The sequence below is a fragment of the Talpa europaea genome (assembly GCF_964194135.1).
Source record: "Talpa europaea genome assembly, chromosome: 13".
Lineage (NCBI taxonomy): Eukaryota > Metazoa > Chordata > Mammalia > Eulipotyphla > Talpidae > Talpa > Talpa europaea.
The window spans coordinates 78,823,583-78,895,671 of NC_140080.1; the positions used below are offsets into that span (position 1 = coordinate 78,823,583).

General features: G+C 45.8%; 2 protein-coding genes across 2 annotated transcripts in view; both read left to right on the top strand.

Moving 5' to 3' along the window:
* Positions 1 to 5,091: 5,091 nt before the first annotated feature.
* SLC14A1 (solute carrier family 14 member 1 (Kidd blood group)) lies at positions 5,092 to 22,621 on the top strand (the record flags this gene model as incomplete). Its single annotated transcript, XM_084252386.1, has 9 exons — positions 5,092 to 5,259; positions 8,062 to 8,218; positions 8,803 to 8,992; positions 11,332 to 11,460; positions 13,378 to 13,570; positions 16,226 to 16,373; positions 16,572 to 16,706; positions 20,950 to 20,999; positions 22,448 to 22,621. 9 exons carry the CDS (start codon positions 5,092 to 5,094, stop codon positions 22,619 to 22,621), a joined length of 1,344 nt encoding a protein of 447 aa, XP_084108512.1.
* Positions 22,622 to 65,951: 43,330 nt separating this feature from the next.
* Positions 65,952 to 72,089, top strand: part of SIGLEC15 (sialic acid binding Ig like lectin 15) — a gene marked incomplete at both ends in the record, with an annotated part of 9,151 nt that continues 3,013 nt past the window's right edge. Inside the window, 2 exons of the mRNA XM_084252698.1 lie at positions 65,952 to 66,030; positions 71,153 to 71,539. Coding sequence (XP_084108824.1) covers positions 65,952 to 66,030; positions 71,153 to 71,539 — 466 coding nt within the window. The remainder of the gene's footprint in view (positions 66,031 to 71,152; positions 71,540 to 72,089) is intronic.

Sequence of the window (72,089 nt, forward strand, 5' to 3'; positions counted from 1 at the left end):
AGGGTGGAAATGAGTTCAGAGAATAAGGAGGAGTTTGTGTGGCTGGGGGAAGGAAGGTGAAACACTCAGCAAATGCTACTTGGTAAATGATATGGGGGGGTGGTGCTGGAGAAAGAAGTGAGAAAAAGTCACTAAATTGTGCTATTAGGGCTATTTAATAGCACTCACGTGTGCTCTCATCACTGGGTAATAATAACCTCATCCCCAGCTCAGGGCTCTCTCCAAAGTCACAGCTGTGGGCAGCAGCAGCCCTTGGCGTCTTGGGCTCTTGCAGTTAAAGATGAGACTACAGAAGCCAACTACTGGTTCAGGTTCTTACCAAGCAGTTGTCTCTGTCCTGATGGGGCCGGGAAGAGGCTTTTCCCTGGTTCAAGCCAGAGGGAACCTTTGAGAAATCCTTGAGGACAAACCAATCCTGGTGGAAGGGGCAGACGCTGGAATGATGGCACCTGCACCTGTCAGGTCCAGTGTTACACAGACCGTCACAAACCCTCACCACAGCCTTACAAAGGCAGTTGTGCACTTTACAGTGAGGGATCAGAGAGGGTGAGTAGCACCTAAGGACACACAGGAAGGGCCACAGTCAGGATTCAAGCTCAGGTATGGCTGGCTTGAAATTCCTAGTGCTTTGCACTGCCTTACACATACCATCAAGCAAGGCTGTGACCCCCTGGAGAGGCCAGGGAGAAGCATGGAGGAGTTGGTTCTGCCAAGACTCGAGACTCAACTCTCAGCCCCCGACCAGGCCCCTGAGGCACAAGTCTGCAGGTGCAGTGTAGCGGGGGCTTCAGGATGAGTTCCATAAACACATGTTGATGGTTGAGTGAATCAGTGAATTAACGAAAGGCAACCATTAGACAGAAGCTGGAATATTGGACGGTGCTAGAGTACATCAAAGTATAAACTGCGATGTGAGGGCTTGGACCAGTCACTTAAAACAATGTAAGCCTCCATCTCCTCATCTTCAAAACAGGAATAATGGGATTTGCCTCTTGGGATTGTGATTGATGCTTAAATGACTAAAGTGTATGAAAAAAAATTAGCACGGTGCCCAGCGTGTGGAGTAAATCCTCAGCCACTTGCACAGTCCTTCACACCACCATGATTACCGCTGCACAGGATGGTGGCACATGTACATAAGCAGCTCTCGCAAACACTAGCCTATTCCTCCCATCCCTACACCAGGCCCACCGACTGTTGCGATTCACTTTTCTCCTTCAGGGTAACCCTCAGAGGTTATTTTCTCTTTAACAGGAAAAAATAAATTGGAGGGAAATTTGCCTGAACCTCAAAATTCTAACGATGAAAGTGGACCCCTGCCTCCCCCCCAGACACACACAGAGGGGTGCTTGGAGGGAGGGTCCCCAGAGGGCAGGGAACCCTGTGGTTTGGCAGGTGTCCAGAGGGTGGAGCCAGAGAGTTGCCGGCTGAGCTCGAGGCGGCCAGGGCTCCTGTGGGCTCGCAAGCTGCAGACGCGGAGGAGGGAAGACCCAGGGCTTGTTTGTTTAATCCCGGTGCTCATAAAGTGCCCGAGTCAGAGTTCTGCCATAGCAGAACGAGCCACAGAATTGTGGTTTGAGAAAAAAGGGGAGGGGTGGGGTTTACCCCCTGAATTTTTGGATTCCTCTGCTCAGGAGGGTTTGCCTCCTGACTTGCAAAGGGCAGCAAAAGACAGACTCCCGACTGTCCTGGGCGTCTCACCTGGAAGAGGGACGTTCCAGGGAAACATTTCTCCTTTTTGATCTCCCCCTCACTAGGGAAAAGGGCAGGTTAGTTTCCACAAATTGTATCCTCCTGGTCCTCCCACCTTCACACCACGCCCCTCGGGGCTTTCGGATTCCCAGCACCTGTGCAGAAGGTCGAATCTCAGAGACAATTCCACACTGGGAGCAGGCGCTGCGGTCCGGAGTCCACTGTGTAGCAACCTCGCCCTCTGGTTTTAAAGAGTGACTCTCTTGATACTTTTTTTTTTTTTTTTTTTGCCCAAAGTTGCTGCTGGTTATCTCTTGATACTTTTTAGTTACAAACCTTCCCCCAGAATATTAGAGGGTGAGAGCAGGAGCTGGAGGAAACAGCCTGGAGAAGAAGATGAACTTGCGTGGGGTTATCCCTGGGCAAAGCCTTCAGAACTCTGCGGAACTGTGGAAAGTTGTTGGCCTGGTATCAAGAACACACACACACACACACACACACACACAGAGAGAGAGAGAGAGAGAGAGAGAGAGAGAGAGAGAGAGAGAGAGAGAGAGAGAGACATCAGGTACAGGACAGGGGACCAGTTCCCCAGCAATGCTTTGGCACTGGTGACAAGTGGGAGGAGAAAGCCAAGAGCAGGGACATGCAGAGTGGGGTTCTGAGTATAAAGCTGGTCGGTGCCTCCCTGCCCGCACTATCTCCCCGGCACCCTCCCTTTCACTAGAGCCGCCGGGGCTTTATCAGCCAGTGCCTTCTGCCACCGGGAAGCCAGCTGGAGTGTGAGTACCCTGCTCATTTTTATTCATTTCCGCTGTTCATTCTGTCTGCTTAGTCCTTTCTCATTTTTCTGTTTTTGCTTTTTCCTTTTTTTTTTTTTATTATGAGGAAATACATTTCAGATGGTGGGAACTGAGTAGCAGCAGCCAGGTCAGGATTCTGGTAGATGGGAAAGTTATTTCTAAGCCCTTGGGAAGCCACGGGCTGCGTCCTGGAACTTGAGAACAATGTCTGTGTTCAGGGTGCCCGGGCAGGGGAAGCTGCACCTGGGCACCACATGGGCGCAGGTTTCGGCAAGGTGGCCGCCTGATGCGGCGAAGTGAGTCTGAGTTCATCCACACTGTAGGAGTTTCGGGCTGTGTGCTTGAAATAAGCAAAGTTGGAGACTTTTCAGTATGACTCAAAAAAGAGTGGGGCACTGGGCAAGGCCCTTCCAGTGAAGAATTATGGCCCTTTCTGCGTGTGCTGTCACGCCCAAGGGAGGGGAGCGCTGACGGTCACAAGGAAGCCACCGTTTCGGCAACTTCTTTGCAACTGCACTTGCAGTGTGGAATTCAGACCCCAAGGCTCCTAGGAGCGGTGTGTTCCGAAGAAAGAAGTGTTTAATTCAGGAGACAGGAAGAGCTGACAGCATTTTCTTTGTTTCTGATTACAGCTTTAAAGAAAACTGAGCCCTTCCTACTACTTAAATCAAAAACTGCCTGAATAGATCATTGTAAGTACCAAATGAACGTTAATGCTGAAAGTCTCTTTATTATGATAAGAGCATGAATGTTTAAATGATTTCTTGTCTAGAGCTAAAACTGTATTTTTGAAAGTGATAGTTGAGACAGAAAATTGGAGACTTTCAGGTCTTTCCAAATGTGCAAATGCCTAACATATGCTGGCAATAGTATGCTTTAGTTCCTATACTTAAATGGGAAATGTTTGGTTGAATTGAAATCTTGATATTGCCTCGTATTGGGATGATGAGTGCTGTTCCGTTTTACTAGTGACCTGGTTATCAAAGCTCCTTGGGTACAGCTTCCAGAATTTTCTTGGGGTGTTCACTTCAGCCCACCCCAGGCTTTGTTGTGGATAGGTCAGTGAGACAGGAGAGTGAGGCTCATTGGAGTAAGAGTCACTGCTGCTGCAAGGGCAGGGGTGAAACTGGGCATGGCCTGTGTGATCACTCCCCAGCCCAAGGTTATTTCAAGGTGGCCGAAAGACAGTCCACTGTATTACTGGTCCCTAGTGCCCTTGGAGACCTGGCTTTTGGAAGTTGCTCCTCATTGTCTGTTGACTTGAATAGACTCCTGAGTGGCAATAAGTTACTTGGCTTCACGCTGGGAGACCAGGAACCACAGGCCTCACCTGTTCCATCAGCTGACTCTGCTGAGTGATCTTGGATGGTCTCCGCTGTGAACCTCGGTTTTCTCTTCTATAAAATGAAGGCCTGAATTATGTGGTCTCGAAAACCCCACCTAGTTCTCAAATGTTTCCAACTCTTGGTTCTAAGATATGTTTATGTTGCGCTCAAGGATGTCAATTTCAAGATGTGTGTGACTGGGGGTAAGGCAGGAGCGTGAGGGGGCAGAAGGGTAGACATCTGCTCTGACGGAATGTCATAGTCCCCACTTCTTCCTTTTATCTTTCTTATATTTTTTTATAACTTGTATTAGATGAGTCCTATCTCACCGTGGGTTTCTTAATGTTTTTCTTTATCAAACAGAAATATATTTAGCGCCACCCAAAGACATGTCAGCTTGGCACTTAACTGGTCAGTAGTTAACCATGGATAAACCACACATGCCAACAATTTGTCTCTAAGACACGGCAATCATATTTTCCACAACTTTGGATTTTTCTGAGTCACCCCAGTAGAGTAAGTTTTCAGGTTTCCAAGTAAGCCAGTAGACGAAAATAAAAATGAAATAAAAGGGTGAGGGAGGAAAAATTGCCCAAGATAACTTTTCTGAAAATTCTGAAAGAAGAATGATATTCTTGGAATCAGTGGAAGTTTTAAAGTAAGAAAAAGAAAACTTGGAAAAAGCTGCCATGCTTGAATACAACTAAGAACACCCAAAGTGATGTCCAATATTTAAGGATTTATTAATATACACAAAAAACCTACCATTTAACTGTCTCTTGTGGTCTTTGCCTGCTTTAGAAGTCTAACTTACTAGCATCTTAGGCAGAAAACAGCCCACACCGGGGCCCTCCCTCACAGGTGTGAAGAACAAGGCTGAGGGGAATTCTTTGTGGAGTTGTTAGCAATTTGCCTTGAGCACTGCGGAGCCAGAAGCCCACCCTCCCTCTGGCTTCAGAACCGCCCGCCCCCTGCTAGAAAACAGCGAACAAAATCTGTGTGCTGGGTCTCTATTCAGGAGAGTTCGCCACCATTTTTTGGTTTTGTTTCAAGCAAAATTAAATGTTCATTTTCTGTAACCAGCTAATTGTCTCTCTTAGCTGATGGAGAAGTCGCCTCCTCTTAGTGGTTTCTGTCTGGGGTGACAGCTCCTCGTCCCAGGTACCCACTGAGCTCACTCCAGCCTCCTCCTCCCCAGCCTTCTTGCTTCTCCTGTGCTCCTGAGAGCCAGGGAGAGGGTCCTGCTGATTCATGTATTTTTGCCCTTTGTCATGTATGGAGAGAAAGGAAGAATGAATGGCCGGTCTTTGATTGGCGGTGCTGGTGATGCCCCTCATGGTCCTCTTTGGACACATCCTTTTGGAAATAAACCTGGTAAGGGAGCATTCAGAGGCTTCTCCTGGCTAAACGTGGCCCTGAGCCATGGGCCTCCAGATCAGGTATGCTTCTTCCATGCCTCCTCTGTCTCTGGGATCCCGGGCTTGTGCTCCAAGCTCTGCTGTGTCTTGTGAACAGAGCCTGGGAGGAGGTTCAAGTTCTGCTGAGCGGTGGAGCTGTGGGCTGCACAGGGGGCTTGCTCCAGAAAATCACAGGCACTCTTGCTTCACACAGGATCACAATTGCAGCTGCGGACAACCCAGAAAAGCTAGAAAAAAGTAGTCTGGGATTTACATTTATCCTGCTTCTATTGCATTAGAGTTTTTTCCTTTTATTGTCCTTTGTTTTTGGTTGAAATTTAATGACCTACCTAGCGGAGTCTGAGAAGTTTGAGCATCAGTATGTGGTGCCTGTTCCATAGTCCTGCACTGTACTCCCAAGTAGGATGTGCATGTTCTTAAAATTCCCTAAAGAGATGCAAATCACCTAAAGGTGATAAAATTCTAGGGTGAACTGCAATTTTAAGTCACAGGCTCCTCCTCATTAGTTCTCCTGGGTGAGCTCTCCAGCAAGCAGCCAGGGCTCCTGGAGGCTCTTGAAGGGCTCAGCTATTCAGGATAAATGATTCCTGGGGTGCAGCAGCAGCTGCAGCAGCCATCTATCTGCCCAATCCATAAGAAGACCTCTCTCTAGGACATGATAGCCCCACAATCCATCCCAATCAATATGTGGATATTGAAGTGACAAAAGGCACTAAGCCTTCTACATGTTGATGGGTGGATTCTGACAAAAATAGTTCAGTCTTTATTTAACTTAGGGTGCGTTGGCAGGGAACTCAGGTCATTCAGGTTCTCTATCATGTCAGGCCAGTTATATTATCAAGTTTTATATCTGTATCTCCCAAATCTCTTAGGCGACGATATCAAAACCCTCAAAAATAAATCAGTGCTAGAGACTTGGCGCACATGAGCTTTGCTCCCTGGGGAAACTCATATACCTAATTGCTTCTGTAAGTGCTAGAAGTGCCTTTTAATGTTTTCATTCAGTGCTGCCTCGGCGGACCTGATCTGCTCACTTAGAGAAATTCGGGGCAGGTGTACCTGAGCTCCTGGTCATTGCCTGGCTGAGATGCCTTTCATTTGTTGATATGACTTTGAAAAGCTGAAGGAGGGGTTTTTCAAATATTTTCAGTTACGAGGGTTAAAGAGGGAAATACCTGGGGAAATAAATTATAGCCTGAATAATTATAGCCTGAAAATAAATTATAGCCATCACTTATGCCGATTGTGAAATAATTACCGATTGTTTTTATAATTGCTTAATAATACAAATAGTTTTATATGTTTAGCTATGGGGTCAGCTGAGCCAAGTTTTGGTTCCTGACCTCCAGCAGCTTTCAATTTAAGAATTTCTTAAAAGTTTCATTAGAAGTCACACAAATGCTGATTATGTAACATTATTTTTGCCAAAACTAAATGCGGTTTGTCCAGAATATCCTGCATGAATGGCTTCTGCTTTGTGTAAAGATTAATGGTTCACCATTATTTGAAAACAGGATGGATAATGGGCAGTGAAATAATACAATTGTAGTATAATCATTAATCAAACATCAGTTACCCACATTGATTTTCTGCTCTGGGATTAATAGAAAGCAAAATTTGGTTAGTATTAGGGACCAAAATATACAACTTTGTTATATATTAATAATTATTTGTTGGCTATGGTAAACAAACCAATGGTGGCACCAAAAATAGCAGAGAGAATTCCTTGTTCACAGCCTGGTCTAGGGGAGGAGCTGGTTGTCTGTGTGGGCTTGGGTATATCCTTGGTCACATCTTATCTGCCTGCAGCTTCACCATTCCACAGGTCTGCCCTCGGAGTCTGATGGTTTTGGGGCTCCCCACTTCACACTTACCTGGCTGTGCACTTGGCTATTCTTGCAACACGTGGTGGTTTGGTGGTTTGGTCATTATCCTTCACCCGACACTGGGATTCCTACACTGTATTCTTTTGTATCCACAAGGTGAAACTTCCATTTTTGTCTAAAGGGTAACATACCCTGGTGATGTGAGTACTTTCCTATTTCACACTTATCATGAGAATTGAATGGTCTTGTAGTGAACACAAAAGGAGGTGATATCGTTCATAACCTAGTTTCTGTACCTTTGCCTGTTTTTAAACATTCAAATAACAAATTCCAAAAATACTGTCTGAGGCAGTTGCCTGATGCAGAGACATATTCAAGCAACCTTTGGCTTAGAGAACGTGTGTGAGGACATTCTTAGGCTGTTGACACAAAAAAACCTTAATTTTCTTCCCTTTCAAAACTTCAAATATAAGACCTTTTTTGTGAAACAAAAATTTAATTTTAAAAGCTGCTTGTCTCAGTCTCTGATTGTTCGGCATTAGTGATGGGGGCTTTTCCTGACTGACCTGGGCATCTTTTGTCCACAGCATGAAGCGTAAGCCCTTGACCTTAGTTCTGTCAATATTATTGTCTGAACTCTTTATGTACAACATGTAGATGCCCAATATATGCTTGTTGATGCATTTATCATTAATGTTGATGCATTTATCATAAATGCATGTAGATGCCTGATAAATGCTAGCAAATACACTTTATGAAATTAAAGACCAGATTCTTCTCATGATAGCATTAAAGACAGTGATGACAAAAATAATATGGGATTTGGGTTTGGGTAACATTGATCTTTTAGGAGGAAAACGGTGCCTTCCGAGTCCCATGGAATGTCATGGTCCAGAAGGTGCCTTCGAACGTATCCTCTGTGGCTATTGTGACCAGGCCAGTGCTGGACTGACGTGTCCTGCGTGAGGGTGTTTATAAACTCTGTTCTTTCCCCAAGGAGCCAGAGGGGGAGACAGCCATGGAGGACAGCCCCACCAGGGTTAAAATGGACCCAGAAGAAAACCAGGTTTCACCATGGCAAGGGAGAAGGTGCCTCCCCAAGGTGCTTGGCTATGTCACTGGTGATATGAGAGAATTTTCCAACTGGCTTAAAGGTATTTATGCTTCCACCTTTGGCGAGATGGGAGAAGTAGCTTTTGGGGGAAATGGCTACCTGCGTCTTTTACTCATATCTTTAGTTTTGTCCCCCTGCCTTTTATGGATCCCTCTCTTCTCCATTTTTTTAACTTTTCATTTTCTAATGTGCAGTCCTCTTCAGTTTTTTTTAAAATGGAGATAGTGGTCAGAGCCAAAGACCCTGCGCACATTACAGGAAGGCACTTCGTTCTGTCTCCGTTCTCAGTTCAGCTAGTTCTTAAAAACTGAAATTTTACTGCTAGGAGTAATTCATTCCTCTGGCTTCAAGTCTGTAGCTCTGGGCATGGTAAATACGTGTGTTAGATGCTTTCTGAAACTGACATTCTAGAAGGGACAGCATAACCTAAGTGGATACTTTCAGGAAACTGGGTGCCACTAAAAGGCAAAGCGTTCAAAGAAAAAAAAGCTTCAAGGAACATCAAAGACTAATCTTACCTTTATCAGAGAGGGTTTTGATGTGTTTCCTCGGGTGGGCCCTGGGCTGGGGAAGGAGCACCATCGCCTTGCCACTTCCTAGCCCTGCCCATCTCATGTCTTCCAGACAAACCCCAGGTGCTCCAGTTCATGGACTGGGTTCTTCGGGGCATCTCGCAAGTGGCATTTGTCAACAACCCCATCAGCGGAATCGTGATTCTGGTGGGACTCCTGGTACAGAACCCCTGGTGGGCTCTCAATGGCTTTGTGGGAACAGTGGTCTCCACCCTGACAGCCCTCCTGCTCAGTCAGGACAGGTAAGCATGGCCATCCACACGGGCTCGACTTGCTTCCGAGAACACAAGGCCCCATCCAGCACTTGGGCAGCAGCGATGAAGCCTTCCTCCCATGCCTAGGAGAAGCTACCTTTATTCCATAGCACTCTTTATGTTTGCTTTTTAGTCAGAAGACAGAGACATCGTTTATGGCTGCTTATTCATGGAACTTGAATAAGTGACCAGGGAGACAGACACAGAATCTCATGGAGGCACATGGTATCCAGAACTTAGCTACATGCAGTTCCCAGGAGAGGGACTAAAGGGGTCTTCTTTAATGGTTGATTAATTATTTATCATCAGCCTTTTGTTTGAGCAGTAATGCACATGAATTCATGAAAGTCTTCATGGTTTAAACACCTTCATTAAATCTTGTTGACACACTTAGCGAATTCATTCATTATAGAGGAGCTCAGCTTTTAGAGAGAAAAACTCCAAGTGAGCACATTCTGACTTCAGATGTATTTGTGTCTTGTTCAAGTAACAACTGCTCTATGAGTTGATCTGTCATGGAAGAAATGATGATCTTGTTCCCACCAGTGGGGTAGATGTGGCTCCTGACAAACCAGTTCCTTCAGAGGCTGCCGTCCAAGGTGTCCAGGATCGATGCCTAATCCCCAGTGATGGCCATTGCATGATTAAATTCTCTCAGCTTTTCTGTAAATTGCCCCGAGGAGGTTCTCAGGAGAGTCAGCCAATGCTCTACTTCCCATCATGTCCGAGGCACCTGGTATTCTCTGTAGAGGGTGACTTTGGATCTTAGATTAAACCCTAACCCGATGCATGTTAAGAAATGAGCTTTCCAGTTAGAAGGTGGGTCCAGAATTGTGCTGTCTCAAATCCTCCTTCATTGCTTCACTCTAATTATTGACCCATTTTCCTTATCAGGTATTATTTAGAAGAGAGGCCATAGTTACCCGTGTTTATTTCCAAACCTCTTCTTTCCTTGATCCTAAAGGGGACCCCATTAAGACAACAATCCTCTGCTTGAGGTGAAGACACATTGTCCTGTGGCTGCCATTAGGGCACCCCACCACTTGCGGACATGGTCAGTCGTTCATTTCCTGTTGATCAAATTCAAGGATTAACTCCCCAGGTTGAGAGGGTAAATCTTTGCAAAGCACTCCAGTGTCATCAGAGCCAATTTCTGGAGGGCATTATTACTTCCTGGGCTAAACCAACACACATTGCCCCACCCCCCACACATCTGAAGGATTATTTTAGGGAGACAAAGGGCTTTTGAACAGGAGTCCCACCTCTCTGCTCTCGCCCAGATAAATGGAAGTGACATCATCTTGCTGTGGCACTGGTGCCTCCCACTCCAGTCAGAAGCCAATTAGAGGCTCTCACGCCATCCAGTCCCACCCTGCGGCATGGCCTACCTCCTCCTCCAGTCCTGCGTGGTCCCCACTCAGCCACTTCACCATCTTCATGTGGGCCCACCTCCTCCCCCGCCGACTTCAGCCTTGGGTGCTGGGCCCTTCATGGTGCTCAGAACCCTGGAGGCCTGACTTGTCAGCCTTTGGCCCTTCACGGTGCTCAGAACCCTGGAGGCCTGACTTGTCAGCCTTGGGGTTTACTCTGTGGAAAGTGTTCCTTCTCTCATCCTGGGGCTTCTAGTTCCCAATTGTGAAATGGAAACCCATTGGCCAGAAAAAGAAATGTACCCATAAGACAACTTTTAGAAGGGAAGTTAAATGCTGAGAAGCAAAAAGAGACCCAAAGGAAAATTAGGTGCATAATACTCATATAATTAGAGTACTTTGCCAAAGAAAAGAAAAATAATTGTTTTTCTCTGCAACAACTTGGAAATGTGTATTTGAAGACAGCAAAATGGAAGCACAGACAGATGTATGCTAACTTGAGCCCTTAATGTTTATAAGTTCAAAGACACTTAAAAGTGAATTTCCTCTTCAAGAATCTTACATCTTGCACCAAGAAAATCAGACTTAGGAAACAGCTTCATCTAAAAGCTCTATTCAAGTCAGCAGCCTTTAATGATTTAAAAGAAAGAAAAACTTTGCAAAGGAAAAGCTAAAAGGAAGCAGAACAGGTTGCCTTGCTAGTTCCCCTTCCTCTCCTAGATGCTAGAATTCCATCTTTAGCTACGACGCTGTGTAGGAGGTCGCTTTTTATGCACATTTGTATTTTCATCTCTTGTATTTTTTCATGTTTATAAGTGTTGGTGTGCTACAGCTCTAAGGTTTAAAAGAAATGTCTGAATAGAATCTTCTTGCCTAATGGGAGTCTGATGTGGGAGCTCCAAGTGTCATTTACGCGCAAGCCCACAAGGGCCCCTGACCTGTGCCCCTCACCCACAGGTCAGCCATCGCCGCGGGCCTCCACGGCTACAACGCCACGCTGGTGGGGATCCTCATCGCCGTCTTTTCCAACAAGGGGAACTATTTCTGGTGGCTGCTGTTCCCTGTATGTCTTATGTCCATGACTTGGTAAGTTGCAGCTGGTTTTCAAAATGCATTTTACAACAATGGTTGGGGAGGGCAGCTAGGGAGTTACTGTTACAAGTTTTGGTTTTACAAGATGAAAAATGTTCTGTGAATGCATAGAGGTGATGGTTCTGCATGAGAAGGGGCTCACAGCCACTAAACCACACCTTATAATGGTTAAAATTTTTTATGTATTTCTCCACAATTTTTAAAAATTTTAGCTTTCAGATTTTGCCTGTTGGAATAGCATTAAGACACTCGATGCATTTGGTCCTCCACACATGCCTCATACACGCCCCCCACCCCAGTTGATGTCATTGGTCTGGGATGTTGCTGTGGGTGTTAGTTTTCAGGGCTCCGCAAGCGTTCTCAAGCTCAACCAAAGTGGACTGCCATGCCTGCATCAGTGGTCCCCGAATGTGGAACTGTCTGGAAGGACTGCAGGACCTGCTGCTCCCCTGGCCAGGGTTGCTGACTCAGTCCATCTGGGAGTGAGGCCTGGAGTGTGCTTTTCTTTTTTTTATTTTTTAAAGATTTATTTATTTGTGCAAATAAGAACTGGGGAACAGGCCAGAGGTGTGGCAGGTGGGGGTGGTGAGAGGATTCATCAGAGACAGAGCTGGGAACAGAACAGGCAGACTCACGAGACACACTGCTGAGGGGAGCAGCGGGCGAGACAGAAGAGGTCTGCTGCACCATGTGGGTCATCTCCTTGGCCAGGGATTGAACTCGCGCTGCAGTGGCTGCGGACTGCTTCATAGTGCTGCTACTTAACCCCTTGTGCCACCAGGGAGGCCCCGGGGTGTGCTTTTCTAACAAGGTCCTGGGTGCTGCTGATGGGGCTGACCCAGGACCCCCACTTTGAGAACCACTGTGCCTTTATGAACCCTTACCCCACTTGCCCTTCCCTTCAAAAAGAGACTTAACTGAATTCAATAACTTTTTTTTTTTTTTAACCTAAGTCCTTGAAACCAGTCTCTATGCTGATATTGCCTGAAGTCTTTCTTTGGAGGCAACTATTTCCTCCTCACTATAGAGTGTTCAGAGTTAAAATATTAAGAGCCATGCAGACGAGAAGCAGAGTCTGCTGTGGACAGTGTCTGCAGGAGGGCTGGGTGCACATCAGGTGTGTGGAGGAGACCTCCCTGCCTGCAAAGCCCATCTGCTCAGGTGGGAGCTTCCCACAAGCTAGACCAGGCTCCTGGGCAGGAAGCATGGCCTGCAGGGACTCCCCATTCACCTCAGGGAATCTGACCTTAAAGTGATACCTCCTTGATGGGGTCATCAAGTGAGCTCAGGAGGGGCCCTGAGGCCATCTAACCCAAACCCCGAGTTCACAGACAAAGAAACAGAAGTGTGACTGGCCCACGGTCACACCGTTGGACAACTGCTCAAGGACTGACCTCTCAGCCCCTCTGAGTTTAAAATTTTTCTCCTCAGGCCCACACCACTTGTATCCTCTTTAGACAATTGTTTCTCTTTTTTTTTCAAAAATAAATATATTGGCAGAACGGATATATAATTTTAAGGTGGTGGTTGCTTCGGCTGGGGAGAGAGGGGCATCGAGCACATAGGTTAGACAGGAGTGCTAATATGTATTTGGTGTTGCATTTCACATGTCAGAAATGCTTCAGAAGTATCTTTACAACTCATGTGAGCAACCCCTGAGTGTGATTTTTCAAAAGCCAAATAAACTAAGAGTTGACTTTTTACTAAATAGAAGAATTATTCTCTGACAGGATTTGCCCCAGGATATGGGTTGGTTGTGTTCATGCGTGTGTGTGTGTGGTGTGTGTGTGGTGTGTGTGTAAGTTTGCAGTGTAACACTTGCTCATGAAACAAAGCCCCTCCAGAGTACAGAGATTCATTTTGTCACCCTGGCTTGTCACCTGCATGTTCATCTGTGGTTATTGTTTCAAGCCCAATTTTCTCAAGTGCGTTGAGCTCCGTGTTCTGCAAGTGGGACCTCCCTGTCTTCACACTGCCCTTCAACATGGCGTTGTCGATGTACCTTTTGGCCACAGGACATTACAATCCATTCTTCCCAACCAAATTGTTCACACCTGTAACCTCAGTCCCCAACGTCACCTGGTCTGACCTGAGTGCCTTGAAGGTAAGACGCACTGTTTCCTCACCCCCTGCTCTGAAAGACACCCCCTGCTCAAGTGGTCACGGGCATTAGAGCCCGATAGGGACTCCGTGCCAGGCTGGCTTGGCTGCCTGCATCTTGCCGTCTAAAGCATTTCTTCTGCTCCAAGGCCTTGGGATCGAAGGGATTTTTAAAAACTACTATTTGGTCAAAGTTACCTGTTCGCCCCTCTGCTTCAGATCTTTCATGCTGACTCCAGAGTGTATCTCTGCAAGTCAGACACTGCAAACTCAGACCTGTTTGGGTGGGTGTGCTGCGGGCCAGCCCTCAAGGCAGGGGCTTGCGGCCTGAGTTAAGTCTCCTCTGATTTGCCTCCTTCAGATCTAAGAACTGCCTGCTTCCGGTTAGATCCTACTATAGAACCTTTCTCATTTGCATTTTCTTGGGGTCTATCTCATAAAATGTGTACAGTAGCTCAGGGTTCTCAAGTTTTGCTAAACATCAGAATCACTGCTTTTTAAATACCAATACAAGCTCCATCTCAGACACTCTAATCATATTCTCTGAAAGTGGGGCCTGGAGCCCTATATTAACAAACTCCCCAAAGAATTGTGATGTGGCCAAAGTTTAAGAACCATTAACATATGATATATACCATGTATCTCTTTACACATGTGCATAGAAAGAGCACAATATTTTTTTAAACCTGGTTAACCCAAATAAAATTCCAGTTCTTCCTATTAGTATTTATTTAATAGGTTTCCTTAAGGAATTTTTGTTATTAAAAACAAGAAAACACTTGAAATCAGAGGAAAACCAAAGAAAGTTTATTTTCCTAGTGTGCAAAAAGACAGTCTTCCAGTCATGGAACTTTTTGGGGGGTGGTCTTTGCCAAATGATCAAAATATATGTGGAAAACTCAAGTAGCCCTCTACTTAGTCTCTTACCCAGAAAATGAATGGGAGTATTTGGAAATCACTCAGAAGAAAAAATCAAATGCTTATTAGACCTACCCATGAAAAATGATACTATAAAATAGTATTAATTGATCTGTCTAAAACTGCAGTCTGCTACAATAGATGTTAGCCCCATCTGTCCTATTTTAATTTAAATGAAAATTAAAATCAAATAAAATTTATAATTCAGGTCATTAGCTTCATTAATCCCATTTCAGATGCTCAATAACATGTGACTAGTGTCTGCTGTATTGGACAACACAGGATATTCCATCATAATGGAAAGTTCTATTGGACAATGCTGATCTGGGAAGGTGGGGTGTCTCTTGTCCTCCTCACTATCAACCTTCACCCCCTCATAAGCAACTTATATCCCATCTTGCCCAATCCCCTCTTTGGGCTATAACAGAGATAGTTCTGCTGTTCAGTTTTGAAATAATAGCCTAAATAGTCTTTGGCTGTCCCTGGTCTAGTTCCCAGGTCTAGCTGAAACAGGACATGATCTTGTGTAGATACGAAGATCTGTATGGACTGGAAGAATTTAGGGCCCATCTGGGGACCCTGACTGTGCCGAGCAGTACCCTACTGCCTTTGGAAGCCAATGTTAGATCAGCTTATTGTAAGAAGGAAGGAAACATTTCCTTGTGCCAAACCTGGGCCCTTTTACCAGGCTCACTACCTCCCAAAGTTCCTGGACAAATAATACATATATGAGCTAGAGAGATTGGAGGGAGCACTATGGAGAAGTGGAGAAGGCATTTTTCAATAAATAGCCTTGGTCAGAAGGGAACTAACTTGGATAATGATGCCTACCCTGATGCTATCAGAAGTATCGTTATAAAGAATTTTAGGTTTCCCCCACTACCCAAAAGTAGAAAGTTTCTATTTGGTATGATGTAACAGATTACTTTGGGGATCTGGGAATGCGCAGAAAATTTTCTAGAGAAATGAAAGGTAATAGTGTTCCCATACCCCCAAAATAACATACCAAATAATACCTATCTGAAATATCTTATTTTTGGATGAGTCAAACTTGAGTTAAGCCCTGAACTTCCTGAGAACTGCCATTCTGTGAACACAATAGCTGAATTCAGGCCCCAACCAGAAAGTAGAATTGTGATATTCATGTGTATTTTTCTATTTTAAGGACAGTAATTGATAACTGGAATAAGCTAAGGATATCTGGGCTTTAATGCATATTTTTGTTAACAAGTGGAGATATGGTCCTGATTCATGAACTTGTCAACAGTTGCTTCTGAATTGTGGATAAGCCAACTTTGTGTCTCTGGCCTTAGCTTGACTACCAAATTGAGAGGGAGGAATAAAGCTTCTTTTGACCATAAAGATGCATTGATATATTGGCCTCGGCACTGATGGACAGATGAAAGCAATCGAAGTGTGAGTGCTGGTCCCTGCCGTCCTCACAGTGAGGGACAGGGATCTCACGCTGGGAGTTTATCAGCCACCAAAGCCAAGTGTCAGCCAAGCCTTAGGTCAGTGAGTGAAGGGGGTAGCTTGAGAAAGTATGCACCAGGGAAGGGCCAGTGTGTCTCCCCGAGTAAAACAGAATGACTGGGGTGTTTCTGTAGTGAGAGGATGTGTTTTTTAAATTAGTGACACTGTTCTTGAAAGATAAGAGTCTCTGAATCTGCATGTGTTTGTGGGTGTCCTATGGGTTTCTGTTGTTGTTTATATGACCTCATTTTCTAAATCGTTTTTGCAGTTGTTGAAATCCCTGCCTGTGGGCGTTGGTCAGATATATGGCTGTGACAATCCGTGGACAGGGGGCATTTTCCTGTGCGCCATTCTGCTCTCCTCCCCGCTCATGTGCCTGCATGCCGCCATCGGAGCGCTGCTGGGGATAGCGGCAGGTAGGCCAGGCACCAGTACCAAACCCAGAGCCCCTCCTCCGCCCCCCTGCATCGTCCCAGGCAGGTCCGAATCTCAGTCCTTTCTTGAGGTCTCTACTTCCAAGTTCTCCTAAGCTCCTCCCACCGCCCCTCCCCCTCAAACCCCAGGATCATCCTGCCCTTGGCCCTAGCTCTGACCCCTCCTGCCTTGCCTAATAGGACTGAGTCTCTCATCCCCATTTGAGAACATCTACTTCGGACTCTGGGGCTTCAACAGCTCTCTGGCCTGCATTGCAATTGGAGGAATGTTCATGGCACTCACCTGGCAAACCCACCTCCTGGCTCTGACCTGCGGTGAGTGTCTGTGCATCTGTGGATGGGAGGAGGAAGAGAGAGCTTGTTTGTGAGTGTGGGATTAAAATCAGGGACTTCATCAGAAACTAGAGTTGGGGTCCTAGTTTGGGCCTCTGCTAACTAAGACTGTGACTAGGGCAAGTGGCATCCCCTCTGGGAGGATTCAAGACTGCTCTGCCTGCATCATTGGTTATTGTGAAGAAAGGAGAGACTGTTGAGTCATATTAACCAATTTACAATATGTGTGTATATTTGGGGGATAGAAACTTAACCTGTGATCTTTATACAAATTGTTTGACCTAAGAAACTCAAAGGAAATAGCTAAATACAGTCATTTCCCCTGGTGGATCATGCAGTACTACATGTGGCCCGCTGAGAATCACATGAATTCAGTTAATTCACTGTGATCAACCATGGGTGTGCATCAGAATCACCTGGCAGGCTTGTTAGAGAGATTGCTGGGCCCCCACCTTCCTCATTGGAGGAGGGGGACTTGTTTGCATTTCTAACAAGGGCCAAATGGTGCTGATGCAGTTGCTCTGGGGACCACCGTTTTTAAAAACTCCCGTAGTAATCCGTTCTGACCCCGGTCTCCTGTGTCAGAGCTAGAAGGGATTCTTTAGATCTCTACTCCATTCTTACTTTACTCTTAGGGTTCTGAGATCAGAGAAGTAAAGTGATATGCAAGGTACCTACTTTGCATTAGGGGTAAATGCAAACCCAGAATCCACATCTACTAACCACCTCAGAGCTGCATCCACCATGCTCCTGCTTCTCTTTAGTAACAGTCAGGCCCTCAAGTGACTTGGATTTGAAAAGCTAATGGGTTTTGCAGGCCTTTATAAGGGAAGGCTCATTCACGCACATCCTCTGGCATCCCTAATTCAATACAAGTGAAAGTATTTAAGTTAAAATGCTAGGGTGATGGGAATGACAGGCTCTGGAGGCGACAAAGAGGTGGTGGAATGTGTAGATATTGTTTCTAATATAATGGAAATATTTGCCTAGAGTCAGCTTATCACCAGATTAATCAATCCAAGGTATCTGAACTGTAGGATGAGGGACCACTGTCAGGATGGACTCGGGCAGTGGGTTGCAGGATCAATGAAGGATTCCTAAGACCTGATTTAATTATGGCTTTCCAATGCTGTAGAATGGTTAATTTAAAAAAGTTGCAGTGGTGTTGCATTTGCATATCATTTTGATTTCTGTAGTCATGCGGCTATTTTATCTAATAGCCCTGTCAAGACCTTTTGCTCCTTCTCCAGTGTTTATAAACTTAGGGCAAAAGAGGTGGTGATGGACAGGTTATTGTGGCCACCTGAGCTCAGCTGGGTTAGAATCTATTCTGAGATTTGCTTGTGGTTTTAAACCTTTATTTGGGGTGTATATACCTTATATTTGTGTTGATAGTTTCACTAAATATACATTAACTACTCATGATATCACCTGCACACTATGAGGAAGAGCTAGGGGTATAGAAGCTTTGGCGTATGCACAGTTCCTGCATACAGGGGACCTAGTCCAGGGGAGTCTGAGAGAATAACCCTGGGAGACCACCCAGAAGTCTGGAGCAGAACAAGGAGACAGCTATAAGATTCTCTGGGAGACATTACAGTTAGAATCACCCAGAAACATCACCTAGAAAAGGTGGCTTTCCTATAAGTCCTAAAAATTGAGAGGAAGAATTATATTTGGTGGCGGGGGCAAGGGGTTGGTCCAGGCCTGATCACATCCTTAAAGATCAAGCAGGAGCTGTTTTAGCCACAGTCATTGATGAGGTATTGACAGACCATGGAGGGATGAAATCAAAGAGGTTTGCAGACGTGTTTCCCCAAAGCAGAAATATCTTCATTATTTCCTTTGTTATTAGAAGGAATACAAGTTTATCGTACAAAACAAATTCAGTTAATACTGAGGCGTCTAAAGCAGGAAGTAAAAATACACCCTCCACCCTTCTCCCTAGATAAAATTTTTTTGCTGCCTTCTCGCAAGTATCCTGTGATGACCTTGGGTCCACTTAGACATCCGGGCTAACCCCCATCTCGGATCTTTAGCTTAGTCACAGCTTTAAAGTCTCATTTGCCATGTTCAGATTCTGGGGGTTCAGACATGGACATGTTGGGGGATAGTTATACCCACCATGCCTAACTCCCTTTGGAGAATGTTTTCTTTACAGCACAGTAAGCAGACTGAATTTTAAGAGTGCAGACCCTGATGCCAAAATCCCAGCTTTGTTCATTTTCAATAATGCCAAATGTACCCCGCAAAGGCTCTCCCAACTACCCCTGCCACCAACTGTGCACGTGCCTGTCTCATCCACCCTGGCACTGTCAGTCTTTTTTAATCTTAGAATATGTATTTTTGAGCCAAACTTCCAGCCCCTCTCATAAAGTAAAAATGTAATCTCGCATGTAAAATATCAGTGGCAAGTTCCAGCTTGCCCACATCACCCTGATACTACCAAACAAAAGACCAACTTTTATTTGTCAGCCAAAGTAAATAGATAACATTTATTGCAAAACTGCTCTTTTAGTTCAGATAAATGGTTTTATCTGGAAGAGGACTTAGGAAACTTGATTAGAACGTGGCAAGGCTGCCTTTCCTCTAACCCAGAGACTCTGTATAGCCAGGGAATGCCTGTTATTTTATCAGTACAAACTGTGAACATATTTATCTTTTCCATGGTTGGGTTATCACAGTGGGACTTGCACAGGGCAGTTGGTAGAGGAGAATATTGTTCACGAAGAGCTGAAATCCAGTCGCCCTTTGGCTTCCAGCATGCCATCAGGGTCCTTACCTGCAAACCATGGTGTAGAGAATTCCGCTCCCACTGTGAGGCTTTCCTAGTCTGACAAGTCTTAATTGGCACTGCTAGAGCGTCTGAACACTCCTGCTTTGGAGAGAGAAGTGGCTCAGAACTGGAGATTCTAACAGCATACCGGTGAGAGACGTGAGTGCCAAACATGTTCAGAAATGCAATAGGATTTAAAATGAGAGAAATGGCATGAAGGTCTCGTATGCTGAGGAGAGGCATTATACAAGAGCTGACAAGAAAACAGGGACACAGTGTCCCCAGCATTGAGCCAAGGGTCAGTGAGTGGTTGTTGAATGCATGAATAAAATAATGAAATTGCCAAATCCAAGCAGAGACACTCTCCCCACGCCAGCTGTCACATCCTTCCACTTGAGCCATGTCTCACTGCCCTGGTGACAGTGCTGAGTTCACAGCAGCTCTGTGGAAATATGTGACTTCAGGTGAGATTCCTCCCCTCCTTGTAAAGCAGGTCTTCTAGTTGCCTTTTTGTGGGCGATGAAGCTGGATTCCAACAAGTTCAGTGATTTGTTGTAGAGCAAATGGAATGGCAGGCTGGGATCTGAAACCAGGATGGTTTATCAGGAAGTTAAGTATACTGCTCAACAGAAAAATAGCCAGATGATAAGGCAAAATATTGATAAGTCTACAGTAAATCAGAAGCACAGGGTTTCCCTACTTTGGGTCTCTGGCCTTAGCATTACAAACCGCCGCACCCCCGCCCAAGGCAGCAGATGTGACTTGACATGAAGACTACATGGTGAGTGTGTCTAGTTGTGAGCACTGTGGCCAAGCACCATTAGATGAACATCACCTTTAGGCTGCTTCTCTGAGCCCCCTCTTCAACCAAAACAGATCATTTGCTAGTTGAGATCTTTGTTTTTGTTGTTCATTCTCAAAGTAAATTAAAATATTAATTCTTTGACCTGCATGCCGATTTTAGGGATATTTGGTAAAATGTCATGGAGAAAAATTCCAAACTTGCATTCAGTTTCTTCTAACCTGAGTTGACTCCCTTATGTTTGTATACCATGACTCTATGTAACTGAGTATTAACCAGTAATATGAGAACCCCACATGTAGAAATGTTCATAAGTTTTATTTTAATTCAACTATGCTTGGGTTAAATAAGATAGTTTACCTGCCACAGAAAGCCTTAAGTATTAATAACAGCAACCAAACAGCAACCAGAGAAAAACAAGCTCCACTAAATACTTACTGTGTAGCAAGCACAGCATTATGTCCTGCCAGAAATATTCCTATTCCCTCCACGTCAGTCCCTGCTAACCCTACACTCAAACTTGTAACCAGGCTGCTGGGCTAGCTGGTATGACATGGAAGCATCCATTCCAGAGGCAGAAAGCAGTCTCTCCTATAATGAAAAGTATACCTACTAAGCATTGTTCTTTCCTCCTTTTTTTATTGTAGCCCTGTTCACTGCGTACCTTGGAGTCAGTTTGTCACACATGATGGCTGTGGTGAGTATGCGTTCGTCTTGCTTCATCAGCTGCATGACTGATCGGTTTTCAATTATATGGAAATCATCCTGAAATCCACCTGGGTATCCCTAGCAGGATCCATGACCATGATGACTGCTACTGCTGGTCCTACAGCATCACAGCAAATTTTAGTCCAAACTCCAATCACCAGGCTTGCTAAAAATATCAGAGTACTTGATTGAAAGAAGCAGAACATAGGCTGTATAATATGTTATGTTCATACTCTTGAGGGTCAAGAAGTTGACTCTAGAATATCTTTCACATAAACAGAACATCAGGACTAGACAGTAGTTGAGAAAGCAGAACAGAGAAGGAAAAAGGATAATTGGCTAAAGACTAATATTTTTTTTAAATGAAGTCAATAGTTTTTTACAGCCCTTAGTATTTTTTTTTAAAACCTGGTCAGTCATCTGTAACTTATTCAGATCTGTGTCTCATATTTTACAGGCAAAATCACTGTGTGGCACCTGCCATTCCTTATTCCTTTTCAACGCTCTACTGCCCTTGCACCTTCTCCCTCCATGAGGAACCCAGTATCACCTGCTCTAGGATCCCCACCTCCCAGTGCCCTGAACTTTTTTTCTGTCTTCCTTATTCACCACTGCAGGTGATGCAGGGCCAGTTTCTGATAGTGCAACCCATGTTGATGTGCCATGGCTGCTAACAGGCCAAAATGGTACCTTATATGGGAGGATCCTTCTGGAGATATAATATCTATGGTGGAGAGACAAAGCCCCATTACAGGCACGATGGGAGGGGGCCCTATGCATCCCAACTAAAGTTCAGACATCAGTCCATGAGCCAGAATCAGCTAGCAAGATTTTGAAAAATCCATATCCTTAACTCCTGTTCCTTGACATTCCTGATAGACTAGATCCTTTATGGTGCTTGAGAATCTGCATTTTAAATTCCTTTACATGATTCTGATGTGCATGAGATTTGGGTACCTTCACCTCCAGAGGTCCACGCCTAGAGCCAGCTCTAACTAAGAATATGGTGTATGTACAGAACTGCATGAGTTGCCATGGACAGCACAAAAAAACTTACCCTCAAGTAGCTTAGAGTCTGGTGGGAGCCAGAGAGAAAAGAAGCCAAGCAAGTAGAGTCCAAAATCTAGTCTAGGAGGGTGAACTAATCACAGGCGGCCTTGTGGGCGTGATGGGCGGTCGGGAGCTCTTGGTGCCTTGCTGAGTGTCAGCTGTATGCCTAGTGTCAGCATGGCATATCTGGTGTGGAAAGTCTGAAGGTATGAGAGGGAGGGAAAGATGAGGCCGAGATAGAACTCTAGAAAATGGATGATGACGTTTCAATCGCAAATGCTGGGAGTCTTAATCTCTGTGGACTAAGCTCAGCCCCTGGGCTGAAGGGTGAGGGGCAGCACTTTGTATGAATCAGCTCAAGAAGCGTGTGCTTGTGTCTTTCCCCAGTTCGGACTGCCAGCTTGTACCTGGCCCTTCTGCTTGGCCACCCTACTGTTCCTCTTGATGACCACGAAAAACCCCAACATCTACAGGATGCCTCTGAGTAAAGTCACTTACCCTGAAGAAAACCGCATCTTCTACCTGCAAGCCAAGAAAAGGATGGTAGAAAGCCCATTGTGACAGCAGCCACCACCCATGGCCATGGTCACCAGGCACCTCTGACTTCCATGCCAGTGGGCTGCAGGATCTCAGCCAACCATCATTTTCACTAATGTCAACTTTCATACTAACCCATTGGTGATCTGTTCTTATGCTCAAATTGTATTTTTCTTTCAGCCTCGAACATGTGAGCTACATGTCCAGCGAGGCATTCTGGTTATGGAATGGTAAACTCCACTGGGGCGCTGGCACTACGGCTGTAATATATGTGTGAAGTTAATATGCCCCAACAGAAAGGGGAAGTGAGACTAGAGCTAGTTATTGTATTTATTGATAATCGTGGCTTGATGGGCTAGATGACATTAACAGTATTAAAAATTAAGCCCTACACACCAACTAAGCCTTAAGTGAATGGAACTCCTGGTCACAAAATCAAAGTCAACCAACAACACTCAGATAAGCAGTTAGGTTGTTAAAATCAATGCCAGTTATACATTACAGCGATGGTTGATGCGGTGGAGGCCGATCACTGAGCTGGCCCCTGTCCTTAGCAGAAGGGCGTTGAGGTTGCTGCTGCGGGCAGGCACTCTTTTGGGAAAGGGTTGGGTTTGTTCAGGCTGACAGAGCTGCAGGAGGAAGAAGGGATTGTACCAGTCAAGATTATTCTGTATTGACACTTTTCTTAAATAAGCAAAAGAAATTTTGAGTGGTCATTTTTTTCTCCTTATGAGAATGGATTTGTTTTTCGGTAAGTTTCCGGTTTAACCTGTTCCTAGATATTATTTTTATAAAATGCTCCACATGGCTATTTTTATTTATTCCCTAAGTTGATTGTGGAAATGTCATGAATGCAAAGAACCAAGCCATCTACATTGAGGGCCCCTTAAAGCCACAATTTCAATTCGTCTGTGGCTGTCTTATATGTTATAAACACTGAGACTTACAGCCAGATTGCTTCTGGTATTTAGAAGTTGTTGAATTTCTTTACAAAATTCTTTTCTATATATGTATGTTAGTTTCACTTAGGAAACAATGGTATTTGAATCACCAGAAGTAGTACAGGCAAAGGATTCCCATTTTTTTTTAACTTAAAAACGATCAATTCTAGAAAAATTCTATAACAGAACATGTTGGAGGAGATGGAGAAGTCATCATGCTCATCACCTTCCTCTTCAGTTTGCTCAGTTTGGTATTTTGGAGGATCAGGAAAGGGAAGCAGCAGAATCCTGAAGGTTTTACCCCCTTTGGGTTTGCTGTGCTCAGTGCAAAACATACAGTTTGCTGCCTGAATAACCAGGAAAAGGAAAGTAAACCTACAAAAATCTCAGGGAGAGTTCACTTCTTTTCTCAGGAAACATTGCTCACATTATAAAACCCTGGGTCCAAAGCTTTTGGACACCATCAATTTGCCACTTTCATAGATTCATTCATGTATATTCCTGTGGAAAAACCAAAGGTTCAGTGTGTGAACTGAAATCTTCCTTGTGAGGGAATTTGTGAGGCAGAGTTGCAGGGGAAGCAAAGAAGCGACATAGCCAAAGATAAGCCGGGTGGAAAATCTGGGCCATGGGTGCGTGGAGCAGACTGCAAGGTGGCCCCAGTCCAACAGCAGAGTGGCGTGTTGGGGTGTGCACTGCACACCTGTGTGCACACGCCGCTTTATAAATAGGATTATTTAAAGCATTGTACAGGGCCTCCCCGGTGGTGCAGCGGTTGAGCGCTGGGTTACGAAACTGCCCGCAGCCTCTGCAGCACTGGTTCGATTCCCGGCTGCTCCCCGGCCACCGGAGGAGGGTCCCACATGGCGCGCAGACCACTCCTGCCGCCCGCTGCTCCCCTCAGCAGTGTCCTTCGGTCCTTCTGCCAGCTCTGCTCCCGGCTCTGGCTCTGGTGAATTCTCTCACCCTCCCGCGCTTCTGACTGTACCCAGTGCTTGTATAAATAAATAAATCTTTTTGAAAAATAATTTAAAAAAATTTAAAAAAAAATAAAGCATTGTACATTGTCGAATGTAAATGGCATTAATTTTCTCAAGCTGTTTTTGTTACTATTATCATAAAATTAAGTATTTTGTTAGTTTTCCTAGGAAGCATTTGTATTCTTTCTTAGTGTCTGTACAACAAACTTCTATGTAAGATGACAAATAAATTATACTCATCAGTTGGTTTTGTGTAAATTTTGTTTAAAAGTTCTACCGCCTCATATAGCCAGCATGTATATGATCAATCACAAGCACAAGTATGGCTAGCACAAGTTTTGATGTGCTAGAATCCTTAGTCTATGTGCTAGAATCCTTATCCTTGGCAATGGCACCAGCTGTGTAATTGAGCAAACCCTGTTCAGTTTCAGATTTATGTGCTCATCCACTGGGTAGTGTCTCAACAACATTGTTCTCATGTAGGGACGAGAATGGACTACTACAGGCCAATCAGGACATGTTCCTCACATCAAGATGAATATCCTGAGAGCAGCTTCCATGCAATCCCCTCAGGGCTGGGCATCCCATCAGGGATGACCTGGAGCCACTGCCTGATCAGGGGTCAGTGTTCTAGGTCAGGCTACTTCTCAGAATGCTCTTCCCTGAGGCTGAAGGCACAGTGCTTGTTCTCACACCCAATACACTTCTACCTCCTTTCATCCATGGTTAGCACATTTGAAATAAAACATGGTAAGAGTGGAAATTTACTCCATGCTACAAAAGCAGCCCAAACAGGAAACTGAAAGAAGCCACAATGGTCTGGCCACACTGGAAAGCCCTCTGTCCAAACAAAACCTCTCCCACCTATTGTTTCAGGATAATAAATTTATACAAGTGATTTGGTCATTAGCTGTCCCATTTGGTTGGAGGCAAAAAAAATTGAGACTCTCCTGCTAAAAACTCCACACATGATACATCTTTAGGAGTTATAGGTGCCATTTTGTTCTTACCCATGACACCTGGTTAGCCTGGACTACATACTGAGGCAGTAAGTTCCATGGGAGACAGGAATTTCCAAGAGGGTTTCTTGCAGACAAACTTGCCAAAAGTTTTGAGATTATTAAATGTAGACCAAGGTTTTATGCTATGAATATTTTCAGTCTTCCCCACTTATCTGACAACTTCTTTCTAAGAGACTTTTAATTTTTAGGGTTGAATCTCCTTGAGCCTGCATTCACAACCCCACAGACCCTTGGGAGGCTTGTAGTTTTAAGGCTACAGAATTTCATTTACCACAACAATCAGCAGTGCAGATTCTAAAAGAATCTAAATAAATGTAGGAGATAATATTTTTGAAGAGAGGGATATAAGTCCCATAATAGACTTCTTTTACAGCTCTAAACTTGAAATATAAAATATAATAAATCCAAACAGACATATGTAGAGTTCTCCAAAAGAAAAGATTGCTTCTATGTCTGACCTTAGTCTTATTAAGTAATAACCAGGTAGGTGTTAACATCACTTAAAGCAAGTCTGAGAGGTAGCAGGCCAACTACTGAAGCTTGATGTTACAAGAAAACATCGACAGGGATCTTCAGCACTGGGGGTGATGGCCCAAGAACAGGTGTCTAGGGAGATCCCGATGATGGAAATGGGCATACTGAGGTATCAAATTTCATCATTTAGATCAAGCAGCAAATGCCCCTTGTCTGGTTCTGTGTTCACAGGCAACTTGGCCTCTTGTGTAGACTTGCCTTCTAGAGGAAAAATGCCCTTGACCATCATCACGAGTCTCTGATCCTTGGTAGTTATTTAATTAATAATTTTGATACATAAGAATTTTAAAGTTTCATTTGCCTATATAGGTCACTAAAAGCAAAATCACCCCATAGTGTCCCAACAAAGCTAAATTTAGAAGCTACAAAGGTGGACTGGGTAGTGGGTAGTAAGGGAAGATTTCCCTGAGGAGTTTGTGTTTAGGTTTGAGACATAAAAAATAGACCTAAAGAAAAGAATGTGTGGAGGAAGAAGGCAAAGGATGGAGTGGTGGTACTCTTGGTGGAAGAAACCTGATGGAGAAAGGCTTTAAGAATTGTTTTCAAAGAGGGAGAGAAGCTGGATGTGGCTGGAATATATTTAGTGAAAGGATATTGAAGTGGAGTAAGGAACCCATTGCAGTAGTTTCTTGGACTCCAAAGGTGGGGTGAGGGTTGTGGAGAAAAGCTTATGGTGTGAGAAATAATAGATTGATGTGGGAGGTGAGGGCAAGGAAGCTTCTTGATTTCTGGCTTGGACATGAGGTGGATGGTAGTGTCACGCAATGAGATGGGAATCACTTCTCATGCTACACATTCTCTCTGTCTAATCCTGTCTTTCACAAGTCTAGACCCTTGTTCACCTATTCCAAAAACACCTCCTCAATTTCAAAACATCCAAGAGAAAACTCACCTACTTCAAGCTTCTGCTCTCCCTCCCATGTTGACTCATGAGGAAAGGTACCACCCTCCAGCCAGCCATACAGATCACATGCAGGATGCCACCCTTGACTCATTCTTTTACCTCTAGACAACAGCAAAATTCTAGGGAGAATATCTTCCTGATAGCCCCCATTCATTCATTAACTGCAAATGATTTTTGAACAACTATTTACTACATATTGGCAACTGGGATTGCCAAAATCAACCAGAAGTCATAATCTCTTCCCTTGCAAGAACCTTAAGAGTGGACTGACAAGTAAATGGAGTAATATGGTAATGAGGATGAGTAAACTGTAATCAGGCACAAGGTTGAGGAACAAGTATTCCTGTGACCTTGTCCTTCTAAGAAGCAGAAAATAAGAACAAATCTTAAATAACATGCATCCATACCACGTAAGATGCTTTTGGTTGCAAGTAACATAATACCCAACTAAGTGTGATTTAAAATAACCAGAGTTTCATCTTCTAAAAAGTAGAAAGTTCTGTTTCAGGTTTGGTGCAGCTACTCAATGATGTCATTAGGGACACAGCCTCTTTCCACCCTTCTCATCATTCTCAGCATCCTCAGCATTGTCATTCATCCTTGCGCTTGCTGCCTCATGGTCACAAAATAGCTCACAAAATAGCTGCCTAGCTTACAAACATCACAACCATAGCAGAAAGAAGAGAGGCAACCAGAGTTGCAAGAGAGTCATTCTCTCATGTCTCTCTTTCTGTGAAGGAGAAAGTCTTCGTTAGAAAAGCACCAAAATACTTGTGTCTTTTTGGCAGAATTGGGTCATACAGCTATTCCTGACTACAAAGGAGGCTGAGAATGCACACATCTGGCATTGTCAGCATCTAGATAGTAGCAGATGCACTAAGCAGCATCTGTTATAGGTGCGTTCTGCCATATTGCAGCAAAAGCAGGAGGAATAACTATTGAGGGAGGCAACACATCTGTCACAGTGGTCACAGTGTATCTAAGTGGTGTATGTCACAGTGGTATAATGTCACAGTGGTATAATGTGCCACCATGCAACACACAGACCAATGTGCCCTGGCCACACTGGAGAGAGCCACATCGTGACAGCAAGGCTGTATATTATGGAATTCACAAAGGAATTTGGGACAGAGACCAACACCAAAATCTTTTACATAGTGATACTTTGTGGAACACTTGCTGGAATGTTCCCAGAATATTTTAGGAACTTCCACCTTACACAAGGTTTTATAGCCTCTGACTAACAAGAGTCTAAGCAAAGGGTGAGACAGCCAGTGGTAATGATCAGAGCAAGGAACAATTCATATTCTAATTAGTCCTTTTGATCTAACAGTTGAAACCTCTAAATCATTCCACATTGGAAGACCCCAGTGGAAATAGTTGAGTTTCAATTCCGTTCCAGCTCAAAGCACTGAAAATAGGTGTCCAACATTTTCTGCTTCGTGGTTACAAATAAACAATGAGAAAGTCAGTTTCCTGTTTGGGTTGGGTCACTGGATCCCAGCCCATAGAAGCTTTGAATTATATTGTAGTGGCATGCAAGGACTTGATGGGGAAGAAGTGAAGCAGAGAGGAAAGGTGGCATAGTGCCAGGGAGCCCAGCTAATGTTAGTCCCTCAAACCACAGGAAACAATGGCAGCTAGGACATGAGTCAGCGGCCCAAGAGCAAGTGCATCTTGGGGCAACAAGAGCACACACAGACGGTCCAGAAAAGCGGTCAATCCAACAGGGAGGCCTTTCTACATCTGAGGCCCCGGGTTGACCTCTCAACAAGAGGCTAGATCTGTGGTAGCAACCAGTGACAAGCAGCATTTGAAATGAAGCTAGTCCAAACTGAGGAGCATTCTCAGTGTAAATTACACACTGGGTTTCAAACAGGAAGGACCAAAAACAGTAAAGTACCACAGTAATTATTATACGACTTAAATGTTGAGATGATCATTTCAGTTACTCCAGCTTTCCATGGGTCTCTGAGTTTTCAATACATTGAGCTGAATATTTAATTTCACCTTCTTAAAAGTTCTAATATGTTCACTAGAAAATTTGAAATTGCATGTATGACCTGCACTTCTGAAGAATTCATTTTTCCCTTAGAAAGAATGAATGGGTAAGAAACCTTTCTTTTGCAATATTGTGGAGTCTTTCAAATCCATGAGCTCTAAGATTATAAATGTCAATTTCAGGTAAAAATTCACGCTTTTTCAGGAATACCCTGTGTACTTTGAGGGTGTTTTTTTGAAAAATAATCATAACATGACTTTTCTTGTATATGATTTAAAGTTATTCCTAAGACAAGTCTCAAAAATATTCAGACCCTAAAACAAATGCAATGATGTAAACCAACTTTACATCAATAAACAATTGTAAATTATATACATACATACATGTATAAAGACTCTGTTGTTCAGAGGAACAATTGAAATATGCTTGAAATTACAAAGAAGAGTTTACCTAAATATTTAAACATGAATTTAGACATATCCAATATACCATGCAGACTTAGACTGTAAACTACAGTGGAGTGTGGGCCATCATTTTTAATATCATATCATTTAGTCATTTAATTTTAAACAACTTTCAGGGAAAAAAACAGCTATAGCAGCCCCACTGGGAAAAGTAGTCTGCCACCCAATGTGCCCGTGTAAGGATGCAGTCACCCAAATGAACGATGTATTTACCAATCACAAGGAAACAAAGAAGTGAAGCACTATTAGGCAATAGGGAATAGTGGGGACTGTGGCAAATTGAAGATTGTACACTCCCACCAAGTATTCACATTCCGATTTTTAACATTATGCTAGCCAAACAAAATCTATTTGGTAGCTAGATTTCTTCCTTGGGCTCTATTTTTGCAAGTTCTATTCCCAGACATTTTTTAGAAATGTTCTGCAATGTTTTTCAAACAAGGGCATTTTTTTTTTCACAATTATGCATAAGGTCCTTGAAAAAATGCTATTGTGGGCCTCCCTGGTGGCGCAGCGGTTGAGCGCTGGGTTGCGAAGCTGCCCGTGGCCTCTGCAGCGCAGGTTCAATCCCCGGCTGCTCCCCAGCCACTGGAGGAGGGTCCCACATGGTCTTCGGTCCTTCTGCCTGCTCTGCTCCCTGCTCTGGCTCTGGTGAATTCTCTCACCCTCCCGCGCTTCTGACTGTACCCAGTGCTTATATAAATAAATAAATATAAAAAAAAGAAAAAAGAAAAAATGCTATTGTTCTCATCCTATCTTGGACTTCACAGATGATTCTAATGTGCTCTCTTACATAATAACAAATGCAAAATTAGAAACTCAGGGACCCACAGAAGCTGGAGTAACTAAGTCTGTCTTCCTACAGTTGCAGAAGCTTTGCTTTTGTCTTGATGCATTCCCTCCCCACCTCACCTGGAACCCCTGACTGTCATCCTTCCCAGAACTACCAGGATCCAAAGAAATAATTTTTTACCCAGGGTCCATGTGTTGGGCCCTGAGATTATCAATGTAGACAGTGGATACAGAGGGTGGTCAGAGGCAGAAGAGCCTATAGCAGAAAATCTATTTTGGTAAATGCCCAAAGCTTACACATTAATAAATAGCAGTCATTTCCCATCTCCTCACTCCCTGTCCCACAGCCAAGGCAAAAAATGGCAGAATGCATCTCACCCACCCTCATGGGCTGCTGTGTGATGACACCTTTCTACCTATAAGGATAACTTAGAAACTGCTAATCAGCTGTACATCGCCACACAAAAGCCAAATGAAGACTGACGTTGTGATATGCAGGGTCCTGTTTCCCCATACCACCCTTCCACTCTTAGCATGAGGAAACTTGTGCATGCCTTTCCTTCTCCTGGAGACATGCTTCAACTTCCATACTGTCCCACAGTTCCAACCTCTGACCTCCACATCCCTCAGACAGTAGCTTGTCACCTGAAGCCCTGGCCCTCACTACTCATCTCAGGGCCCTTGAAAGCTCCAAGGCATGGGTCCATTGTAGCACCTTCCTCAGCATCCTGGGGCTGATTAAAGATTCTGACTGTCACACTAGTATACATTTGGCCAAATGATCCAATGCAGAGATACTTTATATGACTAACACTCATGGTAATTTAATGCAAAGCATTCTTTTTTTTTTTTTTAAATAATAGATTTTATTTTTATATTCCCCATACAATTGCAACCCCCCCCATTTTGACCCCAATCCCTCCCCTCCCACCCCCCAAAAAGTGTCTCTGGTTCATAGTTTTTTGTTGATTTTGATTTTCACTTTCTTATAGTTATTCATTTTCCTGGTCCCTTATTTAAGTTTTCTAGATTCCTGCTATGAGTGAGACCATCTGGTATTTTTCTTTTTCTTTCTGGCTTATTTCGCTGAGCATGATCCCTTCCAGCGCCATCCATGTTGCTGCAAATTGCATGTGTTTATCTTCAAAGCATTCTTTCTTTCCAGGCCACGAGGTGAGGTCTAAAGACCTAGGACTCAGCTTTAGATTCATGCATCTGGCGTGAGGATCAGCACAGTCACACCTGGACCGGATCAGGCCAACACCTGCACAATCTCATAGGTACTAAGTCCCTAAAAGGCCTTACCTCATCTTATTGAGCCTAAAATTTCAGAATTCTCAGTAAAAAAGTATTATGCTGTCATAGCAGCAATTCATTAAGATGTCAATATTAAAACTGAGGTGGAATTAGTTTGCCTGATAGTCAGCAAGAGCAAATCTTATATTACTAGAAAGTTTAATGTTGATGGGCAAATCCAAGGAAGACTGTCAAGCAGAACTAGGGCAGTAACCCTGGAAAGGAAAGAGAAAGGTGGGGGAGTGAGCAGGGCATGAAAGAAGAAACCCAGGACAAGGCATAACTAAGTGAAACAGTCTCCGCTGTGCACAGCACGTGGAGAGAGAAGCCGATAGGTGAGGACCCAGGAGCCTAATCAGGCGCATGCCCTTCCAGCAGGGAAGTCCATGGGGTCCACATGAGTTAAGCAGTGGCTTCCCTCCTCCCTGCCAGTGAGGAGGTGGATGCTTCCTTTTCCTGTAATCTGGAAATCCCAAGTTGCCTGCCCTAATGGCCATTTGTTGTTTTCAATCTTCCCAAAATACCTCCCACCTTCTTCTGGTAACAGCACCTCCCTTCCCCTAAGGATCTGCTACTTCCCCATCTAAGGGGTTCCATTGGGGCTGCCAAACTCATTACCCTGCCCCAGGCACAGGGGAGCCAAATGGCTTGGAGCTGGCCCATCACTATACTCCAGTACCCTGATCGGAGGGGCTGAGGCGAGGGAGAACCACCTGACCCCCAGATTCTGCTCTTTCAGGAATCCGAAATCTGAGTAGACATCCCAGGAGAGAAGGAAATTGTAGCTGGGTCTCACAACGGTATCCTGGAGGAAAGCCCATGAATAGTCACTGTGGCTTCTTACTTCTACCCCGCACCAGCCCCCAAGACCAGGCCACTATTCCTTTCAAGCAGTGAACCAGCTGTGTATCTTGCCCACAAACTCGATCGGTACTTAAGTGAGTCAGGCACTGTTGCTGCGGTCACAACAATAGCCAAAACTGACACAGAACATTATGAGATAAGGTCAAATAGGCTGAGTCAAATGGGGTGGGGAGATAAGGGGCCCTCCCCCCAATCTTAGGCTGGGAATCTGATATACCTTTCTACACAGGGTCAGACTATTAACTGATATATATTGCATTCAAACCATGTGTCCCCGTGGTTAAAATTTAGAAAAGGCCTGGCAGAAAAATGTCAGGGGACAGATCAGAAGTCCCTTGTTCAGCTCAATTCTGTCCCTGCACAAAAATGAATGTCCTGACTAGGAAGCAGTTACTGGGAGGATGAGGAGAAATGGGGAAGTCTGATCCCCAGGCTCTTCCCAAGCAGCTTGTTATAACTCACTCATTGCCCAGAGACATTAGCAATTCCTAGTCATGACTCAGTGGCACTCACTGGGGTGCAATCTGGGGAAAGGGGCAATGCTGGCTTTAAAACTGGACAAACAGGGCCCTGACACTGCCTTAAAATGCTTTAGTCTCACCTTCCTCTGGCCTTGTCCTCTTCCCCACAAGACAAGGAGCCCAGAGGTCCCAGAGGTTATGTCCGCCTAGAGCCCAGAGTCTGTCCTAGGCCACACTTCACGCTCCTGAGATCACAGAATGTTCAAACAGCCGAGAGCCTGCTTCTTGGCCCAGGAGGGAGGCCCCTGCCTGAGTCATCTGGAGTGGACCCTGTGCTTCTGGTGCTCCTCGGTGCTGCCAAGAGGCAGCAGACAGAGGTGCCCACTGATGGCCCACACGTGTGCATGAGGCCCCTTGTACAGGACAGAGCCAGTGGAAAGATGAGATGGACCAGGGACCTCTTTGTGTGCTCTTGCACCAGCCCCACAAATGTTAGGGGACAGCCTGACTGGAAGCAACTCAACCCTGGTCTCTAACTCTAAGGCAAAGGCCAGACAAAGCCATTAGGCCAAGGTATGGGGGATGAGGTAAGTGGCAGAAATGTAAGGCTGGGGTGCAGATTCAAACACCATGGCTCAATAAAGCTACCCCAGTTGTAATCAGCGAGTGTTTAAGCTTTATCAATGGAGACACTCTAGGGTGGACAAGCAGGAGCTTATGTTTATCAACTCCAAGGCACACCCAAGTCCAGGCCAGCAGGGAGCAGTCCTCAAAGTAGGACAGCCCAGTGGCAAAAGCCTACCCAGAGCACCTCAGGTGTGGCCAAGGTGGACTCGGGATGGGGGCCCAGGGAAGCCACCCTGGCTGACCCAAGACTCACTCCCAGCCAGGGCAGTGACGGGACAAACATGTCTGCTGCTTACTCACTGCTCCTGACCCGCAGGACAGGCCATCCCTGGGCTAGGGGCTGTCATGTCCTGTTCCTTTTCCCCTTTTTTAAAATGGAAATTGTTAATTGTTATCCTGTTCCTCCCCCATGTGGTGCTGCATGGGGTGTTAGGGTGACAGTTACCCCATTACCAGGTCATGAAAAGCAAATCCAGACTCAGGGGGGAGGGGATTCGATAGACCTCTCCCAGGAAGTAGGAATGAGTAATGTGGTGTTATCTCAAGCGGGGCATTTTTGAAATTGTGTATATGGGAAGAGGGGGGGGGGTGGGGTGTGTGTGTGTGTGTGTGTGTGTGTGTGTGTGTGTTGGGTAACAAAGTAACTGTTGTCTTTGTCCAGCCTGTGCCCTCCTCCTACCCCAACTCCTCCAGACACAGGCCTTGAACCCCTGACCACAGAAGGGGCCCACAAGCTAAGTTAAAGCCACCACTGCACTTTGCCTCCACCGTAAGGACTGATTCAGGATGACAGTCGCGGACGGCAGCTGCCCGCCTCAGACCTCCAGCTGGAGCTGGTGGGGAACACCTCCTTTCCTTTCCTTTCTTTTCTTCCTTTCTTCTTTCTCTCTTCCTTCCTTTTTCCTTTTTTATGCTTCCTTCCTTCTTTCATGGCTGCTGGAACAGGAGTCCAAGACTGCCCAGTAACCATGTTCTCCACTATGCAAAGACCATGTAGAGAGAACAAGGCAAAATGCAGAGTGCGTGCATGTGTGTTCAGGAAGGCTCAGGTCTCTGGTTCTGGTCCCTGACGTCATCAAGTCCCCATTTCCAGCATGTCTTCCTCACCTTTTGCTTCTGTGAGCTCCCTCCCCTTGCCTAAGTTGGGATAGAAAGTACGAGTTTAGGGCCTCCCTGGTGGACAAGGGGTTCAGCATCTCACTATGAAGCAATCCGCAGCCTCTGCAGCGCGGTTTCAATTCCTGGCTGGGCCAGAGAGCAACCCACATGGCGAAGCAGACCTCTCCTGTTTCGCCCGCTGCTCCCCTCAGCAGTGTATTTCAGTCCATCTGCCTGTTCTGCTCCCCACTCTGTCTCTAGTGAATCCTCTCACCTCCCGCATCTCTGGCCTGTACCCCAGCTCTTGTATGCATATAATAAATCTTTTTTTAAAAAAAAGTACAAGTGTACATCAACAAGAGTTCTGCCTAATCTATCAACCCTGAACATTGGCGTTCAACTTATTGGAATATTTTCTTGCAATATTTCCTGTAATGTACCTTGCAATATTTTTTGTTTTAATATCCTTGCCAACTGAATAAGTTTTATTGAACTTTGTTTTTTTTTAACTGAGGTAACATTAATTTGCAATGCTGCATAGGTTCCAAGATTACATTTTCTCACCAGGTCCACTACCAAATGTTCTGTCACCATCCACCACCAACCAATTGACCCCTTCTATGTGTCCTCTTCCCTTCTGGTAACCACCATTCTGTTGTCAGAGTCTAAAGGTTTGTGTTTACTTTATATTTCACAAATGAGTAAAATCATATAGTATTTGTCTTTCTCCTTCTGATTTATTTTACTTAGCACAATCCCCTCTAGATCCAGCCATGTTGTTACACATAGCAAAATTCCACCTTTTTGATGGCTGAGTAGTATTCCATTGTGTATCCATGCTGTATCTTCTTTATCCATTCCTCCAGTGTTAGACACTGGGTGGTTTCTATATGTTGGCTATTGTGAATAGTGCCACAATGAACACATGCCTTTTCAAGTTAAAGTTTTCATATTCTTCAGATGAATACCCAGAAACGGGCTTCCTGGATGCTACAGTTCTATTTTTCATTTTTTGAAGAACCTCTATTTTATTTTCCATAATTTACTTCCCACCAATGGTGGACAGGATATCCATTTTCTCTACATTTTCACCAATAGTTATTATTCCATGACTTCTTGATGATTACCATGCTAACCAGGATGAGGTAAAGTTTCATGGTGGTTTTGATTTGCATTTCCCTGATGTTATGCAATGTAGAGCATCTTTACATGTGTCTGCTGGGGACTTACATATCTTCTTCTTTGGTGAAATGTCTATTTAGATTCTCTGTCCATTTTTCAATTGGGTTACATGTTTTTTGTTATTGAATTGTACAAGTTGTTTATTTTGGATATTAACCCCTTCTCCCACCCACATATGGTTTGCAAATATCTTCTCTGGGTCAATAGATTGCCTTTTTGTTTTAACAGTGGTTTCTTTCGCAGTGCAGATTTTTTGCCTTAAAGTAATTGCATTTGTTTATATTTCCTTTTGTTTCTCCTGCTGTGGAGACCATCACATAGACATCACTGTGACCAATGTCCAAAGAACTTTTCATCTCTTGAATCAGTGAGTGCATATAATACAGACTCTAAATAATAGTGGCTTAAACCACAGAAATATTCTCCTCCACGTGGAAAAGTCTGGAAGTGGGCTAGCCATAGCTGATGTGACATTTCCAAGTACTCAGGGACCCAGGCACCTTCCATCAGACCCCAGGTCTCAGATGACTATTTTAGATCAGTGGTTCTCAATCAAGGGCATGCTCCCTCAGAGGATAGTAGGCAGTGTCTAGAGACATTTTTGATTGTCACAACCTGGTTGGGGGAAGGGGACAGATGCCACTGCTAAATAGTCTACAGCAGCATGTGCTAAGGAACGATCCAAATTCAAACTGTCAGCAGTACTGAGGTCAAGAAACCCCGTTCTAGATCCAGCAACCACACTGTGGTCCAAGAAGCAGTTAAGCAGAGAGAAGGGGAATAAAGGCATGTGTACTTATGTTTTAAGGAAAGTTTCCATGAACTACTACACAATTCCACTTAGATCCATCCAGAACTTAACCAGGTGGCCACACACAGTTATAAGAGAGGTTGAAAATGTAGTCCTTATTCTCAGCAACATGTACTTATTAAATATTGGAGTCAACCATCAGTCTTTGACACAATAATTATACTGAACGTAATTTTTCCAGATTTCATTTGGCCTTCCTTCCTCTTGCTGCCTTGTCCATATCTGACCCCCAGTGAAATATTATTCATGTTCTTGCCAAGGAGTGGGTGTTACCCCTATCCCTGTTTTGAGAACTGCCTCCATAGGAGGAAAGAATGTCACTTTGGACCATTGATTCAAACCCAACTAGGAATCCTTCTTGCTTCACTGACTCCATTCAACAAATATTTACTGAGAGCATGTAATATACTATGCACTGTGTTGGAGGCACATCCATGCAACCAGTCAGACACAGGCATGGAGCCAAGCAGGCCATTTCCTGGAATAATCATTTTCAGGAGGTGAAAAGCCCTTGCTGCAGTGTCCCTTTCATCAAGCAAACCTGGTTCCAGAGCAATTTGGTTCATTGAAGAATGGTAGCTACAAAAACCTGGGTGCACCTAACACTCTGAGTGGTACTCAAAATTGACAGCAAAAGGGGAGAAAAGCCTTTTACAAGTCTCTGCCTCTCAAGCTATCTCGTTTCCATCAAAACAATCAAAGTACAATGGAGTCTCAAGTTTGAGGGACCTAGAACATAAAGATACTCACAGGTGGAGTTTGGGGAAGGCTTATAACAGGAGACAGATGTGAAACTGAATCCCAAAGGTTAGAGGTATTAGTCAAAAAGAGGTGGAGTTGGTGGATACTGACCAGGTGAACCCACCACCCAAAGGCCTCAGGGGAAGGTATCCAACAAAGTGTGTGAACTACAAGCAGTTCAGTTGTCTGGAGCGCAGCAGGTGGAGAGGTAAGGCTGGAAAGGTAAGCAAGATGGAGGATGAGAGCCTTGTACTGTGAGCACAGAGGCGTGGGGGCTTTGTGGGGAGCAATGGTGAGCCACTGGGTGACTCAAGGCTGAGGAGTAACTCCAGCTCTGATAAACAATAGAGCACAGTGTACTCCAACTAGTGACACTAGTTATCATGCCAGGTCAGATATCCAGGCAAGAGATGATGGAGGTCTGTCCTGAGAGAATGGCATTGCAGTAGATAAGAGACTCAAGCACTTTGGGCAATGGAAGTAGGACGTAGTGATTGACTTCACAAGGGAACGAGTCAAAGGGAGTAGCAAGGATGATCATCTTGGGCAGCTGAGGGGGTGGTGTTCACTGAAGAGAGAAACAAAGAAGAAGCGAGTTATAAGCGGTGGGCAGGAGAGTCCATGCAGAGGCGTCCAGGAGGAGCTGGCCCTCGTGGCCTGGGACTTAGGAAAGTGATTAGGGCTGCAGACAACTCAAGCTATGACTCAATAAAATGACTTGAGAAGATGAACATAGGGTCCCAGAGAAAATCAGTCTTTAAGCTTCAACAGAAGAAAAAGGGCAGGAGAAAGCCTGAGTAGCCAGAGAGTAGGAGGAAAACCAGGACATTGGGTCATACAGGATCCAAAGAAGTATAGACTATAAGAGGAAGGGAGGAAGGGAGAAAGAGGAAGGGAGTGCCAATAGTGGTTACCCCTCCAAGAGGTTGTCCAGGAAATTCCACTAGGAGGGTCCTGGTGATCTTGACTACTTCATCTCCGCAGATGCAAAAGCAGGAGAGTCTTGGATTGAGGAGAGAATGGGAGTTAGGAAGTAGAGGCAGTACGTGGGGAAAACCTTTGCTAATCTGTAAAGAGTTAATATGAAGATACTTAGCATAATTTCGATGGCTTAGATTTCAGCGAGTACTCGTGTGTAATCTCACTTGAGCCTTAGACTCAGGCCATGAGGAAGCTTCCTCATTCTAAAGATGTAGTTGAAACGGTGGCTAAATGACTGAGAAATACAGGGGAAATGGATGATAGAGTTTGGAAGAGGAGACTCAGTCATTCTTGCCTTCCCTATAGTGCTGCTGCCACACCATGGGGCTGGAGGCAGGACGCAGGGAGCAGCGAAGAGACAGGAGGAAAAGAAGATTGAGAAGGAAGCCTCATGTTCTTTAGGTCTCTGTCAGACAGAATGTGGACTGTTAGACATTTATGTACTTTACCATTTTTTTTATAATTTTTTAAAGATTTATTCATGCATACAAGAACTGGGTACAGGCCAGAGGTGCGGGAGGGTGAGAGGATTCACCAGAGACAGAGCGGGGAACAGAACAGGCAGAACTACTGAAGTACACTGCTGAGGGAAGCAGCGGACAAGACAGGAGAGGTCTGCCGCGCCATGTGGGTATCTTCCCAGCCAGCTGGGATCCAACCCGCGCTGCAGAGGCTGCAGACAGCTTCACAGCACTGCGCTCAACCGCCTGTGCCACCAGGGAGGCCCTATCCTTTACCTTCTTTAGGCCAATCTCATAGACCCTTCCAGGCAGACTCTGTTAGAGGTTCATCGTGCTGATGAGGAAAGACCCTAAGGCTGAGGCCACACACAGCCATTGCCAGCGTCTAGATTTGAACTTGCAGCTGCAGGCGCGGGGTCTGTCCTCACCACTTCCAGTGAGCCCTCACCTCAGGCTCCCTGGCCCTCTCTTCCAGCAACCACTGCTTGCTCTCCACACACCCCACATTAGGCTGCTTAGAAGCATTGCTTTCATTCCAGTCTGTGCCCACAAGGCCCCCCATCTCACACTGGGGCCAGCAGCTGGCAGCAGTGTGAGACCATGTGACCAGAGGTGGGGAAACGAAGGATAACACACCAAGCCGCTCCCTTTTACTCAAAGCTAAAGAATTTTAAAGATCATTTTTATATAAAAAATAAACATGGAAGCACTGTCAAGTAGAACACTAAAATCACGTTTATATCTGGGATTCCTTGACTTGCTTGTTATTACCACTTCAGACTCCAACCAACTTCTCTTTAGAATGTTTAAGAAGAAAACTATTTAAAAAAAAAAAAAAAACTGGCTAACAGGATAAAGGGCTTAGGGTGGAATTTCAGAACTTCCATCTGTTTCACTCAGGACAATCTCCAGGCTAAGTTAATCCCACTACATCACAAGAAACTTACCTGACCCTTCTATATTCCTGCAGCTCTTCCCCTCATCTGCTTTGCTTCTCCTGCAGCCTGGAACGTCCTTCTCCTCATTAACTTCCATGAATTCCTCAAAGATTGCAACATCTCCCCGCCGCCAGGGCCCTGTGCTAAGCCAGCCCTGATCACAGCCCATGCGCTGCTATAGTCTCCATCCATGGTGTCGAGCTGGTCTCACTAAGCTCACTAGCAGGCTACTTCTTCTTGAGATAGGGACCCCCCCCCCAACATGGAACAAGGCTTCCTTCCCAGAGAAATAAAACAGCAGCAGCAGCACCATCTCAGACTTAATGAGCATTCATATCTACATGACCTCATTGGACACTCATAGAACCCCATGAGAAGTTCTCCTATTCTACAGGTGTGCAAACTAACACTTAGCGGGGCTCAATGATTCTTGGACGGCTACACAGGTGGGACAACACGCACTAATATCACCCCAGAGCCTGTCTCTCACCCACCACACTAAGGTGCTCAATCAATGCTTATTAGTTGACTTACTTCTTCCTCTTAGAATGGCAGTAGGATACCATAAGTAACCTTCATAAGCTCCACAGAAGAAGAGTCACCCAGCAGAGTGCCACCCTCATGGCTGACCCACAGAATCACTAGATATAGTAAAATGGCTGTTGATTGAAGCCACTAAGTTTTGGAGCAACTTGTTAGGCAGCAACAGAAAGCTAGAACCTTCCCCACCCTCACTAGGTCTGAAACAGCCTCCTCCCCAGGGTTGGCACTTGCTATTTTTTAATCACTTACTGCACATTTAGGCCAAGCTTGTGAGATGCCCTCCCAGCATCTTGTGCATGTTTTTTCCCAATACCCCGTGCCCTTCAAGGTTCTCTGCCACACCCGAAGGTCTTCATGCAGATCCCTCCTCGGCCTCCTTCCCCGGAGACACCCCAAACCTCAGAAAGCCATAATTCCCATCCCAATACCTCCCTCCCCCACCCTCTGACCATCCATCCCCTCCCCTCAATAAGATGTGTTCAGGTGTGTTTGCATTTTAAAGGAAGAATTAGTAACCCCAAAGAAACTCCAAGGTAAAGACTAGAAAGAAATAAATGGAAATATCATCTTTGGGGGAGTCTTGGAGGAAAGAGCCTGAGGGTCCAGCAGTCTCCCTGTTTGTGCTCCATCCTCCGCCCACAGTCCCCCGTGAGCCAGAAGACCACCGATTTTACACCAGAAGTAGAGATACCCACTCCCTCCCCTCTTCCCCAGCAGGGGGTTCTCCTTTATACTTGCTACCTTCTAAATCTAAAGATCACCCTTCTCTTCCCTTGAAGTTATGGTTTTACATGTTTTGTTCTTTTCAAGGAGCAGCAATCTGTGAGAATGAGGAAGTCCAGCCGCTCTGGCCCCATTCAGCTGTGGTGTGTTATGAGCCGCAGATTCAAGTCTGTAGTCCTCACTCTGTGCCCTCACCTCTGCAGCTCTCCCACCATGCACCCCCTATCCTAGGCTCCTGCTTATGCACCCCCTTACCCAATGCAGTACCAAGTCTTAGGAGCCCCAGAGTTCTGGTGCACCCAGGACAGCAGCCACAGGGGACTCTACACTCAGGCCACCCCCCGCTCTGTGGGTTGCACTGCCCCGTCATTACTTTAAACAAAGTTCACTTAGAGTTTTTCCTACCATTTTCAGTTGGGCTGATGCTCCTATTATGTAAGTTGATAATCAGTTTTCTGGCTTTGTTTGGTATTCCTCTTGTGCATGTCTGGAGGCAAGAAGGCCAGCAACTTCACCCAACCCCCATCTTGCGGACTCTCAATTAAGGTGAAGGAAGCAACCGCAGATGTAAATGTTTGGGAGCCTCATTAACATCAATCCCCTTGGGAGCCTCATTAACACCAATCCCCTCAGGAATCCTCCTGCTCTGCGCATCCCATCCTGTCTTTCCCGGCCCTTCCAGACCTGCTCTGATTATTAACTCAGAAGCCACTGGAGGAGATTTCCTTCAGCCCAGCCTAACTGGTGTTTGAAGAAGCTTTTAGTGTTGTAAGGTAAGGTAAAAAAAATCGGGCTTTTCTGCCCTCCCGCCCTCCCGCCATCAGGATAAATGAGGGAACCCTGTGATCCTGAATGCATGCCTGATGGCGGCACCTGAAGTGGGTACACCTGAGCTAAGACTGTGCTTTTTAAGGGCGGTGTCACCGGGACGCCAGTAGAAGCCGAAAGAGAAAAAGCCCGAAGCAAGAAGCAGAGAACACCAGAGAGCCCAGATAGAGTGAAGATTTGCTGGGGGCTGGGAGGACTTCCAGCCTCCCGGCCCCCAGCACCCCTGCCTGCCACGTACCCACTGAACCCCAATAAAAACCTGCAAAACCACTGAGGACTCTGACTCCTCCTTCACCAAGTCTGCAAGGGATCAGAAAACCTGCACTGGTCCATTCCTGCCCCTACAAGTGTCTAAACAGACCTTAATAAAAAAGCAGAAAATGATTACTCCAGAAGAGCAATGTCATTCTCTTAGTATGGGGCTACTCAGAACCCTAGTAAGCTTCCTGTTCCCTGGATTGGAACTTTCGTGCCCACCCAGGGCATATTCCATTCCCCCAATGCTCTGAGGACACAGAAAAGTCAGAGCCTGAAGAATTCCATTCCTCAGTCTTTATCCTAGGTGTCAGGCATTACACTCTGTGACCTTAGTATCAACCTAAAAATTCAGGAGGCAAATAAAAAGGCAAGGCATATGTATTTGGGGTCACAGAATTGCAATCTAGGGTATATAGCTTTAGGGCCTCCCCAGTGGCACAGCGGTTGAGCGCTGGGCTGCGAAGCTGCCTACAGCCTCTGCAGCGCCAGTTCAATCCCCGGCTGCAGGGCGAGGGTCCCATGTGGCGCTCAGACCTCTCCTGCTGCCCACTGCGGCTCTGGTGAATCTCTCACCCTCCCGCGCTTCTGACTGTGCCCAGTGCTTGTATAAATAAATAAATATTTTTTTTAAAAAAAGATTTAAAAAATAGGGTATATAGCTTCAGGCAGGAAACCAAAATGTGCCTGTAGAGGAACAAAGTCAGGGGTTTGGGGTGGAAGATGAGTTAAGTGGTTACAGAACAGATGATTAGTGTTACAAGCTTCAACTGTTTTTATCGATACACAATTGGTGACTGATTCTCTAGGAAAGATGAAAAGGGAAACTGATTCTATCCTTCAGCTAAAAGTCCATAATTACCAGGGTGGGCAGGCAGGGGGCTGGGGGGGGCAGGAGGCTGGCAGCAAGCAAGTCCCCCCAACCCCCAGCAAAACTTTTCTCTCTGGGATCTCTCTGGCGTCCTCTCATGGTCTCGCCTCTTCTGTAGTCACTTCTGTCTTGTCGTCATCCTCCCCGTGGCCGTCTCTGACCTCTAGGCTCAGGTGTGCACACTTACATATGCGCATGCACCCGTACTCCAAGTGTCCACAATCAGGCACATGTGCCCCGCACCCACGCTCCCAAGCACCTTCTGCATTAACACCATCAGGGCCACAGGTAATAGCAACAGAGGCTAATGGCACAAAAAGCCTGATTAATCCATTAATCCTACAGCCTCCAAATAGGGATGTGAGCGCTGCCTGTGGCATCTGTCTTCCCAGCACCATCTTTATGTTCCTGAAGAGCAGAAAGTGCCACTGTAAAGGCCGGAACTGGCCACAGTGCAGGTTCTCTGATCCCATGCAGACCGGGTAAAGGAGGAGTCAGAGTCCTCAGTAGTTTTGCAGGTTTTTTATTTGGGGTTCACCAGGCGTATGGCAGGCAGGGCTCCCAGCCCCCAGCAAGTCTTCACTCTATCTGGGCTCTCTAGCGTTCGTTCTGCTGCTTCTCGGCTTCTCTTTCGGCTTCGGCTTCGGCTTCGGCTTCGGCTTCTACTGGTGCTGCTGGTGCTGCTGGTGCTGCTGCTGCTGCTGCTGCTGCTGCTGCTGCTGCTGCTGCTGCTGCTGCTGCTGCTGCTGCTGCTGTCCCCCCGTGACGCCGCACTTAAAAGCACAGTCTTAGCTCAGCTGAATCCCATCTACCTATGCCCACACCCTATTCCAGGTGCCTGCCATCAGGCATGCATTCAGGACAAGGATCCATCATCTATCCTGATGGCAGAAGGGCAGAAAAGCCTGACATTTTCTTTACCCTACAGCCACCTACACTGGAACATCCCACGATGCCTGGCAAAGCTCTGGGCAAGTGGTAGACCCCGATAAATGCTGCTGAATAAAGAGAAAGGGCATGACATCTTCAGCAAGCTGTTAATAATATAACTGATAATAGTAATATAAGTATTATTTAGCTTGTCATACAATACAGAGAACAAGACAGACAAGGGAGCTGTGTTCCAAGCCGTAAGACTCAGAGAAATCACCGAGCACAAGGAATCCTTCTTGGGAAGGATACTTGTTTGGGGGACCCAGAGGTTAGAACCCCCAGGAGGGCAGAACTGTTGGGCCATGTGGGCAGCGGCTAGTGCCTGCCAGATGCCCTGGGTGGGGCGGGAGGGAGGGAGGGAGGGACAGAGGAAGGTGGCACACGGGGCTGCTGAAGGCAGGTGACCTGTGACGAGACAGCCAGCTCCTGTTCCACGGCTGCTGCCCATTTTTTAATTGGGTATTTGTTTTGTTGTTGAATTGGATGAGTTTTTTATTTAGCAGATCAATTCAATTCATGTGTGAGGCTTCAGCCTCCTCTGTCCCCCCGTATAAAGCAGCTGAGCTCCCCTGGGTGACAGCAGTTTGCGTCTAGCTTACTGAGTCCTGCAGAGCAGCCCTCTGAGGTCCCAGCTCTAAGTGCCAAGTACTTTGCCAGGGCTTCCACGCTGGAAAAGAAAGTTAGCAATAGATTCCAAACTGGGGAGTCAACCGTAACCACTTACGACTTACAAAGCGTAGCTCATTTGGCTCAGCCAATGCCTTTGGGCAAGAATCATCCCAAATACCAGGCTAATCTCTCTGGATTTCAGTCTTGTAGATTTTGGCTTGCCATTTTCTCAATATCCTGTAACTTCTTAATGTTTTAGGGAAACGTTTTAAAAATGTTTTCTGCAGATTGTTTTTGTTGTTTTCAGAAGGGGGTTTGGGCCGGATCACCTAGCCTGCCTCTACCAGAAGCAGATATCTGATGTGGGCTCTGTAGAGAGTTGAGGCTCAGAATTTCTGAGCAGTGGAGGGACATGAGCTGAGAAATTAATCAGAAAGGGACATATAGATGGTTTCAGGAAGCTGCTGCAGGGGTCAGTAGAGAACTAAGAACAGAAGAAAAAGATTTATTTTTGGATTGATTTCCTTCCTTTGCTCCAGCTGGCATAAAGGGTCAAAGAATCTACTGGGTTACTATTCAAATTGGTGCTTCTAATCTTAGTTAAACCCATGGGATTTTGAAAACAGGCAGCTTTCTCTAACTGACTTACCTGCCTCATTGTTAGACAGGCTTCAGTTCCAACTGCAAACTCTGCCAAGAGGAAAAAAGGAAACTAACCACAGGTAGATTAACCCCCACCGCAGGAGCGGAACCATCGCTTCGGCTGCCATAGCCACTCGGCCCAGTGGACAAGCTCCAGAGACGGGAGCAGAGGCTGCCCTGCAGAAGTAGAAATCTGAGTGGCTTCTGGCTGGCTGCCTGTGGAGCCACAGGTGCCACAGCGCTAGCTGGGTAGGATGGTGCAGGTGCTACTGGGTGGCCAGCATGGCCTCCCTCCCCCACCTCCTTTCTCTCTGCTTGCTCTACTTGGGAAGCTAAGACACTAAATATTTACTTTCCCAGTCTCCCTGCATCTCAGGGACGTCCTGAGATGTAGCTCTGGCCAACCGGATGTCCTCAGAACCTTGGTGGGATGGTTGTGGAAACCGGGGCTGGCCGATTCCAAACTTGAATGTGGATGTGTTCCCTGGAGTTTGCACAACCAACCTGTGAGGTGACTCGCAGGAGGAAAAGGCCCAGGCAATCTCTGAGATGCCAGTCCTGATGGTGTTTCTCCTTATGTGAGAAAAAGAAAGTAGTATTTGTTCAAACTATGATGGCTAGGTTTTCTGTAATTTGCATCCTCCCTAATTGACATGAGGAAATTTCAAATGCCAGAACCTGGCATCAGAACAAAATCACGTCTGGCTTTAGAATGACAAGCCCATCAAACAGCAGGTGTTAACTGAAACTTCTGTGAGTCCAGGACAGAGCTAGTGGGCCCTGTGCCAATCACCATGTGGTGGGCACTGAAAACACTCACAGCCCAATTGAGAGCATCGCTTAACACAAGTGAACTCTCATTACCAAATGCTAGAAAAGTCTCTCGTAATTAACAGTTTTGGACATTTTTTCCTCCACGGTATCCTCTCAACAAAACATCCACAGAAGCTCAATGCATAAAACATAAAATCTGTTTCATTTAAGGAGAATTGGTATCTAGAAGTCAGCTCAGTTGGCCCCTCCAGAACTTGGGTGATATGTGGTTGAAATTTCTAATCTAGAACCAAGTTTGATTTGACAATTGCAGAAACTGGAGTCTCCTGGGCAGAACAGAAACAGCTTGTTCTCAGAGATGTAATGGGTCTGCCACATGCCTGGATGAAATCTAGTTTTTCAGGACCATTTTCATAGTGATCAAGAGATGGGGGTACAAGGTTTCATGTTAACTGGCACAACAGCAGAGGCCAAAGGTACAGGAGAGCAGGGAAAGGAGAAATTGACAGGAGAAGAAGTAGTCAAAGCAGGCTTCCTGGAGGAAGTGAAACCTGAATCAAGTGTGAAAGATGAATAAACTCAAAATGGATCACTGGCATCCCTGCTCTGGCAACATTTGGTAATGTCTAAATGGAGTTTAGGATGTCACAGGGATGCTGCTAAAAAGATGTGCAATACACTAGACAATCCGCCACAACAAAGTTTTCCAGTTCCAATGTCAACAGTGCTGATCTGAGAAATCCTGGACCAAATGGGAAGAAGGAAAAGAGAAAGCCAGGCAGAGGGTATGATGTGAGCATTGAGTAGACCTCTGTGCAGCTCACTCCGATTCCCATCAGAGATGTCCCCTTGATGTCTGCTTCCTGGACCTCAGTCAGCCTGGTCGATAATTCTTTTCCTGGATTCACCTGCCCCACTTTTTACCTCATCCCAAATCTTTATCTCTCTGACCCACTTACTCATCCTCTTAAATTCACATATATTCTCTCAGAAAGGTTTTAGTTGTGTATAGACCTCAGAAAGGTTTTAGTTGTGTATAAAGTGCCAGCAACACTGCTCAGGATAACTGCTGTTGACTTGGGTGAGCACTGAGGCATCTGGGCTGGGTTAACAATCTCCAAGAAACAGCAAAGGATGAAACATCCACCAGGGCATGGCCTGCCTCCATCCTGATCTCTTTTATTTTTCCACCCCCATTTCTTTCTCAGGCCTCCTTTACTCCTGATCAAAACACAGTTTCATAAGATTTGTTATCAGTCACTCCCTCCCCCTCTCCTGAGTCTAGTACAGCTCCAGGAGGACTATAAACTGTTATCTCTGGTTCTAGAAAAAAAGAAAATTTGTCCTTCCCAGAATTCACTTAGGCTCTAGGGCACAGGAGAGGGTGGAATGTCTTGTCTGGTGATTACACTGGGGTCCAGGGGGCTCCTCCCTGGGATTCCTAAGATAACTGAGTATTATCACCCTTTTCAGAGAAGCTCACCTCGACTTTATCAGATCGACTGCAATATCAAGTCTCAAACGCACAATATCAGATCAATCAAGCCAAGTAATTTGCTCAGGGCAGATTACTAAGTAGTATCCAAAAGGGCATTTAATACAGACCTGTGCCTCTCCAAAGACTGCTGTCAGAACACTCCTGAGGAAGAGGATGAGGAGTGGCAGCTAAGCACAAAGTATCTACATGTGGAGATGCCTGTTCATCTGACCAGGGAGGTACCTCGTTTCGGTGAGGGTAGATGGGGTTACAGATGTGCACTCATGCTAACACACACACACAGAGTAAGAGGGACGGCCTGGAATCCCACCTCCACCCCCTCCCCCAGTAGACATCATACACCCAGATGCAGCAAGTTGGGTGACAGGCATGGGGGAGGGGTCTCCACAAGAAGTCAAGGTCTGCTAAAAGCAGAGTACCTCACAAGGTATTAGCAATTTTTAGTTAGAAAAGAGACAATACAAGAGGAAGTGTTATGGTTTTTCAATACTTATATCTGAGAAAAAAAGTAGTCTAGAACAAGAAAGTGACAGAAACATTGGGAGATGGTGATTTCTCTTCTACTATTATAAGTAGATTTTAAAATACCATGGATGCATAGATATGCATAGAAAAAAACAAGAAGACCATATCCAAAAATGTTAATGATATTTTTCTTTGCATGCAGGGATTATTATTTTACACTATTTTCTCTTGATTTTTATACTAAACATAATACATTTATAATGACATATATCTGTGTGTGTCTAGAATTTGCAAGCATTTCTTGTGATATGGGTCTCAGGAACCTCAGAGAAGGAGGACAGATGGGCAAAGTGGGCATTTGGCAATCTAGGTATTCTGCTCTGCAACCTAAAATGTAAGTCACTCATTCACTCCACTGTATGTCAGGCACTGTGCTAGGTTTGAGAATATAAAGATGCAAAGTTATCTTACAGTTGAAACAATGGACAGAATCCAACAAGAGAGAATGTAAAGTTTTGCAGTTCACATGTGAAAATTTAAATTATGTAGAAGAATACAATTATGTAGAAGGAAGAACACCCTCATATTCCTCAGCCATCCCCTGAGAAGAAGGAATAGAATTCTTATTTGGTGAAATTTCAGGATGTAGAGTTGACATGTCACTGGGGTACCCAGATCAAGGTCACTTCTAAACACTATGCCTATCGGGGTACCACCTAAACTATTGGGTTGTGAATATTGGGAAGTGAATGGAGGGTTTAGAAAATGAAGGATTTGGGTGGTTAAGGGAAAGTGGGAATAAAACAGCTTTTGTAGCAGGTATGATCTTACTGTCAATAATAGGCCAACTCTTAGGCAGAAAATGATCCTATTTGTGGGCAAGAGAAATGACAGGAGCCTTGAAAACTAGATTTGGAAGACAGACCAAAGCAAGGGAGATAGGGCAACGAGTAATGCAGCCTAAACAGCCCCAGGGGACAGGCTGGTTGGCACTGACTGATTCCACTAGATTCATGTTGCCACCTTCTTTGGACTCTTATCTCCACTACAGTCACTAAGTTATCAATAGTTAGTCCCTGAAGATTGCATCACTCGCCCCATGTTCCCAGTCCAGGGGAATCCTCCAACAGCCTGTCCTTGGTCACAGAATCACACTGAGCTGCCAAGGGCAGGGAAAGGCACTAGCCCATTTCAGATGCCATGTTGGGCAAGGAAGACCCACCTTCTAGGAAGCTCCACAAACTGGGTAATTCTCTCAAATAGAGGAGACTGAGAGGCAGCCAAATGAAACAAACACTGCAGGCTAACAATTGTCTTCAAAATCTGCATGGCTGGATTTCTTCAGCATGGACCTTGAGGGCAGAGTTGGGAGCAGGAGAAGCAGATTTCGGCTAAGTTAAAGGAAAACCTCCCTCCTACTGAGAACTGCCTTGACACAGGCAAGTCACCTCCTGAAATGCAGCCCATCCATACCTGCACTCCCCGGGGCAGGACTTCTTCCACCCAGCACACCCTGCCAACCTGCCTCTTTTTGCAGCCCTAGTTTTCTCCCTTACTCAATTATAAGTTTCCTTGAGCGAGGGGATGGAACTGTATTTATCTTTGTGTTCCACGGTATCTGCCAGAGTACACCACACAGGAAAACTGAACAGAAGTTGGTCCCAGAAAAATAAGCAGCCATCTCCTGCATGATCTCACTGTGTGGGCACCCATGTTCTCCAAAATTCCGTGTCACCCTAGACACAATATAAATGAAATAAAGTCAGAGAACACCTTAAGCAAGCCTGAGAACCTAAAAGCTATAAAAGAAAAGCTATTCAGCCAGAAAAAAATCACAAAGAAAACAAGTACCCTTGGAACAGTAAAAGATCCCATAAACCAATAATAACAAAGCAATAACACAAGGAAAAATATCATAATATAGATGGTAGAAAGTTAATACTTAAGACATGAAAATAACAACTCTTACAAATATTACAAGAAAAAGATAATCATTGCAAAGAAAAATGGACAAGTCAAACTAATAAAAAACAATTCACAAAGCTGCCAATCCAAATAACCAGCCTATATGATAAGCTGTTCAAATTCACTAGCAGACATGGAAATAAATTTGACATAATACCAAAATATCATCTTATGCCCTTCAGAAGAGCAATAAAACTAAAAGCTAAAACCCCCATTTACTGGTATTGATATAGAGAAATGATTTTCCTACATCACGGGTGGAAATGTAAAGTATCAGCTATTTTAGGTAGCCTTCTTTTGCTATCACTAGGTTAAGCTACATATGTCCTTTGAATGCTCACTTCTGGGAATTAATCCTATAGAAATAATCACTGCTACATAAAGACATATGTGCAAGGATTTTTGTTGCATTGCTCAAAGAGGCAAAATAAGAACAAATGTAATCACCGTTATGAAAGGAATAGCTAAGCAAATTTTAGGACATGGAACCCTGGAATATTATACTATCATTTAAAAGAATGAATTAGATCTGTAAGAATTGGTCTAAAGGGATATCAAAGGAAGAATGGTTGGGTGAAAAAAGTAAGTACAGTTAAGTGGTCTCCCTTAACCCCTTGAAGTAAATTAATCATAAAAAAATTAAAAAGCTGTATGCACATGTGTATGTGTGTATATGCATGTGTATATTTAAACATACATACGTTATATACATGCTTACTTGCATAAGGCATTTCATAACATGAAAAAAAAACGGTGGCTGTAAACATGGGCTCCCTTATCATGGAGGCAGGACACTGATGTGGAAGGATGAAAAGTAGGATAAAGAGCAAACCAAAAAAGCAAAAAGGGGGGAAACTTCATACAGACAAGCATAGAGAGATATAGATGATAGATGGGTGGGAGGGTGGGTGAATGGATGGATGGATGGATGGATGGATGGATAGATAGAATCATATTTGTGCAGTTATTAATTTTGGTTTTGCAGGAGGTTTGCTATCCAAGGACATTTAAACTAAAAGTGTTTTTTCCAAAGGTAGCAGAGTGATTGCACTGTCTCCACTCAAAGAAATCCAATCCCCAGGCCCTGAATACTGGACTTTGGAGTTGGGGCAGAGGCACTAGTTTTGGAAATTGTCTGTCTACATTATCTGTCCTTCCAGGAACACAGCTTTAAGCTGGCACCCCCAGCCACCTGTTTGCCTTGATCTGAGGGTCAGATGAGACCAAAACCACAACTGAAACCAAAATCCACCTTGCTCTCTCACCCGGGGTCCCAAGCCCATAAAGAGCCAGCCTCAGCATTCAATTGCAAGTTCTCGCCCCTTTTCTTTGACGTCTGTAGTGTGTGGCAAGAGCGATCCAAGTCCACACTGCCCTGCCATTCACAGCCTGTATGTCCTTGGGCAAATTCCTCATCTTCTCTGAACCTCTGTTTGTTCATCCATAAAATGGGAAAGTGTTGTTTTTCGGGGTTGTTGTGAAGATGAGATTATACATACAAAACATTCAGAAAGTTGGCTTTTACTAAAGTGTTAGTGATTATCCTGTGATCAAAACAACACCAGGGTTTTGCCAGCTTACAAGTGACTCCCTAACGTAACCTGGATGTTCACCCAGTGCTGGTGAGAATGTAGAAACTTTGGGAAAGTTAAGAGGTGGAATACAGTAACTTAATAACAGGCCTGCAGCTCTTAATCGGGCAGAAGGAACAGAGGTGGGGAAAGGCTCAGCTTGCCCTGGATTAAGGAAACTGGTCCTTCTGGTCATCCTACTCCTGGGAATCTTTCCTAAAGGACTTGTGCACCAACATGTCTGTTTGAGATTTATATATAGTAACTTAAAAACAGAAACACCTAAAGAAAAAGAAGCCAAATTGGCATAAAATTTTTTTCACCTAAATTTTTTTAAATTTTATTTTTATATTCCCTATACAATTGCAACCCCCTTATTTTGACCCAAATCCCTCCTTTCCCACCGCCCCCCCTCAACAGTGTGTCTCTGGTTCATAGTTGTTTGTTGATTTTGATTTTTTCTTTCTTATAGTTATTCTTTTTTCTGGTCCCCTATTTAGGTTTTCTAGATTCCTGCTATGAGTGAGACCATCCGGTATTTTTCTTTTTCTTTCTGGCTTATTTCGCTGAGCATGATCCCTTCCAGCGCCATCCGTGTTGCTGCAAACTGCATGTGTTTCTCTTTTTTGATTGCTGAGTAATATTCCATTGTGTATTGGTATAAAATGTATTGGCATAAAATAAGCATATACTTCTGACAGGAGGTTATGTAGCCGTTTTAAATGCTGCCCACAAAGAGTTTTAACGTCATAGAATAATCTTATTGGTGCAGGGTTGTCTTAAAAGCAGAAAGAAAAAATGTTTTTAGTTTACAAAAAGAGAAAAAGATTAAAAACAGCAAGAAATAATAATAAAGAAAAAACAATACGAAAAGATGAAAAAGTGGGGTGGGGGAAGCAATACAGAAAATAGTATATACTATTCATTCTCAACTATGGAAAGAAAAAAATGGATGCAAAAAGAAAGAGCTAGAAGGAAATTGGCAAAACATTACCAGTGGGTGGTAGTTTGTAGACAATTTTAATTTCTTTTGATTTTCCAACATTTCTACAATAGGCGTACAGCACCGAGATGTCTGGGGAAGAAAAGCTAAAGTTTATTGATGAAAACAAAAGCTGGTGAGACTTTTCATTGAGCAGTGGCTGCCCACTTGTCATTGGAGGTTCTTGTCCTTGACAAAAGCACAAGACCCTTAGGCTCTGTGCTGGGCGCCTCATTCCCTGAACTACCTTTTCTGCCTGGGAAAGCTGTGTCCTTGGTGGACTATTTCAGGAATCTGATAGGGCCCCTGAGGCAGGGGTGGTCTCAGGCTGTGTGCTGAGGTCAAACCCCTTCAGGGTAAGCTCAGTGTCTACTGCTCTGATCCCGAAATGCCTCTTTGAAGGTAGAGTATTGATACTTATTGAAATGGAAGGGAAACTGGTAGCAGAAAAATCAGTTAGGTTAAAAAAACTGTTTTATGGGTTTACAACGCTGTATATGTTTTTAAAGTACAGGTTCACACTTCTTCAAACGTACATTACCACACCACACCCACCACAGGCAGGAAATTTAAAAGGAGAAAATGAACGGACTCCAAAGTGCCATCCTCCTGTTTTTTAAGGCCTGGTGGGGCAATAGCTCAACAGCTAATAAAGAGCAGAGTGCAAGAGGACTACCAAAGGTGGAGGAAGGTGGTGCAAGGGGAAGGGTTCACCACTGAGCTGAGAGAAATTTGCAACCTGGAGCTGGGACAGGTGGCTGACACACTCTCTCTGATCCCTTTCTGTTTTATTGCCCTCCTTAAACATCCTCCTCCTCCCTTCTCCCACTGTCTTTTTTAATTATTATTAAAGATTTATTTATTTATGCATACAAGAACTGGGGGTGGGGAAAGGCCAGAGGTGCGGGGGCGGTAAGAGGATTCACCAGAGACAGAGTGGGGAACAGAACACACGGATCTACTGCAATACACTGCTGAGGGGAGCAGCGGGCAAGACAGGAGAGTCTGCTGTGCCATGTGGGTTATCTCCTTGGTCGGGGATCGAACTCTTGCTGCAGAGGCTGCATATAGCTTCACAGTACTGTGTTTAACCCCTTGCACCACCAGGGAGGCTCCTCTCCCACTGTCTTAACCTACCTGGAGTGCCACCCTAGAAGGAAAGAGGGAGTGAGACCAAGGTCATATTTGACCCCAGTTTCCTAGGCTACACAAAACTCACGAACTTTTTCCCTAAGTCTTGGCTTCCAAGACACTGCCAAATCCCATCTGCAAATGATACAGCCTGAGTATGTGCAGAAGCAGCTAACCTTGAGCTGAATCCCAGGCCAGCCAGAGCCAGGATACTGCAAATGGAGAGGAGGGATCCCCCAGAGACAAGGGCCCAGAACAGAAACTCAAAACTCTGGTTAACAGCCCCTCTGGCGAATGCCAATGATGTGGAGAAGCCCTTCCCTGGATATTCATGGAACGAGAATGGTCCTTCAAGTAACTTTAATCCATGGCCCCAGTTTTATAGGGAAAAAAAGGTTATTCTATGGAACGCTTTCAGCTGTCCACAAAGCTTTTAAGCCACAGAGAACCAGTGCTTTAACAAACTGCTGATCTGTAGACTGAGGTCCTTCCCAGTACCCCCAAACATACAATCCTTACCCCAGTACATGCCAAAATGAGGAGGAGGTAATGAAGCAGGTCCCATTTATGCCTGATGCCTCTAACCTTCACCCATGGTCCTAGCAACACCCTCCCCTTTCGCCCCAACCGCACTCTGCATGACCGAATGACTTAATACAAATTTCACATACTTGCCCATTTCTAATCACATCCTAGGATCTCATGCCTTCTTGATGGTAAATAAAAGGGAACAAAAAGATGACTACTATTGAACTAGAAAATCAAGTTCATACCTTTCCCAAATCAGAATCAATTTGTTCTAAATCTAGTCAAGTCAGAACTAATCATTAGCAGACTTTTACCCAGTTGGCCATTTTCCCCAGTCTCTTAAGGCTTAGTGAGTGAGTCACTCTCAAGGACTGACTTAGTTCATCATGAGTCACTCTCTCTAGTTTGCATAATTGATCATTATTTTCTCTTCAGAAAAATAAAAGACCCTTGCCTATAGATGGATGGTGAACTGCAATTTGAAAAGCATTAACAAAAATTCTCCTTCTCCAAAAGACATCACTGGTCTTACCTAGTGTCTAAAAACCCACCACTCAAGACATTTCTCAGAGCAATGATCCTTTATAGAATATTTGGTGAGGCCAGAATAGCTCATAAGAACTCAGTTCCTCAGTCCTAGCCCGAGCAATAAGACAAGAGAAAGACATACAAGGAATCCAAATAGGAAAAGAAAAAGTCAAACTATCACTATTTGCAGATGATATGATAATATACATAGAGAACCCCAAAAACTCCACAGAAAAACTAATTCAACTCATCAATCAGTTCAGTAAAGTGGCAGGATACAAAATCAACACACAAAAGTCAGTAGCCTTCCTATACACAAACAATAAATCTGAAGAAGAAGAAATCAAAAAACCATCCCTTTTATTATCAAAACAAAAAACATCAAATATTTGGGAATAAATCTAACAAAAGAGGTAAAGGACCTATACAAAGAAAACTATAAAACACTGTTAAAAGAAATAGAAGAAGACACAAAGAAATGGAAAGACATCCCCTGCTCATGGATTAGAAGAATAAACATTATTAAGATGGCCATCCTACCAAAAGCAATATACAGATTCAATGCTATTCCAATCAAAATTTCAATGGCATTCTTCAAAGAAATAGAACAATTATTGATGAAATTCATATGGAATCACCAAAAACCCCAAATAGCCAAAGCTCTCCTGAAAAAAAAAAGAAGGGAATGGAGGCATCACACTCCCAGACTTCAAACTATACTACAAAGCCATAATCATCAAAACTGCATGGTATTGGAACAAGAACAGACACACAGACCAATGGAATCGAATAGAAATTCCAGAAATAAACCCACAGATTTATGGTCAACTAATCTTTGACAAAGGAGCAAAGATTATGCATTGGCGCAAAGAAAGTTTGTTCAATAAATGGTGCTGGGAAAACTGGGTCGCTACATGCAAAAGAATGAAGCCTGACCACTACCTCACACCATACACAAAAATCAACTCAAAATGGATTAAAGAACTAGACATAAGACCTGAAACCATAAAATACATAGAAGGAAATATAGGCAAAACACTACATGCTGTGCACATCAAAGACACCTTTACAGACACATCACCCAAAGCAGTGATAGTGAAGGCAAAGATAAACAGCTGGGACTATATCAAATTAAAGAGCTTCTGCACAGCAAAAGAGATAATAACAAAAACAAAGAGAAACCCCACTGACTGGGAGAACATTTTTGCACAAAACACTAATGATAAAGGACTGATCACAAAAATCTGCAAAGAGCTGATGAGACTCAACAACAACAAAGAAAATAATCCTGTTAAAAAATGGGCAGAAGAGCTAAAAAGAAACTTCTCTGAAGAGGAAATGCAAATGGCCAACAGGCATATGAAAAAATGTTCAAGATCACTTGTAATCAGGGAAGTGCAAATCAAAATTACCATCTTACACCAGTGAGAATGGCACATATTAAAAAAACTAGCAACAACAAATGTTGGCGAGGTTGTGGAGAAAAAGGAACTCTCTGCACTGTTGGTGGGAGTGCAAACTGGTCCAACCACTATGGAGAGCTGTGTGGAGATTTCTGGACCTACTAAACATAGAGCTTCCATATGATCCAGCAATTCCACTCCTAGGTATTTACCCAAAGGACACAGAAACATCAATTCCAAAGAGCACCTGCACCCCTGTGTTTATAGCAGCACAATTCACAATAGCTAAGCTTTGGAAACAACCCAAATGCCCAAAAATAGATGACTGGATCAAGAAGATGTGGTACATATACACCATGGAATATTACTCAGCATTCAAAAAAGATAAACATGCAATTTGTAGCAACATGGATGGCGCTGGAAGGGATCATTCTCAGCGAAATAAGCCAGAAAGAAAAAGAAAAATACCGGATGGTCTCACTCATAGCAGGAATCTAGAAAACTTAAATAAGGGACCAGGAAAATGAATAACTATAAGAAAGTGAAAATCAAAATCAACAAAAAACTATGAACCAGAGACACTCTTTGAGGGGTGGGGGTGGGGGGAGGGGAGGGATTTGGGTCAAAATAAGGGGATTGCAATTGTATGGGGAATATAAAAATAAAATTTATTAAATAAAAAAAAAGAAGAAAAGAACTCAGTTCCTCGACCAAGTTCCACTTCTGACAGAATGAGAAGCTCCAACTGTATTGACCTTCTTCTTTAAGATAGCAATAAACTTTGAACTTAAAAAAAAAAATCCCTATCTGAAGACTTTAGAGAGCATACAAAAGCTGCAGTTTCAAGACAGAAGATGATACTAGGAGAAAAGGAATAATGTGAAGTCAGTTTTCTGTTTTAACTATTTTTAACCTGACAAGCCATAGTAAGTGTCCTAAAGGGTGGCTAAAACTGGTGGAAAACCCACAGTCCTGGAAGAACCAGGAGACAGAGTTTGGGGCAATCTTAGCTGCTAGAAGGTGAAAGGGAGGAGGAGACACAGAGAAAGGAAGTTTCAACTTCCGTGTGTAAACCCTGCCCAAATTTCTACCTGACCTCTAATTGCTCATATTCAGGACAAATCTTAAGCAACCTAGCTTAAAGGCTAAAACAACTGAAATGAGATTTGAGATGTCACCAATTAATGGAGTTTGCATCTTGAATCTGACTAGTTATTTGTGAAAGCAAAAATTCAAAACTATGAAGGAATACAACAGAGTCTTCATAACATTGCAGTTATCCTATCCAGAGAAGAATAAAAAAAAATCTTATCATCTGAAGAAACAAGAAAATGTAAACCATCCTCAAGAGAAAAGACAGTCAACAAAAACTGAGCTCAAGATGATACAGATGTTGAAATTTGAAGAAAATTATTTTGAAACAACAATTTTTAACTATGCTAAATGATGTGAATGGAAATATATTTGTAATGATGAAAATATAATGTCTGAGCGGGTAAATGAAATTTTTTTAAAGAATCAAATAGAAATTCTGTGACTATAAAAATCAAATATCTAAAATTTAATAATGAAAGGAATGGACTTAACAAAAAGGAGAAAACAGGATAGAATCAGCCAATCTAAAGAGAGATCAATATAAAATATCCTGTCTGATGAACAGAGATAAAAATTATAAAGCCTATAGGATATCAGGACATCTAAAACAGATTAAGCAGGGTAGAAAAATACTAAGGTGACTACACTTGAAGGGGGAAATTCTGTACTGTCAAAATACTAGCAAGAATGTAAACCAATGGTACTTCAATAACAATTTTTTACAAAAATGTTTGCCAATCTCATAGGTGAAACATGTAGTTCACTGTTGATTTGAATAACAAGTCTTTAATTACCATTAAGTTTACCAACCTCGTTAAGTCTTTTCCAGGAAGTTTTCTGTGTCTTATTAGTGTGTGAAACAAAGGTAACTAGTCTTTATCTATCATATGTGCTGCAAATGTTTTTCCTCACTCTGTTTTCCTTTTCCCTTTGCTTTTTTTCTCATATAAGATTATTTTTATTTTTTTAAAGATTTATTTATTTATGCATTCAAGAGCTAGGGTACAGGCCAGAGGTGTGGGGGGTGAGAGGACTCACCAGAGACAGAGCGGGGAACAGAACAGGCAGATTGACTGAAATACACTGCTGAGTGTGGGCGAGTCAGGAGAGGTCTGCTGCACCATGTGGGTTGCTCCCTGGCCTGCCGGGATCAAACTCGTGCTGCAGAGGCTGTGGATTGCGTCATAGTGTGGTGTTTAACCCCTTCTGCCACCAGGTAGGCCCAAGATTATTAATTTTTATTTATTTTTTTTTATAGAGGCATTTTTTATTTATTTATTTATTTATTATGTTTGTTTGTTTTTTGTTTATACAAGCACTGGGTACAGTCAGAAGCGCGGGAGGGTGAGAGAATTCACCAGAGCCAGAGTGGGGAGCAGAGCAGGCAGAAGGACCGAAGTACACTGCTGAGGGGAGCAGCGGGCGGCAGGAGAGGTCTGCGCACCATGTGGGATCCTCCTCTGGTGGCCGGGGAGCAGCCGGGGATCGAACCGGCGCCGCAGAGGCCACGGGCAGCTTCGCAACCCAGCGCTCAACCGCTGCGCCACCGGGGAGGCCCAAGATTATTAATTTTTAAATAGGCAAGTTTCAAGTAAAATTTTTGAGAGGTCAAGTTTATCAAAATGATATTTAATGGGCCCTGGGTCTCCCCTATGAGAATAACCCAAGGAGGCCATTATTATCCACCTCCTACGTAGAAAATAAGTAGTTGCCCAAAGTCACACTGTAGTTAGCAAAAAAGCTGGGACTCAGAAGCTGTGCCCTTGCCAGGATGCAACATAGCTTGCCCCGTGTGGGCTAGAGAGGGGGAAATGACACCAAAAGTTAAAAATAACTGGATTTTCCAGAGAAGAGGAAATGGAAGAAGATGTCAAAAGGAAGGACGAGCCTCCTCTCTTCATTGAGAACCAGCAAGAGGACGTGACCTCATTTATCCTGACAGAACGACTCTGGAAACCCTGAATTTTCTGTCATCTTCCCAGCCTAATTTGGTGTGAGCTGGACCCCACCCACCGTCGCCCATGCTCTAGCTTTTCGCCTTAGGGAATGTCCTTCTCTCTGAAAACCTTTAGACAGACACCTGATTCCACTTCCCTTGTTTCCTGGCCACCCAAGCCTGGTCAGAGGAGGGGGTGAGAGGTGTGGCCTGAGCTGGGGCATCACCTTACCCAGCAGGCCTAAGGAAATTCCTGTTTCCTATAACCCTGCGCCCTCCGCTGGAAAGCCCCGCAGTTTCCTCCTGCCATCCTGCCTCACTGTTACATTTTCATCCACCACTACCCCGGAGTTTAGACCCTGGTTCCACCAACACCGGCCACTGGGGTGCTCACTTCCACCAGATTAAACCTGATTAAGAGGGTCAGGTGACAAACAGAGGCTCTAAAGCTCCCCAGAAAAAATCTTGGTTTTATATTCCAACTCTTCTTACCTCTGGGCACGCTGGCACGGGGACCACATACAGTTGTGCAGGTTGCATACTGTACAATCTTGTGGGCGGTTTCTTAACATTCTCAGTTTCCCATGAGGACACCAGCATCTACTTGTAACTCATCTTCAGACCTGTGCACATGCATCCTAGTCCCCACAGATGTTAACTCCAAGGCAAAGAACTCAGAAAGGGCAAACTTTTGCCTTCCTTAGTTGGGATTGCCATGCCTTCTCCCACCCTCCATTCCTATCCAGTATTCATGTGTGGATCCATAAAGCTTTTGAGACATTTTGCCAAGAAATTCATAGTGCATAATGTTTCTAGAAGAGTGACTACATGTCTGGTTTTCTCAGGACAGTCCCAGTTTTTCACTATTATACTGGTGGCCCAACAGTTTATCATCTGTGTCCCACTTGGATAGTAAATTATATGGTCACCCCACTTATAAGGCACAAATGGGCCAGCCCGAGAGACTGGGAGAAAGCAACATCAGCTTATTATCCAATAACAAATACAGACACTAAGAACTGTTTGAGCACTCACTATGTATATATGCATATATGCAAATGAGGTTCAGAGATGAGTCACATGGTCAGTTAGTGCCAGCAGCGGGAAATCTCTATTCCCCTGACTCTCACCAGAAAACTTCAGGAAACAGGGACTCCCACTTGTTCTGGAGATATAAAGCATGACGCTTAGGAGCATAATGTGAACATAATAATCAAAATGCAAAATGTGAATAACCTTTGACAAAAATGTGAATAAATCCAAAATCCAAAATGTGAATAAATCCCATTTCTGGGAAGTATCTGATGAATATAAAAGTATAGGAATTTAAAGACACATATGCATGGATTCCTCCCCAGCTTTGCTTATAATATTAATGTCCATTAACAGAGAATAGTTAAAAAATGTATGCCACGTTAAAAATAAGCTGTGGATCAAAAAGTGGGTAGGACATTTTAATAGAAACTTCTCCTAAAAAGACATACAGATGGTCAACAAACACATTTAAAAAATGCCCAACCTTGCTTGTTATTAGGGAAATGCAAATCAAAACCATAATGAGATATCACATCACCCCTGTGAGAATATCAAAAAGACTGGAAACAACATATGTTGGTGTGGGTGAGGAGGAAAGGAATTCTCATCCACTGTTGGGTGGGGATATTGATACAGCCTCTATGGAAAAAAAGTCTCTTTTTTTAAGAGACTTCTTAAAAAATAAAAATAGACAGCATCCAGTATTTGTCTTTCTCCTTCCCACTTATTTTACTTAGCATAATCACCTCTGGTTCCACCCATGTTATCACAAATGGCAATTATTCTCTTTTTTATAGCTGAGTAGTATTCCATTGTGTATGTATATCATATCTTCCATTCCACTCATCTGTCTGAGGTTTCTTCCACTGAGACTACACAGCATGAGGAAGAAGGGGAGCGGGTGAGGAGGGGTCCCCCTGGACTACAGTAGAGGACTGCAATGCCTTGCTGGTAGGTGTGGTGTGGTAACATAGACCTGAAGGGTGTGGTCCTAGACCTCTAAGTCATACACAGCGTCGTAAACCAATGTTACCTCAATTCAAAGTAAAAATTTTTTAAAAGTCTGTCCTACTTAGAAATCTGAACTAATGAAAATAAGTTAAATAATTAAAATAGAAATACTCATGACCCAATAATACCACTCCTAGGTATTTATCCAAAGAATAAGAAAGTTAATTTGGAAAGATATGTGTACCGCCATGTTCATAGCACACTATTCACAATTGTCATGCACGGAAACAATCCAAGTGCCCCTGGACAAGTGACAAATACAGAGGTTATATTATATATACTCAGTGAAATACTATTTCAAATGATGACTTTTGCAACAACATCAGGGCACTTGAGAGGTTTATTCTGAGTGAAAAAAGTCAAAGACAATTACCAGATGGTTTCTCTCATATGGGGAATATAAATTACCAAAGCAAAGGAACTAATAAAACACAACAGAACTAACTCTTAGACTCCATGAGAAATATAGAGTGGGGGCTAAGGGGGAAGGGTAGAGGGATGGCGGGAACTTGACAGCGGAAACAAATGGCATTAGAACTTAGCTGGAGCCTGTGGTGAGACAGAAGTACATCCTGAGGTATGGAATTATACTCCTAAAATTTTAATTGTTTTATAAACCCTTAGTAAATTAATAAAATTTATCTTAAAAAATATGCTGAAGGATGCTATGGAACTATTTGAAAGAATGCAATAGGTTTGCATCTCCTGAAAGGATGCCCTGGACTCTCTGCTTAGAGAACAGAGGCAGTGGGCTGGCTCCCTGTCCTCCCGGGAGGTCACTATTGATTGAGCTCCCGGCAGGCTATGCTGAGCTGGGCTCCAGTCCAGGTTACTGGGGAGGAGCTCGGATCAAGCTTAGAAGCCCCTTCCAACAGTCTACGAGGATCCTGGGACCCGTAGTGTGACACTTCCTCCTCCAGCATGGCCATGTCACCAGAGAGAACCTACATGAAGGGGGATGTGGGTTGTGTCAGGTAGGGTGGGGCTTTCTCAGGGGGGTAGGGCTGGCTGACCCACCAGAGCAGAGGTCAGAGGTTAGGAGAGTGGGGCATGGCAGGGAACAAACTCAGCTTGGCGTTTCTTGCTGCCACCTGGAGCATCATTACTTTGTGGCCACTGCCTGGGGCAAGAAGGACGAGTCCATGGCGTTAACAGGCTGTCCAGATCGAAGCCCCTTAAGAAAATGGAGCAAACAGCACTCAAGCTTGGGGGTAAATCCTGGAGAGTGCAACAAATAAGCTTCCAGGACCGCTTTTCTCTCCTCCCCCAGGGCCCTGACTGTGTTGGAAACCAGCCCACTAGCCCCCTGGATGGAGGGGGCAGGGCGTGGGGGGGGTGGGGGGTTGGCGAGCTCTGCCTGCTAGAGGCATGGATTCCAGAACAGCAGAGCTGAGTCATGAGCTGCACTTCAACAAGCTCTCCAGTGATTCTTCAGCCCATCAGAGCACAGTCCCAGGGCCCAGGCCCTCTGAAGGGTGCTCTGGTGGTGAAAATGAGTCCCTTCTGGACAAGTCTTTCTCTTACAGATATTGACACCTTTCACTGGCCTTACTTACATGAGTTACTAAGCTATCTGCTCCTCCCCCTTGGGCTCTGCTTCCATCTGCCCAAAAACCTCTCCAGAAGGAGATGGGAAGGGGAGAAAAGCAGAGGGTGGAGGGAGAGAACCCCACCCCACCCCCATGGCAGGCAAACTAGAGATGCTGGAGGGGAAGGACAGGAGAAAGGGCAGGAAAGAAGCTGGAATAGGAGGAGAAGGGAGGGAGAGCAGCAAAGGAACTGCAGTTTTTTCAAAGGGGCCAGTGGCCACAGGAAAGGGCCTGCATCTTCCCCACCTATTTCCCTGTTTCCTATCCCGGAAAATCATTCCAGTGGTTCCCCTTTCGGGTTTCCACATGACTAAACCCCACGGGTCTCAGCTAATTATACCTCGGCGCCTGCAGCCTCTGCAGCTCCTCCAGTGCCTGAGAGCCAGTGGGCTGCAGATCTCAGCACCCCTGCCGCCCCCTCCCACCTCTGCCCCCACGCACGCCAAGGGAGGTCCTGGTGGCGGGGTGCAGGGGCCGGCCTGGTCTCCAGGCGCTCACAACATGGAGGGAGCCATCCCACTCCTGGCCTGCTTGCTGTGCGTCCTCCTGATGGGTGAGTTTCCCACTGTTGTCTCTGGCCCATGCTCAGAACAGAGCAGATGCTGACAAAATCCCAGTCCATGCTCCTCTCCTTGAACTTGGGGCAGCTGCGTGTGCCCAGATGCTCCAGGTCTGTGGAGGAGGAAGAGTGGGCACTTTGGGGTCGTGCCAGGAGCCAAAGTTCAGTCACCATTAAGTTTCGAGTGACTGGATGCAGTCCCCTGATGTCTCAGGGCCTCAGTGTCCCTACCAGTAGAAAGCCCACCCCACCCCCTGCCCTCATTGCTACGAGGACCCTGGGGGGATAAAGGGAAAGCATGGGGGAGGGCAGTCCAGGCTCTCAAGAGCCTGTGGGTGTCACTATCATCCAAATGCTTTGCCTTGATGGCTCAGCCCCAAAGACGTGGGGAGAAGAGCACATGGTTGTTTGGGGTGAGGCTGGGGATAATTTTATGTGTGGAATAGGACGTGATAGAGGGTACCCTGACCACCCAGCAGGAACCCCAAGGGATGAGTAGCAACTCTTTACCATGGACTGAAGTAATGGTGCCATCGGTCACCAAGCTCAGCGAGCTGGTGTCCCCGGGAGCAGCATTTCGCAAAAGGCACTCACAGACCATCTGCATCAAAATATATTCTGGCTAGGCTTGAGATTACGTGAGGGAGCCTCATGTGTACACCACCCGGGGAGGACACCTCTTTTCTCTTCACACTGGCTGCCATCTTGCTAGTAGAACCACACATCTGTGAACTGGTGTGTATATGGGTCCCACTTTCTGGGACCCATATTCACCTGTGAGCTCATCCGTATGGCCTGGTGGGGGGGCAGGCAGGCAGAGGGCCTGAGCAGGAGACCAGAGGGCTGGGCTGGGCTGTGTGTGGGAGCCTAGGGGCCTGCACACACTTCTGAAAGGGGGCTCTGGACAGGCTCTTGGCAAAATCAAAGTGGAAGGAATTCATTAAAGTCCCTTTCTAACTTCCATGTTCTTCCTCATGCCAAGTCACCTACCCCCAGCACCAGTACCTGGGGCAGCCCTAATCTCCCAGGGAGTCCCAGGCACAATCCTTGTCACTTCCCTCTTTCATCCCCCAGATCTGCTCTTTCCTGCTTTCCTGGGAATGCCAGGAAATGTGGTGGGTGGAAAGGACAGGGGTCTGGGAGCTCTGGTGACCTGGGCAAGTCTTAGCTGGCCAGCCCACACCCACCGAAGCAGGCCTTGCCCTCAGCGGCTTGGCGCCAAAGGGGCTTCTTTGCTCTGCGCCACAAGCCTGCTAAGTGAGAACCTTATCCCTGCTTCAGGGAGGCTCAGGAGGCCAAGTGCCATGCAGGGTACCCCAGCCCGGCTGTGCCCCCAAGTCTTCTGAGTGCACGTCCAGCCCTTTATACCCCTACCTGCACCTTAAGCCTGGGCAAACTTCACTGCTCGGAGGTGTTTGCTTTACTAACTCTAAACCAATGCAGAAAAAAAAATCCCCAAAAAGACAAGGCTATGAAACACAGCAGTTATGAGGAGGCAGGGGAATGTCAGGGAGGAGATGGGCCCTGTCCCTAGTCCTGGAGGTGGTGTGAGTATTCATGAGCCAGGGCACTTCTGTTCCCAGCGGCCACTGTGGTCAGTAGCTTGGACTGGGAATCCTACCCAGGGAGGAGGGGCGGCCGGGGAGCAGCGCCCTGTATCAAACACTGGCCCAGGGCAGGGTTACTCAGGGTCCACTTCTACCACACAGCAGCCGAGAGGAAAGAATTAAAGGGAAGTCAGCTAACCTGGAGGCAGAACCACAGCCAGGCCTCTGGCTCACACACCCCTCATTCTCAGTCCTTCTAGAAACTTCTGGGTCATAGAATTCCTGTTTCTGCTTCCTCCTCTCCCCACTGGTTTCCACTCCTTTCTCACCTTTTCTCCACTGATAACCTATCTGAACAACGTGCGGGCCCAGAGAGAATCACTGGGCCCAGAGAGAACACACTCGGGCAAGAGGGAACAGGATGAAAGGCAACGTGTCCCAGCTCAACACACACCTCTCAGTGCTGAGGCTTGGTGGCCAAGATGGACATCTCCCCTAGACCCCCAAATGCCCTCTGCTCACCCTCCAGGGGCCTAGCACCCAAGAGGTCATCACTGGAGTCGCCCCTGGAGAATACCCTGTTAACATGCCCCTGTGTCCCCAAGGCGGGCAGACAGTTGGGTTCACCAGATTGGCTCCCTGTCAACTGGCAATGGTAGCCAGCATGGGGGAGGGGACAGCAGCAGGCAGATCTCTGCGGAGCTCCAGCTCTCAGCGGAGTTTCCATGAGGGGCACTGGAGCCCATGGGGAGTGCCCACCTGGCATCTTTCTGTGCCCTTCCAAGCCCACAGTTCAAACATAAAGCCCACCCCCAAGAGCCCTGGTTCTTACTAAAGCGCTATTCTGTGCAGACACCTACCATTATCCCACACAACCACCAGGAGCTCACTTTCCTGTCTGTGTCCACCTCATACTCTGTGATGAAACCAGTAAACAGAGCTCCCTTGTCAATTAACATAAGTGCAATTGCACAAACTCACCACAGACGACCTAGACAGAGACTCGCATGTTGCTTCCTTTCCCACTGAGGAAGTGGTGGAGATCTTGGGTCAGATGCAGCCAAAAGCGAGGTTTCTATTTCCAATACCATCCAGAAGCCGCTTCTGTCTACCCAGCTTCTGCAGATGTTTCTATCGCCCTTGGGCGCTCATCTCATGCTGGCACCACAGGCATGGGGTTTGGGATAGTAGGTCCAGGGAGAGTCAGCTGCCCCTTAGCTGAGTTATGATTATGATGACCGGGGAGTGCCAGATGCTGCAGCCTCATCCCTTTTCCGCCGAGCGGCAGCATCCGGGGCGGTTAACGGAGCAATGTGAGCCTCAGTACATGCTGCCGGGACCATGTACGCGTGGATGTGTCCTTCCAGGCAACTGAGTTTTCTGGTGAACTGATGGCTTATATTTCAGTACAGCAAGTCCTCGCTTAACGTATCCAAAGTTTCTTGGAAACTGCGACTTTAAGTGAAACAACAATAACAAAACCAATTTTACCTTAGGCTGATTGACATAACCAAGAGTTCAGTTCCCCAAGTATATTTCTGGTCACAAAAACATTATCAAACTTCTAAACAGAGCCCAAAAACACTTCTGATATTAAGCAGTGATTTACATTCATTCATTCATTCTTCCCTGCTTGTTCTGGTTCAGAGCCTTGGGTGGTCACAGCCTCTCCCAGCAGCTCAGGGAGCAAGGCAGGAACCAGCCCTGGACAGGATGCCCTCCCATCGCAGGGCACATCATCCCCATATCTACAACCCCTCTGAGGGGACAATAGAGACATGCCAGCGCACCTCACATGCCTGGAGTTCCTGGAGAAAACCCCAGATACGAGAGAACTCCCAGCTCCCTACAGACAGCTGGGGGGACCTGCCAATAGCCACAAAGTTAGGGATAGTGTGGCAAGGCCAGAGCCCAGACAGACCCCAATTTTCCACCCGAGGGGCACGCCTCTCCTGACAGGGAACATTTCCAAGGTGATGTGGATAATGGCTGTCACACAGGCCGCTGCTTCAAGGTCCCTGGTCAGACTCCTCTAAATGGTCCCTTTTGTGCCTGCTTTTACTATTGCTACCCTGAGCCATCTTGTCATTACTTTTACTGGACCCTTCCTCCCAGGCTGTCAGTTGTCATTTCTGGAAGCTTTTAATGAGCTTCCAAAGAGAAGCCAAGCATGCCGACACATCCATTGCCCTCGAGAAATCTCTATTGAGTGAATAAATGCATCAATACATGACTAGCTTGGGTGAGTTTAGGGCAAAGGGGGAGGTTGTATTCTGTTTGGTCTAAGATGGCAAACAGAGTGATATGGGGGTATCTGTGTCCTGACCTGCTGTGTCACGATGAGCTCAAGACCCAGAGCGAGTCCGCCAAGGGTTAGCACGCCCCACTGTATTCCCTTCTCTGTGCAACTTTTGCAGGGATTGTGAAAGAGGGTGACTCACAGACGTGGAGTGTTTCCTGAGTGTCAGCACTGTGCTGGGTGATCTGCTTCTGTGACATCATCCAGCCCCCCACCATCCTATGAGGAAGGGGTGTAATCCTGATCTGGTAGTAGAGGAGCCCAAGACATGGCTCAAAGATTTTGCCCAAAGATCTGTAACTTGCCCAAAGATCACCTGCCAACGGAACGGCCTAGAGCAGCAGCAGGCACAGACTGGGTGCTTGACACAAGTCTAGGGAAAGAACAAGCACAGGTGAGAAAGTCACCCAGCTTCAGCTATGACAAGGCTGGGGTACTTGATCCACCATGGGGCAAGGGGGAGTTATTTGGGCCAAAGGCAAGAATGTGGGCCTCCTGTTGACCCCAGAGGTTGATGCCATGAAGCAGGGAGATTGGAGACCTACAAGAGAGACCAAGGTTCCAGTTCTGGAATGAGCCGTCCCTCCCCTGTCCTCACAGAGACGTGCAGGAGCTGCCAGAGGGCACAGTAAATGTCACCGGATGCTGAGGAGCTTGGACGCCTGCCAAAGCAAACACATTTGCTCCCCTGGCAATTCCTGCTGCACCTTCCCACCCTCACCTTACGTCCCCTGGGCGGTCTCATCCAAAGGTCTCTATGTGAGAGGGAGCCAGGAGCCCGCCCGCTGGAACGCTGTTCCGCAGGTAAACAGGGAACACCAACCTCCCCCAGTGACTGGCGACAGGGCCTCCTTGTGCCCTCTCTGCTCCTAGAGCACCACCCTCCCAGTCCCCGGGGCCCTGGTCTCACACTCCAGGCAGTTTCCAAGGAGCTGTCATCCTCCCGCCAGTGAACATCCTGGCCAGGGGAGAACACGAGGCACCGAGGGCGACCCTTGGGTGACCCCTGGCTCTTGTTGCCAGTTGACCTTGCCTTCACTTGCGCTCTCTGAGGCCCAGGTCCCCTTTCATTCAAGGGGGGCTAATGACAGTACCTTATTGTTGAAATCTGAAATGATGAGAGGAGGAATGTCTCCAGGAAGTCCCAAAGCACTGTGTATTCCAAGCCCCTTAGGCCTTCATGCCCTGTGACCTCCGCTGGGGTCCCTGCCACTCTATCTGTGCCCTTCATCTAAAACACCTTCTTCCTACTCAAGGCTTCATGACATCCCCACCTTCCTCAAGGCTCTGCTCCTCTCTCATCTCATGGGTCCGCCAGTCAATCCCTGCCCACCCAATAGCGGCACGCCTTCCCCCAACTCTGCGCCCACCCTGTCCTACCAAGTTGCCCTCCCTCTCTTCAGCTCCCTCCAGCAATTCAGCTCGACATCATTCACCACGTGGCAGGTGCTGTGTGGGCGGTCACTACATGAGGACAGCCCCATACTCAAGCTCTGCCCTCTGGGTGCTTCCAGGTGCCAGGGAGAGACAAGCAGTGAACAGGCTATGCCCTTACAGAGGAAGTACTTCTGCCAGTCCTGGGGCACAGGGGAGGCTGCAGGACATGGAGACCCAGGGGTGACTAGGAAGGAGCTGGGAGTTAAATATGCCCATGTTCAGACAGAGGGCACATTGTTAGTGTCCCTGACTAGAGTGCCTGGAAGGCTGCAGGGCTAGTCCTGCAATGGTCACAGATCTGTCTCTGTCTCCGAGCTGTGCGCTCCAGCCAGCTGATAAGTTATTCTTTGTAACTTCAGCTCATATCCTGGTGCCTGGTTTAGAGTGAGGACGTGTCCAATAAATGTTTGCTAAGTGATGAAAGCACAATAGCAAACCATACCTGGGGAATCAGCGCCTGGCTCCATGATACCTGTCAGACAAGACTAAGGTTGTAAAGGGTGGTAAGTGCAGGGAAACTGAGGCAGGGGCTGAGCATCAAGAGAGAGGAGATGCTTTCCGGAGCTAAAAATATTGTCGGAACCTGCAAACCCTTCAGAAAGGGTTTCTCACATAAGGAGTTAGACACTTTGGTTATCAACAGCTGAGTAAACAAGCTCTCACTAGGGAGAAATGTCAAGTCCTCCACTTGGAGTCAAAAGCTTTTTTCCTCCTATCCGAAAGAAAAGAGAATTGGCTTAAAAACAGAGTGTGTGAGAAAATAACTTGTGGCTTTAGCTGATAGCAAGTTCAGCGGGAATCTGAAGTATGGCTTGACATGAGGCACAGCCCACACACTTGATATGTACTCGGTGGTCCCGCACACCTGGCACCTGGAAATTCAAGCTCCTCCCCAGCCCCCATCAGCCCACTACACTGGAGGGAGGGAGTCCAGAGCTGGTGATAAAGATAGGCAGGGGCAGGTGAGGGACTGGGACTTAGCAGAAAGAGAACAGTTTCATGGATCCAGGACAGCCATTTAGGATTCTGGAAGGGTGCTTTGAGGGGCAAGGGTACGTGCGCCAAGGGGCATGTGGGTGGTGGTTGACATTGGTTCTGTGCAGGAAGCCTGTCCTGACCTGTAGATTATTCATGGAGGGGATGGGATCCCTTGGGGGTGGCCTGCCAGCTGTGGGCATTCCTGCCTCAGATGTGAGTCAGGATACCCCAAGGAGCACTGAGCACTGGACTGGGAGTCCAAAAAGCTGGGTTTCTTCTGCCTTCTGCTGTGACTCTGGCCTTCATTTTCTCATCTACAACAGTATCTGCCCTGCCTTTCTCTCCCAGGATGTCATGAGGGCCATGTGACATGATGTATGTGCTACAGCTGTATAAACTGTAAAGCCCTTTGTAAACATAAAGAATTATATTATTCCTGTAAAAGATCTCTCTTGTGAACTAGCCACAAGGGTCCAGCAGCCTGTATTCCCTCTTTGGGGAGGTATCACCCCTGGCCTGATCCTCCCAGGACATCCCTCCAGCCTCCTTTCCATCATCGCTCCCCTAAAACAGCCCATATATGCATAGCGGGGCAGTGGTCACTAGCCCTCTGCCTACTGGAGGCAGAGCACAGATTCCAGACCTTGGGCCAAACAAACCTCAGAGGCTCGCAGCATGAGAGGTGAGGAAACCCAATCCAGGGGCACTTGGACAGAGGAAGGAGGCAGCACAGTGGCCCACGACTCCCTGTGTCTCAGCTCCCTTCTCCTACCCCCTCCCAGAGCTCACTGGGTTGACTTGAATTCTGGAAGAATCTCATCCAACTCAATACATAAGCTTCAAAGCACACCATTCCCTCCCAGACCCCCCTCCTCCACCTTTCCCCTCTGTAAATAGGAGTGTTGTCTCCTTGGATGTGACCCAAATTTCAAGCTTTTAGTGCATGGGAGTGCAGCCTGGGACTGCAACCGTGTGGAAGTTGGCTTTACCTCATCCTAGCTGTGTGACTTCAGGCCATTATTCAGCCTCTCTGTGCCTCAGCTTATTAACATGTAGCTAGAGATAACTGTGTTTACTTCTAGGATCATTTGTGAGAACTAAGAGAAATACTACAGAGACCTTGCTCTTCACGGAGTTACACAGTAAGTGCTTTTACTACTATCACCATTCTGGGGGACTTGGGATTTTGTTGTCACCACGAAATCCCACGGCTTTTCTGCAGTGGGGCAAGAGTATGGGGTTTCCCTCAGACATCCTGGGAACCAAGATCCCAGGAGATGCCGCTCATCACAGAGTGGGCCTCCTGCCTCCTGGGGGTGTTTTCTGCTTCCTGGGGCTTCTAGGTCTCCGAGAATGAGGGGGTGTCCCTTCAGGGGGTGTCCCAGGAAGGGTGGGGAACCACACCCAGGCACGGGTATCATAGTGCAGCTCAGGGAGAGAAAACTTCTCAACTAGCTCACAGTCTAGAGGGGATAAAAACACAGGAAAACAATAATCCTAAATATGGCTAGGGTTGCAATGGGGTGTGTGCACCAAAGGACACCCACAACCCCTGGGGAGGCGCATAGGGAGCCCACCACATGCCCAGCACTTGGCTAGACCCTGGGGTATAAAGAGGTGGGGACCAGGGGACCAGTCCCTAGAATGGTTCTCAACCCGGCCCCACGCACACCCTGGACAGACCCCAAGGGCCGTCCTGTCCCGCCCGCTCGCCCTTGCAGGTGCGTCGGAGCAGCGCTGGTCCATGCAGGTGCCGGCCGAGGTGAGCGCAGCGGTGGGCGAGGCGGCCGTGCTGCCCTGCACCTTCACGCACCCGCACCGCCACTACGACGGGCCGCTCACGGCCATCTGGCGCGCGCGCGAGCCCTACGCGGGGCCGCAGGTGTTCCGCTGCGCGGCGGCGCGGGGCAGCGAGCTCTGCCAGACGGCGCTGAGCCTGCACGGCCGCTTCCGGCTGCTGGGCAACCCGCGCCACAACGACCTCTCGCTGCGCGTGGAGCGCCTCGCCCTGGCCGACGACGGCCGCTACTTCTGCCGCGTTGAGTTCGCCGGCGGGGACGTCCACGACCGCTACGAGAGCCGCCAGGGCGTCCGGCTCCGCGTGTCGGGTGAGCGCGGCGCGGGGCCCGGGGGCGCATGGAACACCCCGGGCAGGCGGCGCGGAGGGCGCGGTTGCTGTTGCTCTCCCCCAGCTCTCGCGCCCCTGTCCCATGGGCTGGCAAGGGGCTGGGCACCGTGCCCACTGCTGGCATCCGAAGGCGTGATGCCTGATGCACGACCCTGTCTCTAAAGAAGGGAGCCTCAAACTTGGCGGTGGTTACTGGCCGCCTGCAGAATCCTGGTGCCAGGAAGGGTGAAGACCCAGGCACGGGCATCATAGTGCAGCTCAGGGAGAGAAAACGTCCCCACTAGCTCACAGTCTAGGGGGGATAAAAACACGAGAAAACAATATTCCTAAATATGGCTAGGGTTGCAATGGGGTGTGTAAACCAAAGGACACCCACAACCCCTGGGGAGCTGCATAGGGAGCCCACCACATGCCCAGCACTTGGCTAGACCCTGCGGTATAAAGATGTGGGGACCAGTCCCTGGAATGGTGGTTCTCAACCTGGCCGGGCAATGGAGTTTCCTGTGGAACTTTTAATCATGCTGGACCCC